The 72,089-nt window shown below is 34.8% G+C and overlaps 2 protein-coding genes and 2 long non-coding RNA genes across 9 annotated transcripts; 3 read left to right on the top strand and 1 right to left on the bottom strand.

Annotated features, from left to right (window-relative positions):
* Nucleotides 1–11,447: 11,447 nt before the first annotated feature.
* On the top strand, nt 11,448–43,717 carry LOC127874888 (uncharacterized). Of its 4 annotated transcripts, none has more exons than XR_008047158.1 (4): nt 13,760–13,905; nt 15,053–15,172; nt 17,007–17,153; nt 43,660–43,717. XR_008047158.1 is itself a non-coding variant. In XM_052419558.1 (3 exons), exons 1-3 carry the CDS (start codon nt 11,457–11,459, stop codon nt 43,683–43,685), a joined length of 279 nt encoding a protein of 92 aa, XP_052275518.1. In that variant the 5' UTR covers nt 11,448–11,456; the 3' UTR covers nt 43,686–43,717. The 4 variants fall into 4 exon arrangements, 1 of the variants encoding a protein (XP_052275518.1); XR_008047149.1 differs by having other exon boundaries at nt 16,954–17,153; XR_008047148.1 differs by having other exon boundaries at nt 16,951–17,153.
* LOC127874876 (sentrin-specific protease 1-like) lies at nt 18,379–41,239 on the top strand. 2 transcript variants are annotated; one of them, XM_052419544.1, is made up of 4 exons: nt 18,379–18,496; nt 37,232–37,380; nt 38,952–39,075; nt 40,607–41,239. In XM_052419544.1, the coding sequence occupies exons 2-4, from the start codon at nt 37,244–37,246 to the stop codon at nt 40,679–40,681; spliced, it is 336 nt and encodes a 111-aa protein (XP_052275504.1). In that variant the 5' UTR covers nt 18,379–18,496; nt 37,232–37,243; the 3' UTR covers nt 40,682–41,239. The 2 variants fall into 2 exon arrangements, 1 of the variants encoding a protein (XP_052275504.1); XR_008047146.1 differs by lacking the exon at nt 18,379–18,496 and adding an exon at nt 28,934–29,125.
* On the bottom strand, nt 18,593–21,263 carry LOC127874947 (uncharacterized). Of its 2 annotated transcripts, none has more exons than XR_008047193.1 (5): nt 20,646–21,263; nt 20,228–20,304; nt 19,936–20,032; nt 19,249–19,330; nt 18,593–18,963 (listed from the first exon to the last, which is right to left on the bottom strand). It is a non-coding gene; the product is annotated as an uncharacterized LOC127874947 (long non-coding RNA). The 2 variants fall into 2 exon arrangements; XR_008047192.1 differs by having other exon boundaries at nt 20,758–21,263.
* A 9,505-nt stretch (nt 43,718–53,222) lies between the features above and the next one.
* LOC127874941 (uncharacterized) lies at nt 53,223–55,622 on the top strand. The gene is made up of 2 exons (XR_008047191.1): nt 53,223–53,460; nt 55,033–55,622. It is a non-coding gene; the product is annotated as an uncharacterized LOC127874941 (long non-coding RNA).
* The last annotated feature ends 16,467 nt before the right edge of the window (nt 55,623–72,089 follow it).

Genomic DNA, 72,089 nt, shown 5'->3' with positions numbered 1-72,089 from the left:
ACTAAGAAACGGCCGAAAAAAAGTTGCAAAAACAGTCGATTTTGATTAGCGTCAAGTTCTTTTTTGGTTTGAACATGATATATCTTTTTTATTGCATAAATCGATTCCGCTTAGAATGGCCTTTAAGAAAAGGTATGGTTATGGGAGTTTCTATGTTCAAAATGTTGAATTTATTTTCGCTCAACAGTGTCGCTTTTACATTGAATTATAGGGAAACTATTTAGTATATTGTGACCTTTAGACAGGTAAACTTTGATAAGATCTTGCAGTTTCAGTGTTCCTTAACCCTTGCATTGTTGATAACATTTTGCACCCATGGCCAAGAGAGAGCGCATTGCAACTATCAGCAACCCATTGGGTTATAAAGCTGATAGTTGAATTATTGCAACTATATGGGTCTCTATGGCAGCATTGGCGTTTGATTTAGTGTAAAATAACCTCAAACATAAATTAAACGTATACGAAGCCGTCAGTCAATTGAACGCGTATTTGTGTACCGAATCAACCCACTAGTACGGGCAAAAGCCCGTGAAGCGGGCGTTGACAGTTCATACATATGGGAATTTAGACTTAAAATTACATGAGAATACCACATATGGATACGTCTCAAAAAAAATTGCCACGCGACATTTATTTTCGCGATGCTATTTATGGCCTTGAACAAATCAAAAACACTTTGACATATGCTAAATCACATGTAAATGCATACCTCAGGAAAAGTTATACAGGGTTTTTTTTCCACTTTTTGGGAAGATAGCCCATGGCTTTGGGATTGGGAATTTTATCGGCATTTTCATGAAATTGGGAAAATTAATTCATTAGCCATTTTTTCCAAACGAAAAGTCCACTTATTAGGGAAATACTAAATTTGATATAACACTTTATAATCATTAAAATTAAAAGAACAAAATCATTAAATACTTTGTTAGTTGTAATTGAATTAAAATTGAGATAAAATACGCATAAAACACTTCTTTACTTCTTTCTAAAAATCTATAAAAAAAAATATAAAAAAAATTTTTTTTTTTTTTTTTTTTTTTTGGAAATTGGGAATTTTTTGCCACATTTTGGGAAAAAGTATACTTTTTGGGATTGGGAACATAGTCGTATTTTGGCTATAAAATCGGGCCAAAAAAAAACCTGTTATATCAATGACATCATAATTGTGTAGCGAATCACACTAAATATTCTCGCATTATTTTTTCTTCGCAACCGTTCCAAAATTAAGTCATTACTCAATTATCTCCCCTGAATGCTCTTCTTCAGTGGGTATAAGCCAAAGACTGGTTCACTACATATAGTGACAGTCTTTACCAAACACAATTTAGGTGAACATAACCCGTCTTTAATATATTGTCGAATCTCAGATTTCTGTCGAATTTATTTGCTTTGATCTTTTCGATATCTTATTGTTATTATTATCCTGACAAATCACAAAGGCTTGTTAAAAAAATATTTGTTTTAAACATTATAGCTGGCATCTCTATTCTTCCAGTATTCTCGCGGTATTTCAATAACGACACCCTACTGTTTATTTGTCAGAATTTGTGACGCATTTTCCATTCGCTCTCAGAAAGAAGTTTTTACTTGTGATCATGAGCAATATTCTGGTAAGTTGTCGTTGTTATCCACCAGAAAAACATTTATTTTCCAAATTTAAAGATATTCCGATCTAACTTTTTAGTCTTTTAGCTTTAATTTTTAACGTATTTACACCTCGTCTGCTCGCACTTTACCGATATCCCGAAAGGTTACATATCACTATAATTAGTTAAGGCCTCAAACCACAAAATCCGATACCATTGGATTTTCGTACAACAATCTTACGTAAAAAATCTGCCAGATTCAAATCAACAAAAAACAAGACACTTATAAATTGTCTGCGTTATTGATCAAATTTTAAGATATTTGTTGGTTTTCCTTTTTTTAGAAGCTGTTCTGCGAAGGCAAGAGCTGGGCTTCATACAAGCCTATCTATCCAGCAAAACTGACAGTTTTGGTTTACAGAAATCAACAAAGGAGGGATTCATGAACTATCATAATGTCCAAGCTATACACATCTGTTATTATCTGTGGTGATTTTTATTGGTTCTGTTGGTTTACTTGGATGGAACATGTGTGAACTTTTATAGAACTTTGAAAAGTCTATATATGTCTATCTATAAACAAAAATCATCTATGGTATAATAAGATCAGATGTGCAAACAATGTCAAAGGGTTGTTAAATTAACAATTTGAAGGCAATTATGCTGAAAAAATATGAAAGTTCCCATGCAAATTTTGTCTGTATATCGACAAGTGTCTGCCGATAGTTGTCAAACTAGTAATACAAAACTTACCACAAGTATGTAAAAGCACTAAGTACCTGTGATCATTTTTAGTAAGATAGTGTAATTCTAAACAGTAGCAAATAGCTTGTTTAGTAAATGCATAATGCAATTACACTTCAACACCGTTATTTCGAAGTCGTCGGGACCGTTAAAAAAACTTCGGATTAACGATAATTCGAAATAAACATTTGACAGAAGACTTATTTGATTCCTTAAAAATTAAACGTTGTCGAATTCGCATGGTTCGGTTACATGCTTACTTAAAAACGTAAACTAGTCATATAGCAATAGATTTCTACTCGTAACAAACGGGGGAATAAAACGATTCTTTTTCTTGTTTTTATTTTTCTCTTATTACAGAACATATAAAATAAAACGAATAACACAAATTATCAGACATACATACATATGAATACATTTTTGGAAATGAATTAACCTTTTTTTTTAAATAATACGCGATGTCTCTCTGAACATCGGCGTTCGCGCAGACGACAGGGGTGTAATTATCGGCTTTTGACGCGCGACGACAAAGGTGTGAAATTACGCTCAGTATTTTGCAGTTTTGACTTCGAATTAATGATTGATAATTAGGTGCGAATTATAGTGTTGGGACCGACAGAATCACTTCGAATTAACGATTTCTTCGGTTTAACGAAGTTCGGATTAACAATGAAATTTTACATTTAACAAACAAGAATCAAAATCGGGACCCGAAAAATACTTCGAAATAACGGTGACTTCGGATTATCGGTGTTCGAAATAACGGTGTTGAAGTGTAATATGGTTTCCATTCTATTGTGTAATTAATAAATTGGTTGTTACTTGTCAATCCATGATAAATGTTTTAAGGCTAATACAAAACCAGCAATGTTAATTTTGTAAAAGGTAATACAATAACACCACTTTGTAATTTCATATACGTTAATATTCTTGAAATGTAGGTTGATGACAGTGTTTTAGTTTTACTTATTTTGTAACTATTATTTTATGTGCAAATAAATGATGTGAAGTGTTTGGTATCTCCACACAATACCACATACCTTTTTATATATGTACTGTGTTATGTGTTATTTGAATGTTTAAATAAAAAAATATGGATGATATAACATGATGCATTCTAATATTTGCATTCAAATTGTGACTATAGACAGAGCTCCAGATAAGGGCCGTACAGCCGTAAATACGTCGAAAGTCTACAAGAAGTACTAGGTAGAACAAGAAATGTACTTCAACGTACAATTTTCACCGACCCTTGAGTGTTAGCCAATCAGAAGACACCTTATGTCTGTTGCTTTTAGAGATATTTGACATTGAACATTATTATTATTATTATTATTTATACTGAATTATGCGACTATCGACCGCTTACTCATAGATATTGTGCGTATTTATTAAACATTATTATTATTATAATTAATACCAAATTATGCGACTATCGACCGCTAACTCATAGATATTGTGCGTATTTATTGACCTGGCGTGGCGGAATTAACCTCTGACTTATGCTAGTTATGGTTATCACAAAATATGACCAACGGGAAGGTTATAATACATTATTTATCCCGTTAATGCTTTGTAACTGTTTGGTTACCGTTGGGAATTTCCTACACAGTAATGCGCTGGACGGTCGTGATACTCCGCCCCGCATGATCAATAAATACTCACAATATGCTGAATAATTTTAATTTTAAAAAGGTAACAATTGAATCTTCTTCAAATTTGTATATAATCTATTTCAATGCATTAAATACTTAAAACTTCTATTTGTTGTTTTTTTGCCATTCTGATATTTTTATTCATTTTTTCCTCAATTAAAAAAGAGATTTTAAACATTTATTATGAATAAATCTGAAGGAAAAGCGGCTCAAGAGACTAGTGTTTTGATTGGCTGTTCAGAAAATGTGTACGTAGAAGTACAAACATGTATGTCGAAGTACAAATTGTACTTTGACGTACAAATATATACTTTGAAGTGTATTTTATATTTATGTCGACGTACAATTATTGTAGTTTGCCGTACATTTCTCTTTTTAACTTGTAGTTCTTCTTGACTCAACCCAAATGGTACGCCATAGTATGTCTTTAGGGTTATCTAAAGAATGCTCCCACTAAAGGGTTCAATACAGACAACTCCCAGTAACTAAGCCAGTTAGCAGACACTCCATCCACTAAACCACAGACATCGAACCAGCTATAAATTCTGTGGCTAGAAAAAAAATAAAAATAAGATGCTAGATCTTTAAGCTTGGAACATGTATCACGTTTTAAGATTGATTTTTTTGGATGCATTACTAAATTATTGCAACAATTACAATATTTTGAACACAATCATGTCCATGTATTTATTAAAAATACATGGTTATAAAAAAAAACTTTAAAAGCTTTTGCCCGTAAATTAGGTAGCACCTATAATCATATTATGAATTTGATGCCGTTATAGCTTCCGACATGAATTCATGTCGGAACGATGCTATTGCAAAAAACCGTTAAACGATATGAGGTCGATGTAAATCGACCTCATATTTATAGGAGTAATTTTTAATACGGGCAAAAGCCCGCAAAGCGGGCGTTGACCGTTTATTTGTATCACTTTTTTGAAATACAAAGAGACATTACCTTATAGGGATACAAGTCAAATAATTTCTGCCGTCACCTATTTTCGCGATGGAAAATCATAGAGCGCTGGAGCACATAGGCACTTCGACAAACGCTATATGACACGTAGATGCATTCCTCGTGAAATAATACGGCATGGCAGTAATTATTAAGAAGCGAATCGTACTCTATGTTATTGTATTATGACTTTCTACGATCAAAATACGTCTGTTTGCCTCCCTGTGTGACACTTCCTGTTTCCCATAATGCATTGCAAATTGAAAATTGCTTTAGATGTTAACAAAATCTTAAAAAAGATAACCCGTCTAAATTATTTGCGTACTTCCGGTTTACAAAACCGAATAAGATTAGTTTCGAATTAACTTCTTCAATTAAAAACCAATATTCTATAGTTAATATTATCCCTTTACATAAATAAACAATTGTTTAAAAGTTTAATTTGTTCACAACATGAACGGCCGCGTTTCTTTCGTCGACAACTATACATGTCTGTGTGACGTCACTGCTTTCGTCGATACATCATTAAGAAGTAAAAATTGAAACTGACATACTCTGGTGGATGTTTACATTGTTGAAATTTAATAAATAAATGGAATGCACTCGATTGGTAAGTCATTATTCAATTAAAATATTGCGTTTGGTTACATGTCATAAACATCAATCTATATACATGTTATATTGCTAAAGATTACCTTTGATAACATGGGAACTGTTTTCGGCACATACAAAAATTCGCCGATTTTAAATTTAAGGTCATTATTATTCGGTCAAACTAATGGAACATAAAAGTTATCATTTTATTAAGTTTTGGAGTTATTTCTTGAGTATATTCTACGTGATTATTCTCAAGACCCTTTCTTTTGTGATGTATTAAGTTACGTTGTGATTGTAAACAATATTGCATCTCCGACTCATACTCGATCATTTTCGTACCAAACTGTTTCAAACTTTAAAAAATCAAACTGTGCTTACATACACATTGGAAATAGACTAATTTATATAGATTCTTTTTGATTTTCTTTTAGAAGCTGCATTGTCAAATGCTGGACTTCACACATTCCATGCAGCATTCTGCTGAGCAAAACTGACTGCATGCTTTGTACTCAACAATGAAGCAATTCTGGACCTATAAAGCTTGACCGGGACTGAAACATTAGCAATTGTGACTCTGTAATGTTCAACCTTAGTGGACTGTAAAGAAACTGCAATTATTGTGAAGAGACTCTGTATGTCTGTAAGCAAAAAGAATATACAGCATAACAAATATCAGGTGTGAAAACAATGTGAAAAAATAGTGAAATTAACAATTTGCAATCAGGCATGTCAAATGAATTGTTGATATTAAAAATGATAGTTCCCAGGCAGCTCTAGACGTTTGTTTCTGTATTTCTGTTACTAGAATTTATTCATTAAATGTATGCATCAATTAAAAAGCACACTCTGTTTAGAGACCATTGTGTTGTCTCATTGTGTGATGATGACTTTGAGTAATACATTGTACATTAAACAAAATCTACTAAGTTGTTTTTAAGTATCGGATTTCTTGTTTATAATATATAAATGAATTTTAATTTTTGCTTAAATATAAATGTGCATAATGCAGTGCCAGTAGCACACTTTGCAATATTTTAATCACAAAAGAGTGTGTTGTACACTTGAACTTATACCTATAATTAATAATCCTTGCTTAAAAATTCATTTGACACACCTGAGACCATGTTGTGTATTACCATTATTATTTTGCACATTATGCTGACACTTTGAAAAAATTGCAAATAAGCGAAAAGCAGACGTTTAGTCTTGTCAACTGTCTCTGATTACCACTGATTACTTACTTTTGAAGACCATATAAGAAGCGAAAGTGTAGGATACGGTATTCATTTTATTTGATGACTGCTTGTTATTATTTTTTCATAGAAGGCGTACTGGATGAGTGGAGTATTTCTTTTGGTTCTACATCTTTGATGAAGTCAACTCATTGACATTTAGTGCCATGACTGAGCGTGTTTTTTAACTAAAAAACACGTGGTAGGAACTTACGAAATATATGCAAACTCATAACAGTGTGTCTAATACTATATGTGTTGAGTGCACAGAAACAAGGGCGAGAAGATAAGGGTATAAATGAACATATTGAATGTGTTATTTTGTTAATGAGCTTGAACATACAAAAACTTGACTTTAATCAATTGGGATGTACATGCAGTTTTATAATCGGGTTGTTATTTTATAATCATATTCATGTGGAAACTGCCTCATTCACATGCAATACGCAGCTGCTGTCTATATGTTTAATGCCACATTCCATAATGACTGAGTATCGTTACTTTCAACACATGAAAATGAATTAAATGAAATGAAAATAAAAAAAATAATGTAATTAAATTCAGGTGAAAAATATTTGATTATATTTTATTTAAATATGGTTTGGTAAATTATTTACTGGTAAAACAATTCTTGTTGATAACAGTAAATTCGTGATAATAAGTATGTTGTTGTTTATTTTTTGTCTCACACATAAAGTGACAGGTACACTCATATATTTAGCGTTAAGCTTATAATGTGGGTCTTCATCATAAACCTAAATTTTTGCTACTAGTATTTTCTCCTTAGCACCAACCTAGTAATGTTCAATCTGTGTATGCCATAAGCGATAGTTTTTACCAACTGTTAATTCCTGAGGATTCAGAAAAATACAATAAGTTTACCACATTTCATGACATAAGCTATAACAGTGCGGAAGATATGCAAAGAGTATTGTGTCCAAAGCCAAAGGTGATATTTCTGGTCTGTGTAATTTTGCGCAGTGAATGAGGTCTTTGCACTTCTTTCAAGATAGACGCAAACACTCCCGCAAGCATTGTTGCATTTATATATTTATTAATATTAATTAAGTACAAAAAGTTTTTCATTTACATATGCAGGGGATACATTTACGAGGTTAATGATTTAGACATGGGACCAAAATAATGAAGTACGGCACCTTTCTTTTTTATGCTTAAGTTAAATAAAATCGTTTTAGAAATAATCTTGCCCTAAAACATAAAAAAATTAATGGCATCCCTGCATATGGAAAACATCAATAAAACACAGTTTCGCGAGATTTTTATTTTATTTTTTTAAATTCTAACATTGTTTTTAAAAAATGGAAACAAAAAATGAAATACATGTTTAAGAGTTTGAAAACAGTACAAGGGGTTACTATACAAAAAGCATAGCTTCATAAACTTGTTTAAGATTTAAACAAATTATATTTTATTGTTTTGCTAAATTACATATTGTTTTGTAAAGAAATTGAATGTTTTGTTGCATGATAATGTGCAGACTAGTGCTGCAACAATATACCGGTATATCGGTATATATCGCAATACGCAATCTGCATATTGTATTGCGATACGATTTTCATCATACCGGTACAAAATTTTACAAAAATTAATTCACATTTCGTCCAGAAAAGCCATCCAAAATAATGATAACAAGGTAAACAAAATAAGCAGTGTAATTTTTTGTTTCGTTAAAATAGCATTCTGAAAAGTATATTATACGGAGTAACGTTGTTACATCAGAGCATTCGTTCGATGCTTTTGAACAGATTATCGTTGAATTAATTGCGCACAGCTGTAAATGTTTCGTTCGATTCTAAATTGAGCATTTTTAAATTTGTAATCCAAATTTCGGAAATACGCTTCAAAATTTTAATGCTAATGTGACAATAAAAAAATATAGTGTCAAATAAAAAGTGCTTTATCCTTTGTCTCAATAAAGAGCGCGCGAAAATGATACAGACATGTAGGACATCGCATGGAAAGTATGGGTGTATTTTGTGTTGTATAAAAATGGGAACATCACGTCAGGTGAATTACGCGTGTTCAGTGGAAAAAAAATGCCTGGGTTGGACGTTATTTCATCACATCTTTAAATAGTAACAAATGCCAAAATGTATTTGATATATAAGAAAAGTTGCGAATGATTGTGTGTCTTGTTATTCTTGAGCATATTTACCGGCATATAGTAAATATTTACCAAAATTTGCTTTAAAACTGGAATATTCGGGATTATCGGATAATTGGCAAGTTATAATTTTGGTACAAGTTAGCAATATATTGCGATATATTGCAATACGGGTTTTTTAACTGACAATATATTGCAATATGGTTTTTGGCGTATTGTTGCAGCACTAGTGCAGACATATATTACCCGTGTTATCTTTATCAAACATTAAATAAGCTTTTGCACGTAAATTAGGTAGCACATATTATCATATTAAGAATCCTTCATCCGTATAGAATATATTTGTAAACAGTATTTACTGAATCAATCCTCATTTGATTGATGTGTAATATCTAATGGTACATGTTATTTGTGTCGTATCTATCTGGAAAACAATGCCGCCCGTTTCATTATGGGTCTCTATGGCAGCATTGGCATTTGAGTTAGTGTAAAATAACCTCAAACATAAATTGAACGTATACGAAGCCGTCAGTCAATTGAACGCGTATGTGTGTACCGAAGCAACCCACTAGTAGTTTTATCAATAAGAAAAGTAAGAGAATGTTACCTTTTCATTTGAAAACTGTTTATTTTCGTGTTAGATTGGTAGACGATTTCCCGCAAAAGGTTATAAATCTAACCTCCTTTTGAAGAACGTTGCTTACATCTTTAACAAGTAATAATATTTAAGTCGAGACGGCAAGTTGGGTCGGTCTCAACTGAAATGAGATTTGAAGGGATCTTTTCACAGATTTTGGCATGTATTAAAGTTCACCATTAAATGCTTTATATTGATCAATTTAAACATTGGATCTAAAAAGCTGCAATAAAAAACTAGAATAATAATAACAAAAAGAAACCCTCAACAGGGCTCGACCCACTGACACCAGGAGTAAAAGTCTAAGGCTTAGACCACACGGGCATCCGTGCTCATAAAATGAATGATGTATTTTATACTTCATATAGCAATCCTCGTAGTGTCACACAATATAACGACAACAACAGAACTATCCAAATTCGTAAATCGTTTCGCGTTGCAACGCTTTATTATTTTCAGGTTTGTAAATCGTCAAAAGATGCAAATATTGGATTTTTAGAGCATGTTAAATGTTCAGTATTACCGTTTCCTCACAAATATCATAACTACAACGAACATTTGCGTATCTGAAACCATTTTTTGTAATTTGTCAAATTACCAAAACGTGAAAAGGCCCCTTAATATTATAATACATGTATAGGTATGTTTAATTAAATGGTAACTGCAAAATTGCGAACCATCTGTTCTTTTTTCTGGGTAGGTTTTATTACGCCACATTTGTCGTGTATTTACATCGTCGATACTCACGTTCGGTGATACCCAGCTATTCATCTTGAAATCGGTGTATGTTGAATTTTGCCTCGCTCTGGAAAAACTGGTATTGATTCAAGTGCGTAAAGCGACGTCCCAGATTAGCCTGTGCAGTCGGTCTGTGATTAGCCTGTGCGGGATTATCTAGAACGAAACTTTACGCACATGCATTAAGCCCCGTTTACCCATAGCGCGGCGCAATTCTAATGGCCGTTTTCAAAAAAGTTTGGGACGTGCGGAATACGCAACATACCGATTAAATGCAACGGCATTTTGATGTAAGTACTCTAAAGGATATGCTTCAAATACACAACTATACCAAAACGTTATTTATTGTCCGATTTCCTATGCGGTTTGTTGGCATGTTGCTCGGTTAACATTTTCTTATTCAAAGTTTATGTTTAGTGTGTTCACGAGTTGTTGCTTTATGTAAACCGATTCTTAACACACACACAAATAAAATCTGGAAAACTGGACTTCATGCACGTTCTTCCAGTATCGTTCCGTCTTAGTACGTTCGGGCTTCCGTTTAATGGAATTTTTCGTTTAAATGAAGTCTCTTTTGAGCAAACATCCACTTTAGGAGGAAATTCAGAACGAGGCTCAAATATACCCATAATTGACTGTCTCTTATAAAAACATAACGGCTAATATGAGAGGCAATTTGATATTAAGCCCACAACAAAACGTCACCTATGATGAATACTTTCATTAAAAAACGTACACGTGAGATATTCTTTAAATTCGTATCGAATTCCTGAAATAACATCATCATTTAGGTTGATTTGAAATGATTAAATCTTTAAAAAAATGTAACGTGCATGTTTTGTGTAAATGTAATTTAAATGAGTTGTTAGAATAATAATAATTATTTTACAGTGCTTAATATTACATTGTTATAATTTGAATTTATTTGTGTGTAAACAATCGACTACGTCTACGTCTACATCTACGCATTCGTCATCGGATGTATGAGAATAAATTGGTAGAAAGACGCATGTCTCCATGATGATTTGTGCCAAATGAACTGAATTACTTACAGTAATGTAGTCCTACAACGCTTGTTGTAAAACAATAGACGGCCTACCGGAGATAAACTAAGTTCAATAGCATGACGTCACTATATCGATGACGTTTCGTCTTTGTTATATACGTCAATGACATCGAACGTCATGGTAACAAAGTTGGGCATGTTTTGTCAAAGAGTGCCACTCTCGGATGGGTAAGTAATGATTCAGTTATGTATTAATTGTAAGGTAAACAACAATCATATCAGGACGAAAAGAAATCAGCACGAACATAAATATATACCAAAAATGACGTGATAAATGTAGATTTGTCAAGAGAAGGATCAGACTTTGTTACAGTTTGGGACTTTTCTAACGCATCACTTTTCAAACTTGAATATCTCAGTTTATTCATTTATTTAAAATTTTACATACCATCATTTGACTACATTCTATGCAAGCTCACGATAAAATCATTATTTCGTGACGATTGAACGCTTTAGCACGTGGGCTAGGTGTGGTTCCATATTTTTGCACGTGGAAATGTTGAAACGTGATTTAATTCTATTTGTATTTCAATTTAATTATTTTAGGAGGATTCTTATATAAGGAAAACATCAAATTAATTTACAAAACAATATACCGGTAGCTCGTATTAATATTTATGAGCGCAATCGCGCACTTTGTATTTTACAGACTACCTTTCCCACTTGCTAAAGCGTCTGATCGTCACGGATGAATGATTTTATCGTTAGCTTGCACATATTGTAGTCAAACGATCACATGTGCAATTTTAAATAAATATATTTACTCATTACTGAGCTATGCTAGTTTTAAAAAGTATTGCGTTAGAAAAATCACCAATTGTTGTAAATGGCGATATACATGTTATTCCGATTTAATTTCAATTTCATAATAATAGGTAAGGTTTTACACAAGGAAAACATAACAGTAATGAAAGAAAAACAATATGGCTCGTATCAATTATATTTTCAGGAATTATCAGATATGTGTAGAATTATCCATGGTCCAAATTTCAACACAAGCCGTTCAAAAATAAGGGAGCTATATTGATATACATTTACTTTATTGGTGTATACAACAGTTATAACTATGTAGTGAATTCGTATTTGTAAACTTTGATAAAGCCCGTTTGGGCGAAATATTAATAAAAGAGTGTTTTTACTATGATATATTGATATGATAAAGTGCTGTATTAGAAAAGTTTAAACGTATACTCGAAGGTTGCTGATAGAAACATGTTGCCTTTATTGTGTGTGTTTTTTTCACTGAATTTATAAATATATGACCAGCGCTCTAGAAAAACGGCGCTAAATGCATGTGAGTAAAGTGTTGTCCCCGATAAGACTGTCAGCACTGGCTTATCAGACACAACACCTCCCGCTTAAACTGGATTTTCCTTTTTAAACGAAAACTTGCATAACAGCGGAAAGAGTCGTCCCTGATTAGCCTGTGAAGTCCACATCTGGGATTACACTATACGCAGCACATTCATTTTCCCCATTTTTCAAGAGTGCGCCTCATTTTTTCACTAAGCTCGATTTTGTTAACATAAAAAATTCTATACTTCATTGAAAATCAAATAATAACATATGAATGTCAGAATAGATCGTCATCGCAAAGTACTGTTACGTTACACAATGATATAATGTAGACAAGGAACCATTTAAGAAATTTGGAATGTTTACAACTAATTAATAAAATAAATGACTAGTAAATATATTTAGTCCAAAAGTCTTACGATCAGAGTTTTTGCTTGTAAATGGAATTGTATTATCCGATAATATATAAACATTTTGCTATGAAATGCGAAAATACAAGTTAATATATAGCCACGAATTGCTAGATTACAGGTTACATTATTTGAATGAACGATTATCGTACTGATGTTTACTGTTATTAAACGTGTCGACTACCAAAACTTATTATTATAATCATTTTTATATGCTAAAATGTTAACAATAATATTGGGAATATTTAAAAATGCATTAATCAGGAATCAAACTGTTTTCTAAGGAGATAAATCAAGCGTACTGGGCGATTCAGAGCCCTGTCCGTCACTACAAATAGTTCACATTCTACACGCTGTCATTTAAACACCGAGAAGTCACTTGTTCGCTCCCCACAGTGGGAACGTTCTGTCTTCATCTCCCCAAAAGACACCAAGTACTGATGAAACCAGGAAACGGACTCGAGAGCGTTACGATAAGTCTGGGGCTGTTCACGCAATCGAGATACAATAAATATGTTTGAACTAAACGCTGTCAGTAATGCAGATTGTATTGCTAGCTAAATTATCAATGAAAATGTTAACAAATGCTTCATAATTTTTTTTATTTGGATTGACTTTTTATCCATATACGAAGCGATGTCCAGATTGAAATCTATTTTTATGAATATATGACTTCCTTTTATTTATAAAAAATAATGTATTTGGGGTTTGGCTTTTAAAATGCGGTTCCGTTGCCTAGGTAATGCCAACATCCAGCCAGGCGCTCAAACTTAAGAAAGGCGTACTGACGGAGGATGAAGAGCGACCGACGTCGTCGGGACATCGGTCGGGATCTCAGTGCTCTGTGCCGACAGTTGTGAGGTAATATTGAAAGTGCATCTGATGATGATGGAGATAGTAGCGATAGTGATGGTTTTTGTGGTGGTGGTGATGATGATGATTATTATTATGATGATGATTATTAATATAATAATCATCATTATCATCATCATTATCATCATCATCATCATCATCATCATCATCATCATCATCATCATCATCATCATCATCATCATCATCACCACCACCAGCACCACCACCACCACCATCATCATCATCATCATCATCATCATCATCATCATCATCATCATCATCATCATCATCATCATCATCACCACCACCACCACCATCATCATCATCATCATCATCATCATCATCACCATCAACATCATCATCATCATCATCATCATCATCATCATCATCATCATTATCATCATCATCATGATCGAAATACTACTTTTTCTTCTTCTACTACTACTGCTACTGCTACTACTACTACTACTACTACTACTACTACTACTACTACTTCTACTACTACTACTACTACTACTTCTACTACTACTACAACTACTACGACTAAAACAACTATTACTACCACTACCACTGATACTGCTGATAATTGTACCACAACCACCAACAACGATAACCACCACCACCACCACTACTTCTACTACTACTACTTCTACTACTATTACTACTAACAACGAAGTGTGCCCGACTCATTTGATAATGACGTCATTTTGACGTCAAGAAGTTATTATTTCAACGAAATTCTAAAGCTAACTTTTGTTCAAATGTTAACAAAATGACAAATATGCATAACATAAAAAAGATATTATTTTGACATCTACTGAAAGCGAATGATATATTGGAATTATTTTTATATACACATGAAAATTAAAAATACGTCCATTACGGGAGGAAAGGGGAGGGAAAAGCAAGACTATGACGAGCCTCATAATGGGAAAGCTGATCCTTATGTTTATACATAAGAACCTTTCCGCTTATTGGATTGTTCGTTAAGAGGAAGTCTTTTCCGGACCAATATTAAATTTATACGGAGAGCGTCGTCCCTATTAGCTTATGCGGACTACACAGGCTACTCTGAAATGACATTTTACGCACATGCATTTATCCCAGAACGAGGCATAAACAATAACTTAATAATGCACAATTTGTATTCTCGAAGTGGCGTGCGCTGGGCGGGACTGGTTCCTCAACGGAAGTTGATAAAGTTGACAGCCGGCCCACTTCCGGTCGATGTTGGCCCTACACCGCCGGGCTAGACAGATCGTCCATCTCTGCAAAGGTACATGGTCGGTAATTGAATAGAGCCTGTCTTATAGAACATCATACGATATATATGTATGGTCGGTAATTGAATAGAGTCCGTCTTATCGAACATCATACGATATATATGTATGGTCGGTAATTGAATAGAGCCCGTCTTATAGAACTTCATACGATATATATGTATGGTCGGTAATTGAATAGAGCCGGTCTTATAGAGCATCATACGATCTATATATATGGTCGGTAATTGAATAGAGCCCGTCTTTTAGAACTTCATACGATATATATGTATGGCCTGTAATTGAATAGAGCCCGTCTTATAGAACATCATACGATATATATTTATAGTCGGTAATTGAATAGAGCCCGTCTTATGGAGCATCAAACGATACATATGTATGGTCAGTAATTGAAAAGAATCCGTCTTATAGAACTTCATACGATATATATGTATGGTCGGTAATTGAATAGAGCCCGTCTTTTAGAACTTCATACGATATATATGTATGGTCGGTAATTGAATAGAGCCGGTCTTATAGAGCATCATACGATATATATGTATGGGCGGTAATTGAATAGAGCCGGTCTTATAGAGCATCATACGATACATATGTATGGGCGGTAATTGAATAGAGCCCGTCTTTTAGAACTTCATACGATATATATGTATGGTCGGTAATTGAATAGAGCCGGTCTTATAGAGCATCATACGATACATATGTATGGGCAGTAATTGAATAGAGCCCGTCTTTTAGAACTTCAAACGATATATATGTATGGTCGGTAATTGAATAGAGCCCGTCTTCTAGAACTTCATACGATATATATGTATGGTCGGTAATTGAATAGAGCCGGTCTTATAGAGCATCATACGATACATATGTATGGGCGGTAATTGAATAGAGCCCGTCTTTTAGAACTTCAAACGATATATATGTATGGCCGGTAATTGAATAGAGCTCGTCTTATAGAACTTCATACGATCTATATGTATGATCGGTAATAAAATAGAGCCCCTCTTATAGAACTTCATACGATATATATGTATGGTCGGTAATTGAATAGAGCCCATCTTATAGAACTTCATACGATACATATGTATGGTCGGTTATTGAATAGAGCCCGTCTTATAGAGCACCATACGATACATATGTATGGTCGGTAATTGAATAGAGCCCGTCTTATAGAACTTCATACGATATATATGTATGGTCGGTAATTGAATAGAGCCTGTCTTGTAGAACTTCATACGATATATATGTATTGTCGGTAATTGAATAGAGCCCGTCATATAGAACTTCATACGATATATATGTATGGCCGGTCATGGAATAGAGTCCGATCTATATGTATGGTCGGTAATTGAATAGAGCCCGTCTTATAGAACTTCATACGATATATATGTATCACAATTATTTAATTTACGATAACCTCGAAGCAGTTTTCGATTAGCAAAAAGGATATAACTGATGCGATTACTTTAATATGTCAGTATGTAGGATTTGTCTCAATTTATTGAGCGAACTATGCAAACACTTAACTGAATTACGAATAAAGGTATTATAATTTTCAGCGCAAAAATGCAATTAATGGAGACAATAGTGACATGTTTATTATAACAAATTTCACATTGCTATAAAAATATATTTCCTATAGAAGTGCAATAAAAAGTTTTTCACAATCACTACCCAGAAATTTTATTCTTGATCGCGATTTTCTTAATTAAACAAATACTTTGTTTTGGTAAAGTATCCGCTTCGACCATGCGCAGTTAGCTGACTTATCATATTTCAGCAGCCAGTCAGTCCTTTCCAATACCAGAAGTTACTCGCTCTTGGTTTCCGGCCCAGTACCCTCTTGCTGGACCCGGACTGCGTGTATGATGCCACCTGCCACCGCGTCTGTAGTACGCATGCACCGCGATCCCGGAAGGAGAGCCCACAGAAACCGGACGCACCTAGCGGGATCGTGGCACGGGGAGCTGTTGATCCTCAGATGTAAGTATCACGTGTCATAAGTTAATGATTGATGTTCGCTATAAATCTTTCACACGGTATTCTTTTGGGTGTTTGTTTATCGTTTATTCGCTCTCAGGTGCCAGCCTGTATGTTTAGATTACTTTTCCATCCATCGGGCGCTATATAGGAAATAGCACTGCACAAAAAACAATCTTCCCTTTTTCCCATCCCCGATGAAATTTTACAATGCTCGTTCTGGGAATTCTAGGCTTAATGCATTCGCCTTAAGTGTCATTCCCAGATTTACATGTACAGTTCGCACAGGCTAAGCAGGGAAACCGCTTTCCGCCTTACCTGGATTTTCGTTAAGATGACGCTTCCTATTACACAAATTTCCATTAAAGCGGATTGGATTTGCTAAACACAAAAAACAACAACAACCGAAACATTCTAAACCGTTATCATGCCAATTAACATATATTCTATAAAATTTATATTTTATGAAATTTTTGAAAATAAAATTAACAATTTTATGTATACTCGCCAAACAAAATAGATGCAATGCTTTAACTAATTCAGTTCCAAATGAATAGCAAATGTGTCAGATAGTAATAACCTTAAACAAGCGTTATTATATGAAAAATGGCGACCCCTGTCAACGATGACGCCTTGTTATTTCAATAATAATTAATGATAAACTCATGTTAAAAGTCGTTTTTTGAACACTTCGTTTTATCTGCATCGATTTTGTACTCAAAACACGAGTTTCACGTGCATGATAATTTTTTGAAAGCTGAGCGCACGAGCTAATTGTGACAATTTTTTTTAAGTAGCTTTACCTATTAAAGGAAATGCATAAGATTATTTTTCACTTACAACGCAATTATTTGAAATTAACGCAAAATTATTTGAAATTAACGCAGTGTTTTTGTCACGCGTTTCCATGTAATATGTTTGCCTCATTTTAATAAATGTCCGCCCCTTCAAATTGTATGATCGTTTTCTTCTTCAATAATTAAGCTACGTAACTATGTTTTTCACACTGTTTTCTATGGGATACCAAAGGGGTCGAAACTTTAACTTCTGCTCGAGCAGAAAAAAATGCTGCTCGAGCAGCATTTAAATGCTGCTCGGCCAGCAAAATGCTGCTCGAGCAGCAAATTTACTGCTCGACCAGCATTTTTTCTGCTCGAGCAGAAAAATCCTGCTCGACCAGTTTTATTTTTAGATTATGGCATTAGCCAATCAGAACTCTTGTTATATTTGCCATTTGGTGCAAAACTGGTTTGTTTGGAAAAAATGGCTGCCGCCATGATGGTGCATTTTTCACATCTTCTGCAAGTTTATGTGACGACCTGTTTAAAGTTTAACATTGACACGCGGTAAGTGCTTTATATTTTGGCTGCAAACTAGTCGATCAAAAAATTGTTGCCATTCGCTTAATAAGAAAATCGATCATAAATGTCTAACGGCTGTTAATAGCAATAACCACTGATTTTGAAAATTGACATAAACCCAGTAAAATTATACATTTTCTGATAGATATTAGTAAACCATTTCCAAATATGTATGGTTTGTCTATCTTACATTGTCTATAGTAATGTTAGTGAATGCGGAAACATTGAAAAATCCCATGTGTCAAAATTGTCATTTTTCATTTTTTCAAAATAGTCAACCTGGGTGTATAATTTGTTTAAAATAATGATTTAAGAACACATTTTTTATCCAAACTTTCAATAATTCATTACAGATACATTTCAGCTATGTTAGATGTCCTTGCAAGTGGATGGTCCGGCAGGATTCTGGTCTGAAACACGTTACCCCCCACCAACCCAGGACCCAAAAATTCCTGAAATAGACAATAAAAAGTAGATTTTTCTAAATTGCAAATGTGCATGTGATTCAATATCACAGTTTAAATAATGTACAACAAAACAAGAATAAATGTTGAAAAAACAAAAACTTATTTGGTTAGTATTTAAAAAAAAACATTATCCAAAACATGTACAACTGCCCACCCAATACAAATGTGATACAACCTGGTATTTAAGAACATTTTCTAAGTAATATTATTTCTCTTAAACAAAATTTTATTTATGAACTAGCAGTTAAATTGAACAGGAAAAACACTTACGGTTGAATATGCAGCCAGTAATCTGAATTCTTATCCAAAATTCTGATATGTCGGTTGATTAGGAATGGCAGCACCAGGAATTCTGAAAGATCGACAATGCATTGCTAAATTAAATCTTATATACTTTTGTAAGATGAAACAGAAACACTATTTGTTAGAATAGTTTAACACACACCTATTCAAAAAAAGATAAACATATAATAAAATAATTAAAAAAATATTATAATAATTACTGTAAGAAGTTTCGAACTCATAATAGGCGAATGTATGTAACAGCTCAATATCTTTAAACAACTTCTTGGATTTAGTAAATCATTGTCGATACATTAATTAAGAGCTTGTTTTCTTCATGAAAGGAACTCCAAAGATGCTGAAATATAATAGTGCACTGCATGCAAATATTAATTAAGTGATACTGACAAACTGAAAGAACAGAACATTTAACCGCAAATGTTTTCTACAAGCTTTTACTGATTCAATGTTTCTTTTTTCAAAGTTTGCTAAAAAATCATGCTGAAATCAAAATTAGCCAATTGTAAGGGCATTTAATATTTCATCCATTTAAGTCATCTTTTTAATGTAGCGCCATATGATGAAATAACTGGAATTCCTTTGCCAACTGAAGTAATTTCCAATTTAATTTTAATAGTAATATTAAAATTAATAATAAGATGCAGTCACACATACTGTTTGTCGAAAAGGCTGTTAAACAACTGATCTTTCACTGGAATATTCCTGTCAACCAAAAGGTGAAGGTGGTTGTGTCTCGTCAAGAGTCCGATATCTATGCAAATGAACAGACACATACATATTTTTGTCATCATACTTACAAAGTACATTTTCAACAATAATATTATTTCTTACAGTAGGGGCATGTGTATATTCTGTGTTATTAAATAATTAAGTTTAAATTTAGGATATAATTGTTAACCATCAAATTCAATGTCTTCAACATGCAACTGCTTAAAATGTTACTTACCACAATGTAACTGTGCTCATGTATTTGTGAAATCCCATCATAATCACTGTCCAATAGATCTTTGTCAGTCATGTTCTCTATAAAATAAAAAGTAAATAAAATAGAATTTCAATACCGTTATGCACAAAACCTGCGACACATAATAACCGAGTCTTAGCAATGCATCCTCAATTTTGCAAAGGTTAATTCTAGAACCTAACCTTTATATATAATAATATCCATTTATTTTTTGTATATTAATCATGTAAATGAAATTAGAACTGAAATTAATTATAGCAGTTTTAACACGTTAACAAAACTAATAATGAGATGGTGTGTGAATTATAATGCTCCCTAAATGTATAATCAACTTAAAACTAATAACGTAACTTAGCTTTTAAGTTTATGATTATGATCAATTACAGAAGTTACATTTTACATTTGTTACAAATGAAGACAAGTCCGGTACGACATGGCGCGGGTACGATCTGGAACAGATTTTCTTTGACATAATTAACACAATAATTTAGGTGATTTAAGTGAATTCATACCTGCATCGATACCAGATGAGACGATTTCTCTTCCTGCCAAACAAATACTGTGTTTATCGTACCGATATCCGTAAAACTGCTCAAAAGATCGCTCCCGAATTCACCGTAACAACAATGTAATAATTCCGCGTAAAGGGGAGTAACTCTACTGCACAGGAATAGTGGTGTTGGAAATAAATAAATATATATTATTTCACGCGCATATACCTGATTCAAATGGTTAGAATTTATTAAAAAACACAATAATTGATTTATTAAAAGCTAAATTTCAAGTGAATCTGCCTTCTTTCTGCAAAATATTGGCCTTCGAATTTTTTACTTTCACTTTTGAGCAATGATTTTTTATTTTCCGGTCATGGCAAGGTCAGATACTGCTTATTTGGACATATCTCCTCCCACATATGCAAATTTTTCATTTGGATTACTTCTTTCATGCTCGTAGTGAAGCGTTAAAAACACCCCACATTTTTCGGTCAACTTTTTGCCTGAACACCGATTGCGCAATAATTTGCCAATCGTGATACATCGGCTATCTCGGATTCCTCCGTAAGATAGGCCTCGTGGCTAACGGTCGCCATATTGCCTTGTATTACTACTTTACTACCCAAAAGGTTGTCAGTCTATTGTTATGAGGCTGTATACATGCGCGTTGAACTAGCGCCAAACTTTTTACCGAAACTTTGATATTAAGAGCACTATTAACGTTCATTTGCGTTGCATTTTGACCTATTATCCAAGTGATTTACTTTTCCATTATTATTTAATCCCCCTATCATCCAATTTTTAAGATGAAATTACGGTGTTTACAAAACCAACCAAACCGAAAGTGAAACTGGATGCATTACGTTTCGCGATGTAAACATTAAATATTTGTTCAGTTTGAGGAAGCGAATCGATAATAGACGTTGGAATATGTATGCAATACAGACTATCATTGCCGATTGTAGTACTGGCAAAAAATACCTTTTATGACAGGTCATGTATAGAACGTTATTCAAATAGTGACCATAAATCACTACAAATGTCTGGGTTGTTCATTAACCCATTTATGCCCAGTGGACTCTCCCATCCTTCTAAATTGGATCAATTTATTTCCAAAAGTAGGGGTGTCTGGTATATTTATTTCTATATTAAGAATATTTCTTACAGAAATTTCTTTAAGCAAACAGCGCAGACCCAGATGAGACGCCGCATCATGCGGCGTCTCATCTGGGTCCAGCTGTTTGCAATGTCCTTTTTTCAGGACGCTAGGCATGAATGGGTTAATATAATTAATGCACGTTTCTGATCTAATTGCCTGTATCTAGTTGTAATTACCATGATATTGATAAAATTAAAACGTTTTTTTCTTAAATTAACATAACATGTTTTATTTTTATCATTTAGGGAATATATAATTGTATCATTATCATCATTAAATATTCTGAAAATTATCTAAATTATCATGATTACTTTAAAGTAGAATTTTTAAATTTTACTCATTATTTTTAATGAATTTGCACATTTGCTTGATTAAAAATAAAATGTATTAATAAGGGTTTCAGTTGTTTTAACCCATTTTTAGTTCTATTAAATTTAAAGTACTAACTACGTACATGTATGTGAAATGCTCTTGAGTTCGTTTCCTGGGCCTAGAACCAGTACTTGGGTGTCTCTTGGAGATTTCTTAAGAATGCTCCCACACTGGGGATCAAACCAGTGACCTCCAGATCATTAGGTGCACACCACATCCATTACACATCAGCGACCTTCAATTAGTAAATTACTTTAGTATTGCAGCATTATATAATGTAATGTTGCTACATATTTTTGGAAAATGATTAATGTGCAGTACTAAATAAATCTAAATGCATACAATTTTAATTGTGTATATTGTGTGTATATTAGTTACAAATTCCCTTTTTACAGGTATACTGGATTATGAAAGACTGATAAACATAAAATTGACAACTCTTCTCCCCAACGATACTTTGTGTGGCTCATTCTCAGAACAAACCCATAGTCAGTGAGAAAACTACAGTGTAAAAAGACCACTTGATTGTGACAATTATGGCTGACCAAGCAAATGTTATCATTTAAAATAAAGAAAACATCCAGTTCAATATACATTTTATACCAATTATGACATTGGCCAACACAGAAAATAATTATAAGGTTGATTTTCCCAAAATTGACTGTTACAATTGGATACTGTTTTAAGCTTCACTCTACTTTGTCTGAAAATAAAAGTCCTAAATGATGTAATAGAAACATACATATTTAATTTTTAGTTTTACAAGGATATATATATACATACATATATTATAATATCTTTTTATCGATGGTCAATCAATTTAAGTTTAACTAATATATACATACACATTTTATACATGTGTATGCTTTGATTTTTTTCTATTGAAGCCAAATTAATATCCCATTAGATAGATAGATAATATCACAGCAGTATTCCTATTTTGTCTGCAAGTACTGCAGAAATCATGGATTATTATTTTACTGAGTCAGCCTTAATCTTTATATTATAATTGTTAAAACAGATTAAGATGTGCATTATACAATTGAGGATGCATTAAGATTAAAAAATGTATAAATTAATAAAGAATCAATAACAATCAGAAACTGTGCATTTTTTTCAGTATTGTGTGAAAGGATTTGAAGTAATGATGTGTTTTTGAAATATGATTTATGTGAATTTGAATAAATATATAAAATTTAGTGATTTTCTCAGACAAAAACTGTTAATTACATACTAAAGTATTCAGAATGTATTATTGTAATATTCATTCGAATTTTTTAGTACAAAAAGCACTTTTCCCTGGCATTTGTATTAATAGTAATTGCATATTTTATAATTCTGACAGCATTTATAAACTGTGTTCATGCAAGCATGAACACGGTTTCATTTTTTGAGTATTTAAACAAGAGGGTCATGATGGCCCTGTATCACTCCACTGCTGAAAAAAAGGCTGAAACAAATTTCTCTGCATGTGCAAATACTTAAATATAGGCCCTATTTAAGCACATGTACACTTTTGTGACCTTCTGGGCTGGGTCAAATTTAACCCCAGGGGCATAATTTGAGAAAACTTTGTAGAGGACTACTATATCTCACTACATACAAAATGTGGTAGCCCTAGGTCCTAGAGTAAAGGACAAGAATATTTTTAAAGTTTTCACAAAATAAGCAAGATATAAGCGTATATAATGTTCAATTTTGTGACATGCGGGTCAGGATCAAATTTGACCCAAAGGGCATAATTTGAACAAACTTGGTAGAGGACTATAAGACGTTACTGCATACCAAATTTGGTAGCCATAGTCCAAATGGTTTTCGACAAGAAGATTTTTAAAGATTTTACAAAATAGGCGCTTTAAAAGCGTTTATTCAATTTTGTGACCCCCCGGGGCAGGGTTAAAGTTGACCCCAGAGGCATTATTTGAACAAATTTGGTAGAGGTTTATTAGATGTCACTACATACCAAATTTGGTAGCCCTAGGCCCAATGGTTATGGACAACAAGATTTTTAAAGTTTTCACAAAATAGGCCCCATATAAGCGTATGTTCAGTTTTGTGACCCCGGGCAGGGTCAAATTTGACCCAAGGGGCATAATTTGAACAAACTTGGTAGAGAACTATAACATGTCACTACATACCAAATTTGGTAGCCCTATGCCTTATGGTTAAGGACAAGAAGAGTTTTAAAATGTTCACAAAATAGGCACTATATAAGCATATAATTGATTTTGTGGCCCCCGGGGCAGGGTCAAATTTGACCCCTGGGGCATAATTTGAACAAACTAAGTAGAGGACTATACAATGTCACTACATACCAAATTGTGTAGCCCTAGGCCTAATGGTTATGGACAAGATTTTTTTTAAGTTATCACAAAATAGGCATTATATAAGCATATGTTCAATTTTGTGACCCCCGGGGCAGGGTCAAATTTTACCCTAGGGATTAAATTTGAATAAATTTGGTAGAGGACTATTAGATGTCACTATATACCAAATTTGATAGCCCTAGGCCGGATTGTTATGGACAAGAATTTTTTTGAAGTTTTCACAAAATAGGCCTTATATAAGCATATGTTCAATTGTGTGACCCTCGGGGCAGGGTCAAACTTGACCCCAGGGGCATAATTTGAACAAACTTGGTAGAGGACTATAAGATGCCACTACATACCAAATTTGATAGCCCTAGGCCCAATGGTTATGGACGAGAAGATTTGTAAAGTTTTCACAAAATATACCCTATATAAGCATATGTTCACTTTTGTGACCCCCGGGACAGGGTCAAATTTGACCCCAGGGGTATAATTTGAACAAATTTGGTAGAGGACTATTAGATGTCTCTACATACCAAATTTGATAGCCCTAGGCCCAATGGTTATGGACGGGAGATTTTGAAAGTTTTCACAAAATAGGCCTTATTTAAGCAAATTTTCAATTTTGTGACCCCCAGGGCAGAGTCAAATTTGACCCCAGGGGCATAATTTGAACAAATTTGAAAGAGGTTCACCCCAGAAACATTCCTAAGAAATTTCATCAGAATTTGACCAGTTGTTTAGAAAAAGATGTTTAAAGGAAAAGTTTATGCATGGATGCACGATGGACACAGGACCTTTGGCCAGTGGAGCTAAAAATCAAATTAAACATTTAGTTTTGATTTAAAATCAGTTTTTATATGCAAGTGTCTATTTCACTTATAAATTAAAACAGCATATTATTCATTATTGAAAAGATTATTCCAAGCTTGATGTCATATTTCAACTTTGCATAGTGTAGTTAATTGAACATTGTATTGAACTGTATGGGCAGCTATATTTTTTAATTTATGTATGTTGTATTATACAAAATGCATTATTTCTACCACAAGTAGACCATATAAGGCCTACTGCTACTAAATAGGCACTGGTATGAATTTGACACTGTTTTTGATGCTCATACAAAACTTTAATTATTACTACACTTTAGTATATTAAATATTTTCAAGTTTTTGTTCAACATTTTTTGCAAAAGAAAAGAGTGTCTTAATGCATTTGAAAATATACTTAAAACAAACTAAAATGCATTTTAACATACCTTTTTCCTGGTAAAGTGTATTTGGGATGATAAAAAATACACTTGAAGAGTATTAATGCTGAAAAAATGCAGAAAAAAATACATTTGTTTCTGTTAGAAGTGTGTCTTGTCTGCATTTTTAAGTGTATTAAATGCACATCAAATGCAGATAAATACAATGCCAATACTGTTACATGTATTGTAATGGACATAAAATGCACTTGTTCTTGTAATTAAATGCTTTAGTGTATTGAAATAACCTTTTATAACGTTTTAACAATTATTTATACCTTTTTATATAAATTTTCTTTTGAAATGTGACACTTAAATGATTTTTGCACCACTAGTAAGAGATATAATTTGTGCTCATAATGCTTTATCATTACACTACATAATATCATTTGTTGTATGAAAATTACCCGTAAAATTCATGTGAAAGCTCAAGAAATCAATAGCAGCGTGCTATACCCTGCTCCTTTTTACATGACTTGATGGTATTTAATCCCCAATTCTACATGGCTAAGGGAAAATTAATGTGCAGATTTGACAAATAAGTCTTAACTGGGATCCAATAGGCAGACTTTCATATTACTTGTATTTAATTTAAATCATGATCTGAATTTCTCTTTGGCAAATCTTTGTTGGTCACAGTATTCAACTGAATTTTGTTCACTTTGTAGTGATTATATTTTCTATATTTATCAGACAACATCTTTCTTCAAAAGTTTAACATGATTGCTTGGTTAATTTGAAACAAGATCAATGCATCATAACATAAAATGAAAAAATGTGTAATAGTAAAAATGGCAGCAAAAAAGCACTAGATTATCTGCCTTAAATCAGAGACAATATGTTAATGTATTGGAATTTCTCATTAATAATGTGCTCCATAGTTGTATAATTGTATAGTCGCATGCATGAGTGGTGTCAATGTCACAATACCAATTAAAGCCTATAATTTACTAAAACAATTTGAAGTTTGATGTGAGTTTTTTTCAAGATCTGTTATATATAATTATATATACATGTATATATATATTGTTGAAAAGTTAACATGCAATAAGTTTACTGTAATTAAGTGACAAATAGTTTTACTGATTTGGTTGGAGGCATATATGCAGATATATCATGGTTTGTGCAGAGGACAGTAGCAAAAACAAGAGCTGTCTCCGTAGGATGACATACGCCACCGATAAACGCTTTAATAGAAGTTATGAGCATTTTTCAAAACCTAAAAGCCGACCCTAAGTTCAAGGTCAAAGGGGTCAAAATTTGTGTGTGTATGGGAAGGCCTTGTCCATATACACATGCATACCAAATATGAATGTTACATCTGAAGCGACATAGAAGTTATGAGCATTTTTTCGAAACCTAAATGCAAAGTGTGATGGATAGACAGACGGACAGTGCGATCACTATATGCCCTCCTTTGGGGGCATAAAAATGTGTTTCACATTGTTTTGGTAAATGAGTAATGTAGTTAAAAGAACAGAATCATCAATTATAAAGTTATTGATTATGAAGTGTTGCTGGCATATTTGATGCATTCATCTAGCTATAAGAAGGTCCCTGTTTTATCCCCACTGGCACCGAGTGAGGGTTCTCAAAATCTTTAAACAATATGAATAACTACATATAGGGTCGAGAGCCTTGTTGATATGGGGGCTAAACACCTGAAATCAAAGCGACCCAGGTTAAAGGCCGAGGCCAAATAAATAAACCAGAGGCCGCATGATCCTGCTATACTCTGAACAAGTATTGTTTCTTCTCAGAAAACTGGCTTAAGTGTCTTACTAAGCTTTAGACTTTGAGTTTCAGTGCAATCAATCTAAAATAAATTGGTCAAATTAAATAATAATTTGTAAAAAATAAACATTCTGCACAAATTCAATTATTTACTTTACCTGTGTGCATGAATCATTTCAGTCTTGATGGTTAGTGAACTATGTCAAAAGCACCATAGCTATGAAACACTTGTTTTTTTTAATAGTGCAATGTTCCACAGAAATGATGCTGATGATTATTCTACACGATGATGAATTCAATTATTAGATATATTTCTAAATTCCATTTCCACCAACAATTCGGTTATTTCACTACCAGTTCACATGCTTCATACACAGTTGAAAATAACACTATTTCACTCAACAACCGTGACACATGTACTCAATTTTTCAACTTTTCGCAATTAAAATTGTCTTCTACTGTTATTGTTGTTGTTGTACTTTTGAAAGTAGTTCGAAAGATGGCGACTATTAACCCAGAGATTGATTTATGAAATAAATCGTCTGCTGATCCAGAGTGAATAATTTGCATAGCAGGTGCGTGGTTGTTGCTACTGTTAAAACTTTTGCGAAAATCACGACGATGACTGATAAAAATTGCTCAATGGTTGCGCAAGTGTAGGTTCTCTGTTTCTATCGATTTACTTTCTTAATGATTCTTAATAATTGCTTCCGACATAGGTGCCGATTGCCTTTCTGGTTAACATTGTTTACGTTTCTCGTTCTCCCCATACATGTATCTGCTGTCCTAACTTACAATTATCCAAAAAGGCAAAATATCATGTCTGTTAACCAGTTCGCAGTGCCCCAGATAAGCTGTGTATCTGCTATTAAAATGTTTAAAAATGCAAAGAAATACAATATCATGAGTATTGAAAACGCAACTAATTTGACTTTTACGCAAATTCGTCAAATTAATGATACAAAACTTCGATTAAAAATGCTTTGCTCATTTTAGGTATTTTCTCTTTGGAATTGTTATCGTAACGCGGTGACGCTTACATTCAGCAAGCTCAGCAAACGGTCATAGCTATTCAAACGCTATGCGTTTTCAATCTGATCTAATTCGTTGCTCATTGTGCATGTATTTGTAAAGCGTCTGTACTTTCAGTTTCTATTACGATGCGAAATAAAAATAGCTAAGAGAGGTCGAAAGACGTCCGAGATTGTTGCGCCAAAATATCAGCCAATCGCAAACTTTTTCGAATCAAGAAAGCAAGAGCCAATAAGTGCCGAATCATTTGTGTTATCGATTTTGTTAGAAACTGTGTATACAACAGTTGAGTTGACATCCAAAAAAACATGATGGAAAGTCTGTGACTTAACAAACCTGTCAAAAGTATAAAAAGGCATGTCATTGGTTAGAAATTGTCGACATTTTTTAAAGTTTATATCATGGACAGATTCAAGGATTAAAGATATTACGAAACATCAGTTTATTAAAATTTATGATGATAGTTTACAGTTCTATTGAATCAATACAAGTGTGCAGCGTCAACAGAAGTAAATCAGCAATTATTTTAAGGTATGCATTTTTATTACTCATTTCACTCTATATGAAGAATGGAATCACCCTATTTTTCAAAATCAATGGTTGAAAACCCTATTTCCCAAATAATTATCTGGGGCACTGAGTTCACGAGGACTTTTCTCAATTTCAATGTAAATTATTTTTCACCGAGGCCAATTAGCTTGTTCAAAGCTAACAACAGGTAAAATGTGAGTTGTGTCTGAATTACAAGTTGTTTAATTTTTCATAATTGAAATGTTTACAATTTACTATTTATTGAATAACTTGGCAGTGCATAATTAAGTTCTGGGATGTTATTTTCAGCTCTGAACTGCGAAAAAAATTGCATAATAATTACATTGGTGGCACTATAATGAGTTACCTTTCATCTGTCCTTCCTTTAAATGTCCGTAAAGCAGACTTTCCAAACTTTGCAGAAAGAGTTTAGGCATAGTTTTACACACTCATTTTAACCATGGCATGCTATTGTACAACATGTCTTGACGGAAATAATTTCGATAAAAAATATTTGCAGGAAATAATTTTTCCTTTGCGAATCGTTTGTATCTTTTTATCTTTATTCTGAAATGCCCCTCTTAAGAATAATGTCATGTATAGCTGGTTTAGAATTAAGGATGATGATATGTCCTAACAGCATTTTGTCATGTCATTTACTGTACTTCTTAACCTACATGTATTTGAATATTCAGTCCCCATATAACTACGCCCATATGTTGTGGACATTTACATACAAGAATACAAACAGGAATATGTATTGGAGTTTGCTGATTAAATTGACAGTCAGTCGGAGGGTAACAGGTTTGTTTTTAACCAGAAGTGAGGAACTAAACGCAATTTGCAGGGGAAAAAAATCTCTTTATACCACTTAAGTATATTTGCATCACAGGAGCTCTGGTGTCGTGAGGTTGAGGAAACTAGTGTTGAATCTAAAACATTTAGCATCATGGACTCAAAAGTGAGAAGCCAAGTCAGACACCGCAAAATGTAAAATAATCTGTCAGATGTTTGGTCTGACAGGCTACGAAATTATGTCAGACTGAAGGATAATTTCTGGATTCCACTTATTAGCATACCTGATAATAGCATATTTCTGTTATTAGCATAGAGAATGTCAAAGCACAGATTAATTCTTAAATTTTAATGTATTTTTCTTCTATTAATAGCATAATTTTTAACCCCAATATTCAGAATTCACTTAAAGTTTTTATAGCATAGAACATTCTCAGAATGCCAAGAAAATATGCTTTAAATCTGCGAAAATATGCTCAAATGCAAATGCAAATACCTTAGAATACAATTCCATTTGATAAATAGTTATCTTAAACATCAATCATATACAATGTTGAATTTAAATTTCACTTTGCCGATCAATAATTAACAGATTTGACTTATTGTATGCCCTCAGTTGCTATATTTATGCTAAAATGTGTGTTCCTGTTAATAGCATATTCCTGTTATTAGCATAATTTTTGCTGACATGGTATGCTAAGAACAGGAATCCACGGTAGCAACAAATTAATCAGGAATTATGGTTTGAATCCATGAACTATTATTTTTAATGGTGAAAGAAAATCTCCATGGCGCGTTTTCAAAAATTCCTAATCAAGCTTGGTAAAAGAACACACAGAATAGCAAATTTATTACAGCGCCAACTTCCGGGTAAAAATGATTGATTTTTTAATATTCCGTAAGACAAATGCCGCATCATATCCTATGGATGATTTCAAAAATAATGAAGCCTAAATAAAACATGCATTTATTATCCCCCGCCAGAGGCGGAGGGATATTGTTTTGGCATTGTCCGTCCGGCTGTCCGGCCGTCCGGCACTTTTGTATCCGGAGCCATATCTTGGAAGTGCTTTGGCGGATTTCATTGAAACTTTGTATGAGTATATATATGCATAAGAGGATGATGCACGCCAAATGGCATTGTACACCATCTGTTAAAAAGAGAGTTATGGCCCTTTGTATCTTGAAAAAATGCTTTTTACTATAGGCACTTTTGTGTCCGGAGCCATATCTTGGAAGTGCTATGGCGGATTTCATTGAAACTTTGTATGAGTATATATATGCATAAGAGGATGATGCACGCCAAATGGCATTGTACACCATCTGTTAAAAACAGAGTTATGGCCCTTTGTATCTTGAAAAAATGCTTTTTACTATAGGCACTTTGTGTCCGGAGCCAAATCTTGGAAGTGCTTTGGCGGATTTCATTGAAACTTGGTATGAGTATATAATATATCCCCCGCCAGAGGCGGAGGGATTTTGTTTTGGCGCTGTCCGTCCGTTACTTTTGTGTCCGGAGCCATATCTTGGAAGTACTTTTGAGGATTTCATTGAAACTTGGTATGAGTATATATATGGATAACAGGATGATGCACGCCAAATGGCATTGCACACCATCTGATAATAACAGAGTTATGGCCCTTTGTATCTTCAAAAAAATGCTTTTTTTAGTGTCAAATATAACACTTTTGTGTCCAGAAGTATATAGGCGGGGGATATCAATTCAACGAATTTGCTTGTTTTCTTACCATTAAGCATGTTTGAGTTCTTTTTCTATCTTACAGAAGTGTTTCCATGTGATTAACTTATATGTGAAAATTCTGCTCAATAACTTGCTTCATTAACAAAATATATTGAAAAATATCCTTAAAAGTGCCCCAAGTGTACTGGTTTTGCGTGACATTTTATGTAAAAGGCAATTTTCAATTCTATACTTCAATAAAACTTTCAGAAATATTAGGTATTGCCATCATTAATGAATATAAAAATGCATATTTTTTAAGAAAAATAAAACAATGCTTCTTACTAAGGTTGATATCTCTTGTAGCAAGTGTTCAAAGCAATGATGTTCTTGTCAATTTTGTGCCACAATTTTCAACTCTCTTCACGTATATTAAGAGGTGGCATCATAAAGTGCTTCAATATTTATAGGCAAAAAGTGTCCTTTTAACCTGTCACATGTTTTTTTCTACACATTTGTACAGGTATTTATACAATTATTTGTTCATGTTAATTTTGAACAGCTGAATCTTAAATGTGGTCAGAATTTGTCCCTGTCCCAAATGTACATTTTGCAAGAAAGTTATTTTAAATTTTTCATAAGATAGAATTTTCAAGGTTTTACATCATTTTCTTCAAACCATTAATGCTTATCACTAGATGTACTGAAAATTTGATTCCAAAACCTTGTGAACTTTTTTTGCAAGACAAATATCACATTGTCCCAAGTGTACGAAATTTTTATCATGTTTGATGGACAGGTGATAGCTTTTAAAAAATAAACAAAGGCACTAATTTTCTGGAAAGAAGTATGCAGAAGGGTGTAATCTCCAAGAGAAAAAGGTGGTTTCTTCACTCTGGGGGTGAACTACTCTTATTATATGGGTATGATTTCATATTTTGTCTTCAGAAGAAAAATAAAAGCATATAAAATTAATGATAATGTGTGGGAAGTATATTTGACTTTACCATAACATTATTACAAAAATACATTTCCTCTTTTCAAATTAATGTCAATTTTAATCAAAATGTTTCTCCAATAATCTTCAATGTTAGCCTGAAGTTGGTTATTAAATGTTGTACATGTACACTTGGGACACAAAATGAATGTTTTTCTTATAAACCTCCAGAAAGTGAAAACAAACTTACATTATAGCAGAATTAATGATTAAATTTCGATTTAATAAAGCATTCAAAAGCAACTGAAAAAAAAAGCCAAAATAAAAGTTGAACATGGTCAAATGTCAAATATGATGGATGACAAAGTCTTTCAGACACTTATAATTAAACCACGCAGACTGTCACCCTTGTGGTACAATTCCTACACATCTAAACTAAAAACCATGTTAAAACCTTCGATAAACAACGGTACAGCACTTATTGTTATTTAATTCATTTTTAATGACACATTACCAAAATATATAGAGGATATATTGTATTACAGCGGAAGGTCAAGTAAGAGGACATCATGTTTAATGTATAAAATATAAAAAGAACAAGGTCTAATTTATAAAGAACAAGGTCCAATATATAGAGAATATAATGTTTAATATATAGAGAGCAAGGTCTAAATATAGAACAGTGAATTATATGTGTCTTGTTCTGATAAAACTGGGCTTAATTCATGTGCGTAAAGTCTCGTCCCTGATAAGCCTGTGCAGACTGCACAGGCTAATCAGGGACGAGACTTTCCACTTTTATGGTAATTTTAGTTTGAAGGAAGTCCCTTCTTACCGAAAATCAAGTTTAAGCGGAAAGTGTCGTCCCTGAAAAGCCGGTGCGGACTGCACAGGCTAATCTGGGACGACACTACGCACATGAATTTAGCCCAGTTTTATCAGAACAAGACACATATTATAGAAAACGAGGTCAAATATTATAAAAAAAATATAAACATGTATTTTGTACAAACAGAACCATGTTCAATATTTATAGAAAAGCGTCCAATATATACCAAAGTCAAATATATACAACTATGTGAAATATATTGAAAACCAAGTCAAATGTATCTACAATTTGTGAAATATGTGTTTTTTATGGAAAATACAGATCTATGACACACTGCATAATTATGGAGATTCCTTATGCCTCTGATATCCCAATAGTTATAAACATACTAAGGGCCACAAAAATACCTCAAATGAAATGCATATAAAAGTTATGCTATTTTTCTTCAGATTTTCATCCATTTTGAAAATGTCCCAAGTGTACAGATTTGGCATTAAATCATGCTAGATCCTTTCAGCAAACAATTCAAGTTCCCTGTAACTTATCTTACAATTTTATATTAAGAATATTTTATGCCAATTTAATTTGTATTCTATATTACTGACTGTTTGGGTATTTCTTAGAATAAATGAAAACTAAAGTTGTCAAGTACAAATAACCTTAAATCTCTAAACATCAACCTTAAATCATCAAACGGACCTTCTAGCACAGAACATTATTTGGGGAAACATTAATTTGTATAGTCAAATGTAATAAAAATTTAAAAAGTATTTATATATGTTGAATGGTTTGCTTATTTAACTTGTATACAAAAGTCATGTAAGTGTCCCAAGTGTACAAATGTTTGAAAATTGTATACAGTTTTGGCAAAAGCTAGTTTTTGCAGATTTTCTTATATAATAAAAAAGAAACTTCACATATATTTGAAGGCCATCCTATATTTTGATAAATCTGAGTTTTTACTTTAAGATACACTGCTTTGAGGCCAGGAAAAAAACTTTTAAGAGTATAGTTTTGAAAAATATGTGTTAAAAAACATGAAAATTTCAAATTTTTCCATAATTTTTTTTTAGAACACTTCTGATTTTGTATTTAAATTTTGCTTAAGAACATACTACATGTTGACAAAACACACAAAATATTGATATCATGTTTTAATGGGATTTTATTAAATGCAAAAGACATGTACATAAAAAAAAATCAAAACATTTGGTTAACATCTTTTGTTGTGAAAAAGTGATTACATCTGACAGAACGGCCCTACTCATTTATAAAACTTGAACCCTTTCCCTATGCAATACAAACAAAATTGTTGCCATAACTTAACATCTAAAATTTGAGAAAATTTTTCATTAAGGCTTCATTATCCCCACGCTTTTCAGAGAAAAAGTGGGGATATTGTGGTTATCTGCGTCTTCCGTCCATCCGTCTGTCCGTCCGTCCTGGCCACTTTCTCCTCCTACACTAGAACCTTGAAACTTACACACGTGGTAGCTATGAGCATATGTGCGACCTTGCACTATTTGGAATTTTGATCTGACCCCTAGGTCAAAAGTTATGTGGGTTGAGGTGGGGCCGGGTCAGAGATTTTTACTCATTTTTATGCCCCCCGGATCGAAAGATTGGGGGGGTTTATTGTTTTTGGCCTGTCTGTCATTGTATGTGTGTGTGTGTGTGTGTGTCCCAAAACTTTAACCTTGGTCATAACTTTTGCAATATACAAGATAGCAACTTGATATTTGGCATGCATGTGTATCTCATGGAGCTGCACATTTTGAGTGCACCGGAGACTACTACGAATGTCTTCAAATTGATACTGAACCTCTCTTATGGCAATACAGATAATCTCAACTATTATTGGCCCCATTACCAACCCTGGGATGCCCCGCCCACATTAGCCACGCCCACCCAAAATTGCCTTTTACTATAATTTCTTCATTTCTACACCGATTCACATCTAATTGATACCGAACTTCTCTTATGACAATACGTTCAATCTCAACTATGCATAGCCCCATTACCAACCCTGGAGCACCCCTGGGTCAAACATGCTGCGTGGGGATACACGTCGGCCTTTGCCGCGCCATTTCTAGTTTAATATTTTTGAAATCACCCATATTTGTGTAAAGTTTGGAGAAAAATCAAGAAAACATATTTTAACAATGAAATACATTTAAGTTGTTTGATGATATTTTCATGTATTTCAACGTTTCCAATGTCCAGTTGAATACCCTATTTGTACCCATTGAAAACCTTTAAAACTTTAATTTTGCATTATTATTTTGTGTTGGGCTTGAAGAAAAAAGATTGATCTGTATCCACTGGCCAAAGGCCAGCGGGGCTTATGTCATGGTCCTGCATTAACTTTTCCTTTAAACATCTTCAGTTCCTAAACTACTAGTCCAATATTGATGAAATTTCTTAGTAATGTTCCATGGGTGAACCTCTTTCAAATTTGTTCAAATTATGCGCCTGGGGTCAAATTTGACCCTGCTCTGGGGTTACAAAATTGAACATATGCTTATATAAGGCCTATTTTGTGAAATCTTTCAAAATCTTCTCATCCATAACCATTGAGCATAGGGCTATCAAATTTGGTATGTAGAGACATCTAATAGTCCTCTACCAAATTTGTTCAAATTATGCCCCTGGGGTCAAATTTGAATCTGCCCCAGGGGTCACAAAATTTAACATATGCTTATATAGGGTCTATTTTGTGAAAACTTTACAAATCATTTTGTCCATAACCATTGGGCCTAGGGCTACCAAATTTGGTATGTAGTGACATCTTATAGTCCTCTACCAAGTTTGCTCAAATTATGCCCCTGGGGTCAAGTTTGACCCTGCCCCAAAGGTCACAAAATTGAACATATGCTTATATGAGGCCTATTTTGTGAAAACTTAAAAAATCTACTTGTCCATAACTGTATGGCATAGTGCTACCAAATTTGGTATGTATTGACATGTATTAGTTCTCTTCTTAGTTTGTTCAAATTATGCCCCTGGGGTCAATTTTGAAACTGCCCCGGGGGTCACAAAATTGAACATATGCTTATAAATGGCTAATTTAGGGTAAACTTTAAAAATCATTCTTGTCCATAACCATTGGGCCTAGGGCTACCAAATTTGGTATGAAGTGACATCTTTTAGTCCTCTACCAAGTTTGTTCAAATTATGCCTCTGGGGTCAACTTGACCCTGCCCCCGGGGGGGGGGATCACACAATTGAATAAACGCTTATAAAGCGCCTATTTTGTGAACATTTTAAAAATCTTCTTGTTGAAAACCATTCGGACTATGGCTATCAAATTTGGTTTGCAGTAACATCTTATTGTCCTCTACCAAGTTTGTTCAAATTATGCCCTTTGGGTCAAATTTGACCCTGACCCGCGGGTCACAAAATTGAACATTATATACACTTCTTTCTTGCTTATTTTGTGAAAACTTTTAAAATATTCTTGTCCTTAACTCTAGGATCTAGGGCTACCACATTTTGTATGTAGTGAGATACACAAATGTATAGTAGTTCTGTATGTGTCCAATAATTATGTTGATAAAGGTGGCAGTGGTAATGACTTGATATGTCTGTGAGATATGAATGCCAAAGTCTTCGTTTTACATAACATGAATTTTTATGTAAAAGTGGTGGTTCTTCATAAATTCTACATGTTCTTTGCAAATGATGACCTCTACAAAGTTGTTCCAGGAGTACCATATTGCCTGACAATCTTTTGTTTTATTGTTAACTTAAACTGTACTTGATTCTAGCATGCAACTATACTTCTTTGAAGTAATTTGAGCAAATTTCTCACTGTTTAGTAATGTATACATTGTTTAAGGTACATTATAATTTCACATTTTGTAGGTGGACTTCAATATGTATGATCTACTTATGCTGCCACAATGTAAAGGCAACAATCACTGGGTTTTGCTGGTTGCAAGTGTTATGTCCAGGACTGTAACCATTTACGACTCGTTGGGTGGTAACAACAAGGCCTTGTTCGATTTGTTCTGGTAAGGTTCAAAGCTGTAATTCATTTTTTGTCTTACCTGCTTGATATAGCAGTCGCAGTAGCAGTTGGTGTATGTGCATTATATGTGTGTCTCTGAGCTTATCCAAACTGTGATTCGATAATTGAATATGCCATTTTTATGCCCCCCTTCGAAAAAGAGGGGGTACATTGCTTTGCACATGTTGGTCTGTCGGTCAGTCTGTCGGTCGGTCCGTCCACCAGGTGGTTTCCCGATGATAACTCAAGAACGCTAGGGCCTAGGATCATGAAACTTCATAGGTACATTGATCATGACTCGCAGATGAACCCTATTGATTTTGAGGTCAGTAGTCAAAGGTCAAGGTCACAGTGACCCAAAATAGTAAAATGGTTTCCGGATGATAACTCAAAAACACTTATGCCTAGGATCATAAAACTTCGTAGGTAGATTGATCATGACTCGCAGATGACCCCTATTGATTTTCAGGTCACTAGGTCAAAGGTCAAGGTCACGGTGATCCGAAATAGTAAAACGGTTTCCGGATGATAACTCAAGAACGCTTATGGCTAGGATCATGAAACTTCATAGGTAGATTGATCATGACTCGCAGATGACCCTTATAGATTTTGAGGTCACTAGGTCAAAGGTCAAGGTCACGGTGACCCGAAATAGTAAAATGGTTTTTGGATGATAACTCAAGAATGCTTATGCCTAGGATCATGAAACTTGATAGGTAGATTGATCATGACTCCCAGATGACCCCTATTGATTTTGAGGTCACTAGGTCAAAGGTCAAGGTCACGGTGACCCGAAATAGTAAAATGGTTTCGGATGATAACTCAAAAACGCTTGTGCCTAGGATCATGAATCTTGATAGGTACATTGATCATGTCTGACAGATGACCCCTATTTATTTTCAGGTCACTAGGTCAAAGGTCAAATAGTAAAATGGTTTCCCGATGATAACTCAAGAAAGCTTTTGGCTAGGATCATGAAACTTCATAGGTACATTGATCATGACTCGCAGATGACCCCTATCGATTTTCAGGTCACTAGGTCAAAGGTCAAGGTCACAATGACAAAAAACATATTCACACAATTGCTGTCACTACAACTGAGAGCCCATATGGGGGGCATGCATTTTTTACAAACAGCCCTTGTTAATATAGCTTACCACATATGTTCTCCATGTAGAGAAGCTGCAGCGCATGCGTTAACAAGAGATCAAAGGTCACATTTAGGGAGCTTTTTTGGCCAGTTGCAGTTATCATTCATCAGGCAATATACCAAACTAGATATTCAAAAAACTTTGTAAATCTTATTTGTTTTCTATATTTGGATCTTTATCTTAAATATTAACTTGTAATGACTACCAACACTTTAAAAATGATAGGCTATATATAAATTTAAGCTTGCTTCCTTAGTTCATTTTTATTTATTATTGTGTCCTATCTCTCACACTTATGTGTTTCAATTAATGTGTTAATAGATTCACATATATATATATATATGTATATATATAATGTTTGAAAACTGATTACCAAAACAATTTAGTATAGATAAAGTACCGCTTAACAAAATATTTGTTGCAGCCAGTTCATGTGTCAACGAGTGCAAATTGTGAAAGATGGCTTAGAAAAATTCAGTTCAGAGTTCAAAGCGCCACCTTGCAACAAACAGCGCCATGGAAACAGCTGTGGAGTGTTTGCATTGATGGTAATAAATTAGCTTTATATTTCTATATAGGAGTCACTTTGTCGAACTGTCGGTCGGTCTGTCCCGAAATTTCATCCGATCTTCACCAAACTTGGTCACAAGTTGTATCTTGATGATGTTTAGGCCAAGTTTGAATATGGGTCATGCTGGGTCAAAAACTAGGTCACGGGGTCACTTAGTGTGTTTTAAACCCAAAGTTTGTCCGGACCATAACTATGTCATTTATCGTTAGATTTTAAAATAACTTGGTACATTTGTTCACCATCATGGAACGGTGTGTTGCGTGAAAAAAGTACGTCAATATCTCCAAGATCAAGGTCACACTTGGAGTTCAAGGGTCAAATGCTTGTCCGGGCCATAACTTTATCATTTATTGTGAGATTTTAAAATCATTTGGCAAATTTGTTCACCATCATTGGACGGTGTGTCGCGCGAAAGAATTACGTCGTTAATTCCAAGTTCAAGGTCACACTTTGAGTTCAAAGGTAAAAAAAGGCCATAAATGAGCTTGTCCAGGCCATAACTATGTTGTTCATTGTGAGATTTGAAAATCATTTGGCACATTTGTTCACCATTATTGGACGGTGTGTCACGCAAAAGAATTACGTCTATATCTGCAACGTCAAGGTCACACTGTGAGTTCAAAGGTCAAAATTGGCCATAAATGATCTTGTCCGGGCCATAACTATGTCATTTATTGTGAGATTTTAAAAATACATGGTACATTTGTTCACAGAGGACAATTTGTCATGCGAAATAATTATGTCGATAACTCCAAGGTCTAGGTCACACTTGGAGTTCAAAAGTAAAAAAATGGCCATAAATTTGGACTGCATGTCATGCTAAATAATTCAAGAGTTCAAAGGTCGAAATGGCCATAAATGATAATGGCATTATCATTCTTAAAAATAGCCATAAATTTGATTCTCTTGTTTTGTGAAGACAGCATGCAAAATAGTCTGTGTCAATGCGGCACGTGGGGGTATTTGTCACGTCTGTGACAAAGCTCTAGTTTGCTTAGTAAAGATCTGCATTAACTTTTATTCAACAAAATAATGGGAGAATGTAGAATATAATCATCGTACCTTTCTGTTGGTGCATTGGTTTTTAGAGCCTTGCATTTTCTTTTAATTTATAAAGGACATGATATTTCATATGTTATATCATAACCTGAGGATCAAACTGTGTTATAGAGTCCCACTTTTGTCAAATAACCCTAAAAAAAAGGTTAAAAAAGAAGATTACTCATATTTTAATTTATTAATGTGTCATATAATGAAAAAAAGCATTCTCTTTTCTCCATTATATTATTTTGTATGAAAAGTTGTTTTTCAGTGTCTTAATGTGATTTTATATTTATGATGCATAAAACATGAATACTTTTTACTGTCAAACTATCGTTCTTGCAATTTTATTTTCAGAAATAGTATTTTTTGTGAACACTTAATCTAGTGAATATATGCTTTTCTTATTGCAAACAAATGTTGTTGTTTTTTAAGTTAAGTATGAATGACTTTTACTTTATTTCCAGACTGCCAAATGTTTGGTCATGAAAAAGCATCCCACAATGTTGCGACAGGCCCATGATTCAGTTTATCGAGACTAGTCGTGAGACGCAGACTTCTGATTCATGGTGTGCGGCAAACATCTCTGTGCGACTCGATCACTCCACTGTAAAGACCCGCACGGCATTAAAATGGATATTATCAATATGTGTTGTTGCTCGAAAATATGTTTTTGTAGCAGGAAGTGCTTTGGGCTCGATTAATCTGAGAACTCAACAAAATATTAATAAAATCCTTCTGTGCCTTTTAGTTCTGAAAACAGAAGTAGCCAGTTGGTATTACACATCTCCTAAACAAGTACAGCACAATAAAACTTAAGGTTTTATAATCCTAAATTTTTATAACATCTTTATATCCACACAAAAATATTGATGATTGTGGTGCTCAGATTGCAAAACCATCTGTTTGGCAAAAATAATGCAGATGGTTAGATTATGCTAAGTGCAAGAAAAAAAGAATAACTCTGGAGATAATAATTGATATGATAATCATTGCTTGACAGAATCACAATTGACCTAGATATTTATTTATGTAGTGGTGTATTTTTCAATGAGTGCCTTAAGATTCCAAAAACATATTGACTTAAAATAAATAATCCCGATGGCGTAAATGACTTACCATTTCATGTTCATGAACCAGTTTTAAAATACTTTGTAGACTTATCTGCTAGGCGGTGAGGACTTTTAGACCACCTGATAAACTTCAACTTTATTTGCCCTAGTTCAGTAATCGACTAAAGACATGCTAACTTAATACTGATGACTGATGAGTCTGTTGTGTCTTATATTCTCATTGCTACTTAAAATATTAAGTCTATTTCAACGTTTAGACTAATAATAAGCAAATTCGTTAAATTGATATCCCCCGCCAAATAAATTTTGCTTATTGATGGGTGCAGAACTAACAGAAAAGTTTATTTGAAGGGTTGTACCCTTATCTCACACTGGGAGCAGTGGTCTAATGGTAGGACGCTGGCGTAGGGATCGAGAGGTCCCGGGTTCAAATCCCGCCCTGACCACTGGAATTTCATTGAGCAAGAAATTTATCCCACATCTGCTCCTCTCCACCCAGGTGTATAAATGGGTACCTGTGAGGGAAATGAGCCAATGTGCCGTGGCTGTATACTGCGCCAAGATGTTAACGGACGACTCATGACCCAGTGATCAGGGAAAAACTGTAAAGCGCCTTTGAACGCACATCTCGAGTATGAAAAGGGCGCTATATAAATGTGGTATAATAAAAAAAAAAAATAATAATTTAAAAGTAACAACATAAAAAACAATTGGCAATAACTCTTTTTTAAGAAAGTGTAGGGTTATAGATTTTGTGCATGACGCCTCTCCTCATTGATATCTTAACATCCATTAAATTTCATCTTTAAATCGTGTATAGTATCTGTGATATAGTCCTGTAAAGTAACATCAAATATGTACAAGGGTTATGTTTCTTGTGCATGGCACTTATTCTCATTGACAATTATACACCCATGAAATTTCATGTTGAAATCTTGTTTATATAGTTTCTGAGATAAAGCCCTGAAAAGTTACATCATACAAAAACAACAAAGGGCAATAACTCTTATTTAAGAAAGTGAAGGGTTGTGGTTCTTATGCATGGTTCTATAAATGAGATATAGCCCTGAAAAGTTACATCATAAAATAACAATAACAAGAAAGGGCAATAACCGTTATGTAAGAAAGTATATGGTTATGGTTCTCGTGCATTGATAATTATACACCCATGAAGTTTCATGTTAAAATCTTGTATAGTATCTGAGATATAGCCCTAGTTACATCATACAAAAACAACAAAGCGCAATAACTCTTATTTCAGAAAGCGACGGGTTATGGTTCTTGTGCATGGCACCTCTCCTCAGCTATATTTATACACCCATAAAGTTTCATGTTGAAAACTTATATTGAGTTTCTGAGATAAAGAACTGAAAAGTTTGTGAGTGACTGCACTGACAGACAGACCAACGGTACGTTTAAGTATATTTAGCGTACCCAGGGTACGTTAAAGTATACTTAAGAGTACACGGGGTACTTTAAAGCATTACCCGGGCCGAACCGACAATTACCAATCGAGCTTATTGACATATTAAATAAATGATGATAGTGGTAACTATGATTGTGTGAAATATAATACAATAGTTTTCCTGAATTGAGTGTACATGTGAATTAGCTAAAATAATGATAAAAACACCGATTGGGATTATACATTTCTGGAACTGAATTTGGTTCATAATCAGTTTTTAACTTTTTTAAGCTGAAATAATATATATATAATCTGAAAATATTTTCTTAAATAAATGTTATATCTTTGTATTAAAAAACTGCAACACTCATGACTGTAAATTAGGCATTACCATATTTCTTTACAACGTAATGCATGTACATCATCGATTTATATAACATTTAAAACGAAAATCGTTTTAAAATTCAAATGTTTGCATGGTGTTAGAACTACTGTTTTGATATCTTTGTTGTGAACAATGTGTTAAGGTTCAACGTCCGTAAAAAAGATGTCCGAAAATAACTGCAAGCTGTTAAAACGCGAAATTAAGTTGAATCAAAACAACAATGCGTTAAATATTGTTTTTCATCACTCTGACATTTTTCACGGCGACTGATCGGAGCAATATCACGGGAGTACTGTGAAAATCGTCAGATCTTACAATATTGACGCTACACCGGTCTATTTCGTTTCCGTAGAGATAGCTAATGTCGTCCGTTTGTAAGCTCAAATTTGATTGGCTGACGGGTTCAATGGCTTATTCTAAAAATAAATGCTGCTCGAGCAGCATATTGCTGCTCGAGCAGGAATTTTGCTGCTCGAGCAGCATTTAAATGCTGCTCGACCAGTAAATTGCTGCTCGAGCAGCAATATGCTGCTCGAGCAGTATTTAAATGCTGCTCGAGCAGCATTTTTTTCTGCTCGAGCAGAAGTTTAAGTTTCGACCCCTTTGGTGCGCCATAGTTTTCTGCCTCTTAAGCCGGTCCAGCCCTCTTGGTTTCAGTGACGCGGCAACGCCGGATGATCTAGCTGGCCAGGACGCCAATGTCATGCGCAGTGACTGTCATGTATTGTAATGTAAGGGACACAACTCGTATTGTCTTGTTAAAGCATGCAGTCATGAGTTACTTGTATTGAGATTTATATATATGTGAATCTATGAATAAAGCCAGTTGTGAGTTACCCACCGACGAGTTCAGAGTTATTACATGGTGTCAGAAATCTATTAAAAATCGGCGCAATCAGGCGATTGCATGACAATCGTACGTTGCAAATCTGTTGTTAAAGGTTCATTTTATACAACAGCGAAATGGCTTCGAAGGGAATCAGGCCATTACCGGAATTTAACCCGTCAGAAAGTGCATCAAGTTGGGAAGACTACAAACGGGACTTCATAATTCATTTGGACGCGCTAGGTCTGGACGACAAGCCTGGAAAAAGAAAGGTTGGTGTCCTACTTGCCAACATGGGGAGAGAGTGCGTAAAAATTTACGATTCGTTCGCGTGGGCGCCGGAAGTTGTTGCCAATCAGGATGCTGGAATCGCGGCAGTGCCAGCCGAGGATAAATACCATCTAGAAACAGTTTTCACAAAATTTGACAGACATTTCGGAGTGCATAATTACCGTAACATTAAAAGACATGGAATATTCATCCTTTTGTATCCCTTATTTTTGTTTTCTAATTTTGTTTGTTTGTGTAGACATCTTACTTCTTATAATAGAAACCAACTGGACACGTTTTCAAATAGAAACTAACTGGACAAGCACACATACATTATCATTTACATCACCCTTTTTTAAATGATCAAGCTATGTACTTTAAATGTAAAAGGGCTAAACAGCAAAGATAAACGCATAAAAATCTTCAAATGGTTAGACGAAAAAAAATATAATGTATGCTTATTACAAGAAAGTCACTTGACACACACTTTAGCGCAAACCTTAAAAAATGAATGGGGCGGGGATATCTACCTCAGTGGACAATGTACTAATAAACAAGGCATTGCCTTTCTGATAAAAAGTAACATAGGGATCACAGTTGATAACCTTAACGAAATAATAATTGGCAGACTAGCAAGTATAGATATCAAAATACATGAAACAGAACTTACATTAATCAACGTTTACGGTCCCAACATAGATGATTCCGCATTTTACGAAACATTACAATCCTTTATAATTAGTAACCAAGATAAAAATATTATAATCGGCGGTGATTTCAATACTGTCCTGAACCCATTATTAGATAAAAAGAATGGAAACATTTATACTCATCCTAAAAATAGAAACATTTTAAATAACATAATTGAAAACTACAATATGATAGATATCTGGCGTACAGTATACCCAAACGAAAGCAAATTCACCTGGCACTCAAACACAAAACCAACAATATTTTGTAGATTAGACTATTTTTTAATATCTGAATCTCTTTGCAACATTATTGACACATGTAACATAAAACCAGGATTTATGACTGACCACTCTATAGTTGAACTTAAACTGCACAATATACAACCTGAAAGAGGCCCAGGATACTTTAAAATTAACAACAGCATCTTATTGGATACACAATATCAAACACAAATAAAACAGGAAATATTAAATACAGTTCAAAATAATAAAGATGCAAACCCAAACACCTTATGGGAAGTAATTAAAGGAAATATACGTAACACAACAATTAGATACACATCATTTAAACGTAAAGAAACACACAAACTTGAAACTGAAACCATCAAAACCATTGAAACACTTGAAAAACAATTGCATCAAACAAACACAAAGGATACCACCGACATTGAAAATGAAATAACATTAAAAAAACAAATATTAGACGGAATTTATCATACACATCTCAATGGAATAATACTAAGAGCGCGTGCACAGCATGTTGAACACAATGAAAAAAATACAAAATACTTCGCAAACATTGAAAAACGTAGAAGTGAACAAAAAACTGTACACAAAATAGTAGTCAATGGCAAAGATATAACAAACATGACTCAAATACTAGAAGAACAACGTTTATTTTTCGAAACACTCTATAAACGAAAAAATGTTGAAAATAACACCCTTTTTAAAAATACACATCACGCTTTAAACCAAGAGGAAAAACAACTGTGCGACGGATTACTTAATGAATATGAATGTGGATTAGCCCTAAAAGATATGCAAAATAACAAAAGCCCAGGATCTGATGGCATCACAATCGAATTTTATAAAATATTCTGGAATGATATAAAAACACATCTAATTAATTCACTTAACTATTCATTTAACAACGAAAACTTAACTACGCTACAAAAACAAGGTATTATATCACTCATTCCAAAACCTGGAAAAAACTTAGAATCCTTATCAAACTGGCGCCCGATTAGTTTACTAAATAATGATTATAAAATTGCAACTAAAAGTATAGCAAACAGAATAAAAAAAATATTACCATCAATCATTTCAAAATCTCAATCTGGTTTCATAAAAGGACGTTACATTGGTGAAAACGTTCGTCTTATCCAAGAATGCATAAACTATTTTAACAATTCAAACAATCCTGGTCTTATATTCTTTGCAGATTTTGAAAAGGCATTCGATTCACTCGATCATTCATTTATGTTCTCTTGCTTAGAAAATATGAACTTTGGTGAAAGTCTCATTCAATGGGTTAAACTATTCTATACCGATATTAACAGTATAATCATTAACAATGGCTTCTTTTCAAATAGTTTTAACATCGAACGAGGGGTTCGACAAGGATGTCCACTCTCATCATCGCTATTCATTATTTGCATCGAGTATCTATCACATCACATCCAATCAAATAAACACATAAAAGGCATATCACTAGATCCTGATGAAGATATCAAACAGTCCCTATTTGCTGACGATGCAACTTATTTCTTAAACGACAATTACGATTCTTTCCATAACCTAATAGAGTCACTAACCATCTACGGAATGACATCGGGTCTTAAACTAAACAAAAGTAAATGTACTGTGCTACGAGTAGGTAAATTAAAACAAAGTAATGTCGTATATAAAAAAGAAATGAAATTTAATTGGACATCCGATGAAGCCACAACGTTAGGAATTACTTTCACAAATAATGAAAAGGATACAGTTCTTAAAAACATACTACCTAAATTACAGAATTTCAAAAACTGCTTAAAATCATGGCATCACCGTAAACTTACACTAATCGGAAAAAACACAGTATTGAAAACATTTGCACTTCCTAAACTAATTTATGTATTAACAGTTCTCCCAAACCCACCAAATGATGTTATTAACGATATAAAATCAGCAATATTTAATTTCATATGGGACGGTAAGCCTGATAAAATAAAACGAACTCAGTTAATTCAATCTGTAGAAAATGGAGGTATTCAATTAACGAACATTGACTCATTCTTGAATGCAATCAAATGCAGCTGGGTTAAAAGATACCTAGATAATACCAATACGAGTAATTGGAAATTATTCTACCAGAAAATCCTAAAACAATATGGTGACTCCTTACTCTTTGAATGTAACATCAGCAATACTATCTTACATGAAATTGCAAACAAAAACATATTTCTGTCTGATGTTCTATCAGCATGGAGTGATGTCACTCATAACCTAGAAACCAAAACCAGCAGTAAAACTATTTTATGGAACAATAAAGACATAACTTCAAACAATAAGACGTTTTTCTATAAAGATTGGTTTGAACGAAGCATTAAATATGTCGACCAATTATATGACGACAGAATCAAGGATTTCTACTCTTTTGATGATATATGCTACATATACGGAATACCTTCAAATAATTTTCTGAAGTACTACACACTAATCAAAAGCATACCCATGCATATTAAATCTGAAATCAATACAAATAATACACCATGTACTCAAACAACATTCGTAGAAAACATACTTGGAAGAAAAAACAAACCGAATAAAATATTTTACACACTGCAAATTAAAAAACCTACAGAAAACTCCTAAACCCAAAATAAATGGCAAGCCCTTTTCGGAGAACATGAACTTAATTGGAAACACATATTTACCATGCCATATAAAGCAACTATTGAAAGCACACTGAGAAATTTTCAATATAAATACATTCATAGAATAATAGCTACAAATAAATATCTCTTTAAATGTAAATTATCTAACTCAAATCTGTGTGACTTCTGCGGTGAAAACATCGAAACTATAGAACATCTTTTTTGGGAGTGCAAACACATCCAGCCTATTTGGAATCAATTAGTATCTTTTCTTGAACAACAGCAACTAAACGTTAAACTATCTTTCTTAAATGTAAGTTTCGGAATTTACTCATTGAAATCAATAGACTGTAATAATATTGTGAATTTTATTCTTATATTGATGAAATATTTTATCTTTAACATGAAGTACAAAAAACAAGTACCAAATTTTAATTGTTTTGTCAATAGTCTTAAACTAAAAATCCAGATTGAGAAAGAAATAGCCCTCAGTAATGACACATTACAAATCTTTGAACAAAAATGGAATCGGATTAAATTCTTATAATGTTTGTCCACTTATATACATTTCACTCTAATGTTAGTTTATATTTCTAAAATATTTTTGTATATAATTTTTTCCATCTTATAAGATCATTGTGAATATACAACAAAACACACAAGTCCAGTATGCTTTCTTCCGACTTTATACAACTCATCATTTTTCATAACTATTCTTCTGTTGTTTTTTTTTTCTCTTTAAAAAAAATATATATTAGCATATCTTGTATAACATGTCTAAACTTAATTGCTTTGTACAACCACTATGTTGTATGATAATATACATGTATACATTGTATGTATTATATTGAATAAAAAAAAAAACATTAAAAGACAAGAGTTCCTCAACACAAAGCGTGGTAACCTGTCAATAATGGATAACATTTCGGAATTAAAAAGAAAGGCCGAACACTGTCAATATGGGGAACAAAAAGAAGGGTTAATATGTGACATGATCATTAATGGCGTGAATGACACAAAGTGTAGTGAAAAGCTAATGGAGATACCGGTTACACAACTTACCATCGAACGTGTCGTGCAGGTTTGTAGGCAAATAGAATTGACCACGTCTCACATCAAATCACTGGGCGAAAGCCCTCACGTAAACATCGCTAGAACGCATCAAAACCCCCATAAGCAACAAAAATACTGTGCCAAGTGTTGCAGAAAACATGAAGTAAGGAAATGTTCCGCCTATCAAAAACAGTGTGACAATTGCGGTGAGCTTGGCCATTTCAAGGCATCCAAATTATGTCCTGCAGTCGGTGGGACATCGCATCAACAAAAGGGGATATCACACAGAGGGGCACGTGGCTATGGACGTAGACTGCGTCATCGCGGAAGTGATCGGGGAATCCGCCGTGGATATCGGGGCCGTGGAGGTCAACGACGTGTCAACTACACCGAAGCCCAGGAAGACCAGGTCGAGGAAATGTTTAACCAGTTTGAACATGCGGATGTGAACGACGTATTTATCGCAACATCGAGTGAAGATAATCATGAATGGTCCGCTAACTTGAAAATAGGGTGTAAAACGATAAAATTTGAAATCGACAGTGGCGCAATGTGCAGTGTCATGTCATATGGAACAGCGAAGCTATTTGAAAAGGTTGCACCAATCACAAGGAGTGATGTTATTATAAGCGGTGTCAATGGGCCAGCAGTGAAGGCGCTAGGAATGATTACATTGCTGTGCGAGCATAAAAATATCAAGCGTTCGGTTAATTTCCAGATTATGAACACTCCAAGAGGCATAAACTTGCTTGGAAGGAATGATTCAGTTGATTTTGGGCTGATCATGAGAATACACACCGCAAGACTTGAAACAGAATCTATCATTGAGAAATATAGTGACGTCCTTGGGGAAGAGATTGGGTGTATACCGGGCGAGTACGAGATTAAAATCGATAAGTCAATAGAACCAGTAGTTCATGCACCAAGACCGGTTCCAGTCGCGATTCGTGAACAATTGCAAGCTGAACTAAAACACTTAGAGAAATGCAACATTATTGCTAAAGTAACAGAACCTACGCAATGGGTCAGTAGTTTGGTGTGCGTAAGGAAGAAAAACGGAAGAGTGCGAATATGCATTGACCCCACAGATTTAAACCGCGCAATCCGAAGAGAACATTACCCAATGAACAGTTTTGATGATGTTGCCACAAGATTGAATGGGAGTAAATACTTTACAACGCTAGACGCGAATATGGGTTATTACCAAATAAAATTAACTGAAGAGAGCTCGAAGCTCACAGCGTTTAATACTCCGTTCGGCAGGTACCGATACCTGCGGATGCCGATGGGCGTGAAGTGTTCGAGTGAAGTGTTCCAACGGTCCATGGAACAGAACTTTGGTAACATTGACGGGGTAGAAATAATTGTTGACGACATTTTGATTCAACACTGGAAGAACATAACAGGCGCTTGGAAACGGTGCTTCAAAAGGCACGTTCAATTAATCTGAAGATGAATAAGAAAAAGTGTATGTTTGCCAAGCCGGAGGTGGACTATGTAGGTCACAAACTGACTGGAGACGGAATTAAACCGACAGATCAAAGAGTGAAGGCGATAGCAGACATGAGAGAGCCAGAAAGCTTCAGTGAGCTGGAAACCGTGTTAGGCATGCTATCGTATGTGTCTAAGTTCATCCCAAATCTCAGTGAGTTGAATGCACCACTGCGCGATATGAAAAGGCTAGAAACGTGGAGCTGGGGTGACGAAGCGAAGCGCGCGTTCAATAAAATAAAAGAAGCTCTTGTTTCAACAAAAGTACTTCAGTACTACGACTTGAAAAAACCTGTCACACTCACAGTAGACGCATCAATGAGAGGCCTGGGAGCCGCGATAATCCAACAAGACCGTGTTGTGGCATATGCGTCACGTGCGCTCACACCGACAGAGCAACGGTACGCTCAGATCGAAAAAGAAATGCTAGCCGTTGTATATGGCTGTGAAAAATTCCACAAACTGCTATATGGCCGAGATACTTTTCTAGTGGAATCTGATCACAAACCGTTGGAGTCGATTCTAAAGAAAGAAATACATAAAGCTCCGCTAAGGATTCAACGAATGATTTTGAAGCTTCAACCGTATGACTTCAACCTCGTGCACAAAAGCGGCAAGGACATGGGTCTAGCAGACTGCCTCAGCAGATTACCGTTAGAAAATCAAGATGAGAAAACTATCGATGAAGAGTTGATGGTTTTGAAGCTCGACACGTTGTCGTGTTCAAACCATGACAAAATTGCACGCGCAACACAAGCGGATGAACAATTCCAAGTACTGGCAAAGGTTATCATTCGAGGATGGCCAGAAACGAAGTGCGAAGTTCCAGTTGAAGCCGTTCCATTTTGGGATTACCGCGATGAAATATCAATTTACAATGGAGTTCTGTACCGAGGGGAACGCGTGTGTATCCCGAAAGAAATGAGAACAGAAACGTTGAAAGCGATACATAAGTCGCATTTAGGGGTAGTAAACTGTAAAAAGAGGGCGAGAGAGTTAGTATTTTGGCCCGGCATGAACAAACAAATTGAAGATCTTATTGGCAAGTGTAGTGCGTGTTTAATGCATCGCAAGATGAGCCAAAAGGAGCCAATGATTATCCAACCAGTACCTGAGCTACCCTGGAGCAAAGTTGGAATGGACTTATGCGAACTAGAGGGTAACAATTACCTAATCATTGTAGACTACTTCTCCAACTTCATTGAAGTAGCACCATTGCAAAGAGACACTCGAACGAGCACCATCTTAAAACACATCAAGCAAAACGTGGCTCGTTATGGAATCATGGACTCAATCATCTCGGACAACGGTCCACAGTTTACCAGTGCTGAATTCCGAGAATTCATCGAAAAATATGGCATCACCCATATTACGTCGTCGCCTTTGCACCAACAAACAAACGGCCTTGCTGAAAAGGCTGTACAAACCGTTAAAAATCTAATTAAAAAGTGTAGCGAAACAGGGGACGACATCTACTTAGCCCTGTTAGAACTAAGAAACACACCACGCGATAACATCGGATCACCGATGCAACGTTTGATGGGTCGACGCGCAAAAACACTAATACCTATGAAACAAACATTGCGACAACCAGAAGCAACCAATGAAAATGTCGCACTGAAGTTGTTAGAATTTCGTGAAAAGCAAAAATTCTACTACGACCAACACGCGAAGAGCAAGGACAATCTTCAGCCAGGGGACGCAGTAAGAATTAAAACCCCATCTGGTTGGAAACCGGCAGAGTATGTGAAACCGTCCGAATACCCACGATCACATATCGTTAAGGCAGGCGAATCGGGGCGCGAATATCGCCGAAACACGGACATGCTAATGAAAACAAAGGAAAGACCACACATTATCACCACAAACAATGACGTGTACATACCGGCACCCACAGCGCCAACAGAGACGGTAGCAGAACAACAATCAACAACTCCAAATCACGAAAACAGTGCTAGTGCGAGATCGAGCGAAACTCGAGACAAACCGGGGAAAGAGAGTGTACAAGACACTGTTAGAAAGAAAACGAGGTCAGGAAGAGAAGTTCACAAACCGATACGGTTAAATGACTATGTGTAAGATGTGAAGTGCAAAACATGTGTCATATGACTGCCTTATTGTAGTGCAAAATAAACTTATTAATAAACTGCTTAATAACTATCATTCGGTAATATTGGTATTTGTATAAGTAAGATGTATTGTGGTGGTAAATGCATAATGTTCTTGAAACTGCACTATCATAACGAGTAAGGAACAGTTTGTACATATTTATTTTTATCATATCAAACTCTTGGTTAAGGTTTAAAGATTCAGTGCCTTCAGCGCTTTGATTTTTCTTCTAACAACAAAATGTTCATGAAATTTTCTTCTCACAAAAATCCAATATTAATTATTTTTGGGTGTATCTACTTTCTAGCTTGTTTTCGGTGTTATAACAGTCTGTTATCATTTCCTAGCTGAAACCCGACATTTACTGTATCTGGCATTTGTCATTTTGTCCTGAACAAGCTTGAATCCGAGATAACAGAGACAATTTTTTGGAAAGTTAGCAAACATGTATTTTAGTGAATAATTTTGTCTTACATGTTGTTTTATTGTTAATTTGATTTTATGAAGTTCAATTGCATATTTAATTTATAAGAAGTTCTTCATTACTTAGAGTGCATTTTATTCATATAGAATATTCTATTTTCAATAACAATTTAACACTCAGAGGTTTAAAAGAAATTCCCACTATGGTTTTATAAAAAGAACAGTTTATAATGTGTTACTACAGGTTATGTTATTTGCTTTTTTTCATAAACCTCTTCGCATATGTAACGATAGAGTAGTTGGTGTATCATGTGTTTATATTTTTTTTAAAAGAAAGAAAAGGGGATGTCATGTATTGTAATGTAAGGGACACAACTCGTATTGTCTTGTCAAAGCATGCAGTCATGAGTTACTTGTATTGAGATTTATATATATGTGAATCTATGAATAAAGCCAGTTGTGAGTTACCCACCGACGAGTTCAGAGTTATTACAGTGACAACATCGACCGGATCGCTCCAAGTCTGCACATTCGCAGTGACGACATCGACCGGATCGCCCCAAGTCTGCACATGCACAGTGACAACATCGACAGGATCGCCCCAAGTCTGCACATGCGCAGTGACAACATCGACCGGATCGCCCCGAGTCTGCACATGCGCAGTGACACACCACCTAGTCGTCCGAACGCCGCAGTTTTCAGTTTCCGGAACAACGCAAACGTGTCCCACTCGAAGGTAAAAAATAATTAAGACTCCACTTACACGACCGCATCTTTTTAACATTATATGTCCAGTTTTTGATAATGTTCTCAAACAACGTAACTTATTTACTCCTGTAATGTTGGTAAAAAAAAAGAATTTAAGTTGTATCTACCACCTACTGATGATACTTTAAGTGATGCTCGATTGGTCAATTTAGACTGCAACCGAGTATTATTCCCGCCATAAATCCGACGTCGTAAAACGCGCTACGGAATACTAAACAAAATTATCTTTGAAGAAAAACTCAACATGCCTTTGAGGCAGGAGTATCGATAATATAGTGGCTATTTTTCAGAATATTGACATAAATATGAACATTATTAATATTAAAAAAATAGCCGACAACGATCAATTTAGCGTTAGAATTCCCGTGTGCGAGTTACTATATTCACCGTATCCGGGGTTCATTTAAGTATACTTAAGCGTACATGGGGTACAGTTAAGTAGTACCCGAGTCGCCAATGACCAATCGAGCATAAGTGACACAAATCATACAATGTATTAAAATTGCAAAGACGCACCTTGATTTAATTATATCCTTCATAACGAGTAAATAATAATTGTATAATTGAAAACTACATATGTACTAGCCACGGATCGTATATTGACAGGAGTTGAATCGAGTATTTGACCCTTACTGTAGTAAATTAAATTGTATGCAAAAACTAACCATCCGATTTTATTGGTTTAAACATTATCTTGTTGCTTATTAATTCCTCTTTCAAAAATATAACTTTTAGTATATTTCCGATGTTATTAATGGATTTATAGCGCGTTAAACACAAAAAATAAACATTTTATGTTTTACCCCCGTGCGTTTAACCGTGTCGTAACTTAGTCACGTGACTGGAAGCTATCAATTTACGCACATCGAAGCGCCGTGGTTATACATTTGGATGTACCCATATATCATTAGAAAGCCTACGGTTTGTAGCTTTCAGATATATAAATATATATATATACATAAAGTTTTTTTTTCTGATTTGGACAGCGAGTTATAACTTTAACTTTTGCAAATATCATACTGTGTTAGAATCTAGATTACGGTTAACATGTCGTACTTTATACCGATTTAAAGCGTTTATAATTGGAGTTCGGTTTTTAAAACTACATCTTGCTTAGAAGAATAGAATTATGTATATGATAGAAAAAAGGGTTTAAAAATGAAAGCAAATAAGGAATGAAGGCGTACGAAAGTAGCGCGCGATCCTAACGCTCCGAACGTTTGGAGTTTTATAATCTAGGTTGACATGTTCTTACTTTATACCGATTTGTAGCGTTTTTATGTGGAGTTCAGTTTTAAAAATTTCATCTTGCGTTAGAGAATAAAATTCTGTATACGATAGAAATAACTGCAATAACCACTGTTGCTGCTGCTAGTATTACTTCTAATTATAATTATGAGGAAAATTAAATAAAGAATGCTTCTACTACAACAACCAGTATATCCAGTAATACTACTATTACTGCGTCTACCGCTATTGCTGCTGTTACTGCTTTGACAACTACCCCTACTACAACCAATACTTATAAAATCACGAACAGGTGCAGTACCTAATACAGACTCAACTCCATGTTCCGGTGCGAAGTATCCAGTTTGATCCCCTCGATATCCGGTCATCGCGACCAGGTGTCGAATCCCGCTGGGTCGTCAAATTTTGTACTACAGCGGATGTGGCAAAACCTAAACATGTCGGGACTTCTGGTGGACACGGACCGGCTGGTGTTTGACCAGCACGATGACGTCACTAGGCGCAAAACCGCGGCCTATAGAAACTACACGGAGGTTGTTAACGCCCATGCCGTGATAGTGACGTCTGCCGATAACGCAGTGCGCGGGAAACTTAAACACGCAGTTTCCAGCGGTCGATGTCACTCAAGACATTAAAGATATTATGAAGATAACTAAATGCAAGTGACTTTTTGAAACTATGTGACTATGTCGTTATGTTAATTAAGGTTGTTTGGGATATGTACACTAGCATGTACCGACAGTGACTCGATTACTACACATTCAAGTGGAATACTTACATAAACGCCATTTAATTTCAAACATCCACAATACGCTTCCCTTTTGTTGTCGAAGTTTTTCTTTGTTTTGAATACTTAGTAATAGAATACATGTATTGATAATACTTACTTTTAACATATTGAATCATTTCCCACTTCAAACACAAATTTATATCATGTATACATAAAACATATTTAGAACAAATATTTATCAGCTTTGTTGTCAAGACATTTAAGTTTAAAGCCCTCCCCGTCAGACAAATTGTGTGGACAAATTTGTGGACGGACCTACGAACTGACAGACAGACATGATGATGGACAGAGGGTTAGCCTACGGCCACCTATATCAGAACACATCTCTGAACACACAGTCGTGTGTTGTTTTTTTGGATCCCTACAAACAAAACAATTTATTTGATTTTGTAACAATATATACAATGAACAAATATGACATGACACACATATAATAGTTATACTATAAAAACAGCATATTAAGTATATCTGCAAAACGAGATTTTGGTACCAAATATATATTTATAACTTATTATGTACCATAATATCTTTCCCTATACCAATTTTGTTTACACCCTATACAAAAAACAATATGTGATTTAAGAGTCCAGCTCTATACCATAAGCCATACATACCAATGTTTTTACACCCTATACAAATAACAATATATGATTTAAGAGCCCAGCTCTATACCATAAGCCATACATACCAATGTTTTAACACCCTATACAAATAACAATATATGATTTAAGAGCCCAGCTCTGGAATAACGGGTCTAAATGCATGTGTGAAAAGTGTCGTCCCAGATGAGCCTGGACAGTATGCATGTGTGAAAAGTGTCGTCCCAGATTAGCCTGGGCAGTATGCATGTGTGAAAAGTGTCGTCCCAGATGAGCCTGGGCAGTATGCACCCGCTTGTCAGGGATGACTCTTTCCACTTCAATTGTATCAAAAATTAACCCGGAAAGTATCACCCCTGATAAGCCAATGCAGACTGCACAGGCTAATCTGGCACTACACTTCACGCACATACACAAATCCCAGTTTTCCCCAGAGCCAGGCTCAAATAAACAATTCAAACTTATCCCTCAACATTGTTTCATTCATAAAATCTTACATTTAAACAAACACAAATAATACCAGACATACTGATAAGGAAAGAACACTAGCTGTGGTTATTTGATACAAGTAAAATTCTTTGGTTGCTCACTTGTAAAGATTCCCACATAAAAGGCAAAAGATACAAAACACTTGTAGATGGCGAGTTATGCAATTCATCATGAAAGTAAGTTACAGCGGTAAAGAATCCCCCGAGAAAGGCAATAGATACAAAACACTTGTTGGAAATTGTGACTTATGCAATTCATGATGAAAGTAAGTTAGCCCATATACTTTAACGGAATGGAGATAGTGGGCATTATACACATATTGATACAGGAAAGTTGATTTTTTTACCTATTTAAAAAAGAGCTAGATTGCTAAATATGTGATTTTATCAATTGACTTAAAATAACACACCAAGCAATAATCTATAGAAAAATATATCGATGAAAATAATCCTTATAAAACACAGGGCTAGAATGATTTGTATTTTGTAAAAAAAAACTACTGAATAGTGGCAAGGTTTAGTATTTGTTAATATATACTATTATCACGCCTAACAAAATCGTTGTTAAAGCACAAACAATGTATATGTGTGTTTCAATTACTCAAAATGCTTTATAAAATAGTCATTTGTGGAAAAATGTTGTGTTTTATGACGTAATGAGAAATAACAACAAAGCCAAGCAAACTATTTTCTATACATATCTCACCAGCTTGATTAGTAAATAGCAGAACCATTAAAATGTAATAAACTGTAAACGTATATATATATATATTTGCCTTGCTTTGGAAGAAAAGGCGTAATCATGTGTATGTAAAGTGTCGTCCCAGATTAGCCTAAGCATCACAGGCTTATGAGGGACGACACTCTCCCCAAAACCAACCAATCTTCGTTTTATTTAACTTTTTCACACAGTGTGATTGCCTTTTTATATTTAACTCTTTTGTCATTATAACGCCATCACGCCAAAAAAATGACGTCATTTCACTGTAAAAAGGTTACACGTATGGAACCTGTTCACTGTTATTTTTCAGTATCAGTTGTAATTCATCGGTGTTTCCATAGTTACGTTTTTTCTTCAAACATTATGATGAGCGACAATTAATCTGGTTGCATTTAATTTACGTGTAGCATATTCTGATTATTATATGGTAGTATATAACAGTTAAAGTACATACAAAAAGTGTGGTCACTTTCTCGCAAAATAACGCAGCGTTTTAAGCATAACTACATTTCAGTAAATCTGAATTGCCATAAGTGTTGTCATAAATTATAACCACACAGTTATAATCACTTTGCTTTGAAATAATAAACCAGAATAACTTCATGTTTTATTTGAATGGTACAAGCCGGACGTTGACATTTCCGGTTGAAACGCGCAATAGAAAAATGCTCGAAGCAGACTAGTATTATTATTCCGCATAAAATGGATTTTGGCTAGCAAGAGACTAACATTAAAATGTAAAATACCATTAATGCGGAAATCTTCGTCCCTGTTTTCGGATAACACAGGCTTATCTGGGACGACACTTTACGCACATTCGTTAATTCCCGATTTTCACTGAGGGAAGCTCATTAATAATTTATTTATTCTACAGTCCAAAAATACTCAAAAACGAAGTAAAAGTTTAATTTTGTTCAATATTTGTATATTTAAATTTCTGTTTTGCTTATATTACTAATATATTCGCGATTGAACTTCAACGAAATATTAAGTTCATGCAGTAAGCTCCGTTTTTCCAGAACGAGGCTTAATTGCATCGTGATTGAATATAATCGCCGGGCTTAAGTCTCTGCGAAAGTGCTTAACGAAATCCGTCCCAATATTAAATTAGTGTCTAAGGGATATTAGATATATGTCAGCTGTCCATTCGACCTGAAGACAGCGATATTAATGCTGAGAATTATTCGGTACTACGTATGGAACGAGTCTAGAATAATTGATGCAGCATACAGTAGCTTGCGAATTCCGTTGAGGGATTCGACGTCGACACATGTGAGGAGGACCGCCAGAGAAATATCTTCTAATTAAATAAATAATGATTTGTCGTGTTCATTTGGTAAAATGTTTTGAGTTACACAATACAACTTTTAGAAAAATGGCATTTAATATGTTTACAATAACTGAACATGTACTTACACAATCATACTGTTTTGAATAGTAATAACTAATTACAACAGAAAGTACACAGATTAAATAAAATACTGATTTCCCTGGGATTCGAATCCGAGCCCAATGTAAGCAAAAGATAATGCGCTGCCACTGAGCCAGGCGGGCTTTTATATTCATTACCGAAATATAAACCGAATTTTAGGACTACACGCATTATTCAAACAATTTTATTATTTTGCCTGTTTTGTTTCGTTTTCTCGAATAATGAACAATTCGCTTCCGCTCACTTGACGGGAGCCCTTATTAACTTGTCGGGAGCCCTAATTAACGTGTCTGGAATCCTAATTAACGTGACGGGTTTCCGGTCCGCTGATTTGGCTGCAGCCATCAGTTTCCGGCAAGTAGATCCGCCGCCAATTTAATTTCTGGAGAATCGATCTTAACTTTCTCAATACGGTCGGGTTTAAATTTTGGCAAAAAAAGGGAAAGTTCTCAATCACGCTTTTCCATAATAATTTTCAGAGATTTGTGAAGGTTGCTGGTTGAAGCAAAGTCGATGGATGAGGGTACATTGACGCACATCAATCATGTACCACTAATTGTGGTGTTGCTATCAGTATCCATGGAAACCTGTGTCAACCTCTGTCCTGGGTTGAAATTACGCTATCTGTCACAGATCACATTCGCCCGTTTCTAAAGAATGATAAATGAATATTGTATAATGAAAACATATACAATTTGTTAAATTAATGTTTTCGATGCAATTCGCAATGATTAGAATGATTAGAACATAGCGACGATTGGTGGTCTTGGTCGTAACTCAATGAATAGAACATAGCGACGATTGGTGGTCTTGGTCGTAACTCGTTAAAGAGCCAATGTTTGAGAGATTACAAGAAATCATTTAAAAAGAGCATCCGTTTTAATCAAAGGGTACACTATTTATATCGTAAGAAATGCATTTAATTATGGCAATGCTCAAAAGCGCGAAGATGTCGGTGGGGGTGTTCGTGGTGGCTGGGAGCTGGTGGGGGGCGGTTATGGTGGTTTTTGCTGTGGTGGTAAAATTGTTGCTGGAGGTGGTTTCGATAAGAACAAGGGTTGATGGTTGTGCTGGTGGTTGTGGAGGGTGGCGATAGTGGTGGTGATAATGGTCGCGGTGGTGATAATGGTCGCGGTGGTTTTTGGTGATAGCGGTGGACGTTGTTGTGGTGGCTGTTGAGATGCGTTGGTAATTGTGGGAGAGTGGAAGTGGTCGTGGTAATATCAGAAGCGGGGGAGGTAATTGAGTTTGTGGCGGTTCTAGCTGAGGGCGGGGAGGGTCGGTGTAATTGGTGGTTGTTGTGGTTATAGTTGTGATGCTGTAGTGGTGGTGATGGCCGTGGTGGTGAAGTTGCGATGTGTTGGTGGTGTGGTGGACGAGATGGGACGGTTGTGGTTGTGGTGGCAACTGGTGTTGGAGTCGGAGTTAGCGGTGCTGTTTTAGTGATGATGGTGGTGGTGGTTGAGACAAGGCCCCACACATATGTTCAGATCACGGTGTTAAAAGGACTTAAGACGAGTTAGGATCGAGATTTCAGTGTGTGTTATTGATGTTTTATCTGGTTGTGTAATTGTTTTTATTCAAAATATTTTTTGTAAAAAAATAACATAAAACAATATATATAATCTGAAGAAGTTGCAACGACTTTTTTTTTAAACAATTGACCTCTGTCGGGTTTTTCGTGAGTAATTTATGCTTGTAAAAAGCGAACATTTGATGTAAGGGAGGCTATCGTGGTGCGCTTACGAAGTCATTAAAGCGAAGTGCTTTCCCTTTTTAAAATGTATATGTTAACTTGTATAATTGCGAGCAACATAGGTAAACGAGACATTTGTACAAGCATGTAATATATATTTATATTTTTGCAAATTATGTTTTTGATCAATTATATTACGCTTTAATAGAACTATGTACGCAAAATTGCATGTTTGAGTCGGAACCTAAAAACCAAATTCCCGAAGGTAATTGCAAACAAGCGTTGAGCATCGATTAAAAAGCAGAAAACAACAAACATATACAATCACGCAAAAAAAAAGAGAATGTACTTCTGGTACGGAATTATAACCACCATTAATTCAAACTACCGACCCAAACATAAGGACCCAGTGATAGTTTTTTATGTCTCCTATAGTTTGTCAAAATTAAAAGACTAACTTTGATTTCACAAAAAATATAACAACTATAAGGGATAATATGTTTTCAATAAACATGGACTAACAAATCAAAAACATTTACACAACGTGAAATAATTTATATAATTCGTATCGGAAACTACATTTCCCGATGTTGAACCGATTTGAGCGTTAGTGCGCCGTGAGAAACGATCCAAACTTGGAAAATTTAGTGCTTGTCTAATGACGCTCTGGAAAACGGCGTTTAATGCATGTGCGTAAATTGTCATCCAACATAAGTATGTGCAGTCTGCACAGTTTTACCACAGACGGCCTATCTGGATGTTCGTTTAGAAGAGAGTTCCTTTAAAGGACTGAACGGACATGCATAAAAACATACATACAGGCGGACTGAACGGACATGCATTAAAAAATCCATAAAGACGGACTGGACATGCATTAAAAAATCCATAAAGGCGGACTAAACGGAAATGCATTAAAAAAACATAAGGGCAGACTGAACGGTCATGCATTAAAACATCCATACAGGCGGACTGAACGGACATGCATTACAAAATACATACAGACGGACTGAACGGTCATGCATTAAAACATCCATACAGGCGGACTGAACGGACATGCATAACAAAATACATACAGACGGACTGAACGATCATGCATTAAAACATCCATACAGGCGGACTGAACGGACATGCATTACAAAATACATACAGACGGACTGAACGGTCATGCATTAAAACATCCATACAGGCGGACTGAACGGACATGCATTAAACCCAGTGTTCACAGAGAGAGACTCATATAGTAATTTTATTTGAGTCCAGTCAATACTTTCTGAGTTATGTGAATCAAGTCAATGCTTTCTGAGTTATGTGAATCCAGTCAATGCTTTCTGAGTGATGTGAATCCAGTCAATACTTTCTGAGTGATGTGAATCCAGTCAATGCTTTCTGAGTTATGTGAATCCAGTCAATACTTTCTGAGTTATGTGAATCAAGTCAATGCTTTCTGAGTGATGTGAATCCAGTCAATACTTTCTGAGTTATGTGAATCCAGTCAATACTTTCTGAGTTATGTGAATCCAGTCAATACTTTCTGAGTTATGTGAATCCAGTCAATGCTTTCTGAGTGATGTGAATCCAGTCAATACTTTCTGAGTGATGTGAATCCAGTCAATACGTTCTGAGTTATGTGAATCCAGTCAATACTTTCTGAGTTATGTGAATCCAGTCAATACTTTCTGAGTTATGTGAATCCAGTCAATACTTTCTGAGTGATGTGAACCCAGTCAATACTTTCTGAGTTCCGCACAAGAAGCGGGGGACTCTAGCGGGAAACGATGCGATTAATTTATGCCTTCTTTTGGCTGAATTAAATTGGAAATTTTTCATGTGCGAATTGTAAGTTCTAATTTTGGAACAATACATATAAGCCGTGCTCGGCGAAAAAGGGCTTGAATGCATGTGCGTAAAGTGGCGTCCCAGATTAGCCTATGCTGTCCACACAGGCTAATCAGGGACGCCACTTTCCGAGTCTCTTCTGAGCAAAAATCCAATCAGGCGGGAAGTGTAGTCCCTGCTAAGCCTATGCGGACTGAACAGGCTAATCTGTGACAAAACTGTAAGCACATTCATTAAATTCCTTTTTCACAGAGCATGGCCCTTATCAATTTCGATAGGGGACCGAATCATTTATTTCTACGATTAGACATACAATCTGCGCCTAATGCATAGTTTTCCAATTCAGGCATATAATATATATACATATATATTCCTTCTTACAACAAAACCGGACGTAAGGCATGTGTCGTCCGCGTCATATGAAATGATGCCGACATTTCATATCCAGAAAGATGGCCGCCATGACGCCACTTTGTGAAATCCTCTTGCTATCTGTATTCATTTACGTCTGAAATTTTCGTAAAAAAAAGTGTATTTATACCTGTCATAAAATATTGACCACATCACCAACATGTCAAATATCTCTTAAATATTAGTTTTAATTGAGATCAGAATTGAAGAATTGACGTCGCACTGACGCGCTTTAAGTCAAACTGTAGTTTTGCTACTTTTAATAAATGTTTTAAACTATCCTATTTGATTTTACAAAGTGTAGATCATAAGAACAGAACATATAATACCGTAGAAAATTTAAATAACAAACTTTGAGCACGATATCTGTATAACTCACAATTCGCCCTGGTGCTCTCAAATTATATAATTAAGCTTCAATCTGGGAAAACGCGGTTTCATGCATGTGCGTTAATTGTCGTCCCAGATAAGCCTGTGCAGTCACAAACAATTTTGACTAGTTACACCTGTTTTCATTGACATTCGTATCGGTTTTCGGTTTACTATTTTTATAAGTGTTGAATTAAGCAACTAGAGAACTGAAGAAAATAAAACCGCGTGAAACATTTGAACTATTCTGTTCTTGACAACGTGTCATCTTTCAGTATTAAATAAAAATAATATGACTGGATCTTTTTTTACGTCACCGATGGCGGGTAACGACGTATATCTGATCAATACATTGTATTAATCTGCCACTGAGTGACGCTCATCGGGTCATTGTCGACCTGAAATGGCCCACAAGTCACCCGGGGTTGACTAGAAGTCACCCCAGAGTGAGTAGAAGCCGATGCATGTCAACCTGGGGTGTCTTCGAGCCAATTATTGTCACCTGGAGGTGACTAGAAGCCGATTCATGTCACACTGGGCTGACTTCAAGCCGACGCTAGTCACCCCCGGATGACTAGAATCGGCTTCATGTCACCCCAGAGTGACTTAACATCGGCTTCAAGTCACCTCCGGGTGACAATAATTGGCTCGAAGTCACCCCAGGTTGACATGCATCGGCTTCTACTCACTCTGGGGTGACTTCAAGCCGATTTATGTCGACAATGACCCATTGAGCGCAACTGACCGCTATGACTGCATTATGAGCTTTGCTTAATACATATTCATTAAATGTCGTCGTAGATAACCTTGTGCAGTCCGCAGTCCGGATTTTCATTTAGAAGAGACTTCATTGAAACGAAAAATATCATAAAGGCGAAAAGTATCGCCCAACATTAGGATGTGCGGACTGCACAGGCTATAATCTCTGTGACGACTTATTACCCATTCCAATCAAAGCGCTGAAGGCACTGAAGATGTTCGCTATTGCATAATTTAACACGCAATTCATTTTTCAAAATCAATCGCAAGTTTGAAATGAACACACGCCATTCAACTTTAAAAAGTGTGTGTCATAGCGCACGGGTCGAGTTTTGTGTGCACTTTTTATCATCCTTATTATTTCATAGAAATAACTAAGACAAAATAAAAACAACATGCTTTTTTGGAAGTTCTGAAAGCAAAGAAAGTATGATGAAAATGGTAATGAGAACTTAATATAAAGAAAATTTGCAGTCACCATCATATTAAAGGAATATTTTTTCTAATATCAAATGACTATCTCACCAAGAATATAAATTCATAATGAAAGTTCCGTGTACAAAACTTTTGATTTTTGACACCATATACAAATTCAAAATATACAATAATCTTCGTATCTTGTATATGGAGGAATAAAAGTATATAAACATTGCTGTTTATGCTTTACTTGTTACCCGAGCAGTTCACACGGTGTCAACAACGCTAACATAAACATAGGTATAGAGCACTAATGCGCTTTTAGGCGAAGCTGTTTCAGTTTTCATCTTTGTGACTTAAACATAACGCCAACAGACACGCATGAATATTTTCGAATATTTAATAAGCTGATTCGAGATACAACCTCTGAATTTTTGCTACATCACTGCGTATGTGCTCAATTCAAAGGATGTAGCACTGTTCAGTGTAAGGAATTCCGGACTACTCTCTGTATGCTCAAACGACACAAATTGTGGCCCTGTTACAATTACGCGTTACAATCCATCTCGCAGAATTTCAATTTCGCCTCCAAGATGAGAAAACAATCATTAGCGAAATAGTATAGTGTCACGATAAGAGAAAATCGTTTAATTATCATACCACAATGTTTGCCGTACTTGGTCAGCACGTCTGGAAATCATTCCTTAATGCGTCGATAGGCTGCCATTATGAACAAGTTTGCTATTTTGAATTCAATTTTGTATCAAAAGGCATTGTTTTTAAATGTGGGATTTTCAATTCGCAATGAGATTTGTAATGACCCTCGTCATGCGAAAATGGGTCTTATTCCATATGCGCCCATCATATAAATAGCCCACTCATCTATCCCTCCTTCTGGTAAGGAGAAACATAACATATTGAGTGATTTTAAAGCGAACAGCGTCGCCTATGGCCTGACTGCTCAAGAGCACATGTTGGGTTTAACAAACGCTTGCCGAAACGCATAAGACCCATTTTCGCATGACGGCGCTATTGACGTGTGATTTAAATGTGACGAAAGAAAACTGCGTTTAAATCAAATATAAACATACGATATATTTCGATAATGAAGAAAGATACTCATAACAAGGCATATGAGGACACATATGAAGTGCTCTCCCGTAGTATATTTTTTATTTACTCACACTAATGTGTGGTTTGACAATGCTAACACACATTTCAAGCGGTGAATATGCAGCTTACAAGTGAAAAACACAACACAATAGTTTAACTTTTGTTTAATTGTATTCAATTATTTAGAAAAGTAAATTGCTAACTTTATTTCAAAGTCGGCGTATACGCCGACTACATTTTTAAAATTGTTATAAATATATTTAATATAATATATTTAGTTGTTTTCGGTTTAAGCGATTATAAAGCATTTTCGAGGTTGCCTATAGTATGCCTGAGTAATTGATGAACTCATATCCAACTGTTAATGTATTGAGAACTGTGAATATAAACAAGCTAAACCTTCTACTAAGCTTCTACTATTGCGTTGCTAGCACCCGTAAATACAAAAGATCGCCGCTATGTGTTGAGAACCAAGAACGCTTTCCAGAAATACCCGATGTAGTAGCTTCAACGAGGTTATGAAACAGGTCATTCGTATTATTATTATAAATTATTTGTTATATTCGGGTAAAGCGATTATGATTTTTTTTAGTCTATCGTATCGCTGAAGTTATTTTTGAACTTATGTTCAACGTTTTATAAATTGAGAATATAAATAAGCGTCAACTTTTTCCCAAATCTCTCAATTTACGACCTGTACTACGTCATTGAGTTGTATGTGAGAGCGTAACCTATTGCGTTGTTATCGCCCGTAAACTTTCCTTTGTTTATCGACAGGCGCATCTATTAATAGCCTCATATCATGAATGCCAAAACACCCGCGAAAAAGAACCACGTGACCAAATAAGACGCTAAACGCAAATACCATGCGACTACGACTTTAATTATGTAAGAACGCTCCGCAATTCCTCTGAAGCCGGGGCCTTGTGATTGCTTTTACGTAAAGAATTGACCTCAAACTGAAGTAAGCAAAGGAAACGCAGCACCTAATTGACCCATTCCTTCTATGTGCGAAGGCAGATTGAATTTTACTAATGTATGGTTTGCCTATTATAACACACATTATAATGCGGTAAATATGCGACTTAAAGTAAAAAACACTATAATTAAACTTTTGTTTTTAATTAAGTTATTTAGAAACCAAAATTCCAAACCTTATTTCAAAACAGCAAGACTACATTTTTTAGAGAATATTCTTGTTATATTTAAATGTTTTTTAACAGTTTCAGCGATAATGAATCATTTTTATGTTGTCTATCCTGTAATAATTGTTGAACTCGTGGTCAACGTGTTATTAATTGAGACCTGTGAATATAAACAAGCGTAACCTTATACTAGTGCGTAATTCTCACCCGGACTCCCCTTTGTTTATCGCCAGCCTCAGATTTATGAATGAGATGAGCGAAAATACTACGTCACGCAGACGCAGCAGAAAGTGGACTATTTTAATCATTCATAAACAATCTCCTCCGCGACACGTGCAATACGATCATTGTTTTTTTTATTCTTTTCTATAAAACACCATTCGAAACTATTGCATTTAACACGATATTAATATAATGTTTCCATTTGTGAATAAACATAATTGGAGAACTCAAACCTCTTGCATAAATTATACAACTCTTTCTTCGCGCGTAGTGTAAGCGGGAATTGGGCTAATCATACCCAGGCCGTATCGACCTGAATTTTACATCAAGCACATTAGACGGTCGCTAAAGCGACCATCTAAAAATGAAGACTTTTACCCTGGTGTGTAAGTCTAGCGCTTAGTACACTCGGCCATCCGTGCTGATACAATTAGTGATTTATTTTATGCTTTATATAAGCAATCATCGTAGTGTCCCAAAACATAACGACAACAACAGAACTCTCAAAATCATTTAATCGTTTCGCGTTGCAACGCTTTATAATTTTGCAGATTTTTAAATCGTCAAAAGATGCATGTAACGGATATTTTAGAGCGTGGTAAATGTTCAGTATTAATGTTCCCTCACGATATGATAACTACAATGAAAATTTGCGAATCTGAATATGTTGTTTTAATATTGTCAATTTACCGGCACGTGAACAGGTCCCTTTAAGCCCTGTTTACCTGGAGCGAGACTCATATATTAACCCATTTATGCCTAGTGTCTAGAAAAAAGGCTTGACAAACAGTGTAGACCCAGATGAGACGCCGCATGATGCGGCGCCTCATCACGGTCTGCGCTGTTTGCTTTAAGGAATTTCTGTAAGCAATATTCTAAATATGGATATAAATATACTAGACATCCCTAATTTTGGAAATACATTGATCCAATTTAGATGGATGGGATAGTCCATAAATGGGTTAAAGTCCCTGCCCATTCAGACTTCAAACAAACTTTACAGAAATCGCTTCTAATGGACACGATACCGTTTTCAAAACATTAAAACTCGTGCTGATCAAACAACAAGATGGCGTGAAAGGCAAAAATGCGCTCACCTCACAAAGACATAAAGTAACTGACCTGTTCTTTGGAGCCCAAGATAGCATTAGAACAAATGTTGTGACCAAGTATCATAAAAAGTGAACTATAAACGTAACTTTTAGAGTGCTAAAAAGTTTTTTGACATATAAGGAAAAATGCCCCGGACCCTAGCGTTCATGTTTTTCAACCAACCGGAACCATTTAGAGTGTTAACAAGGCAAATGTTGACGCTGCACAACGCACGCCGGACTAAAGACGATCGCAACAGCTCATCATAAGCACATTGTGCCCAGGTGAGCTAAAAAAGGCTCGGAAATTACCAATTGCGAATTTTCTAGTAAAAATCTCTCAATAAGCATTTATCTGATATTGATATTGCTTGTTTCTATTCTTGCAATAGCTGATGACGCTTCTGGAGTACACGGAGTTCGTACCTTGCGTATACATGGATATATATTCGTTTCGCATCAAGTTCTTATAAACACGAACATAACTAAATGTACTACTTAAAAAGGAAATAATTTTCAGTGAATAAGTGTCATATCCATCAATCGGTAATTATGTTTTATTCGCATGTTTTTTTTTTATCGGTGTACATGTGTTTTAAAATACTGTTGATATGATACTGACACATCAGTACATTAGAACAGAAGTAACTATGCGTATGTCTAAATTTAAATGTAACTAGCTGGTCTGTCTATAATGGCTGTATCTTTGTTCGTCCGTCTGCTTGTCGTACTGTCCGACTTTCCTTAAACATGTTCTTATATTTCGCAGTGACTCAGTGGGAATGGTGTCGGCCTAGCGTTCGTCATATCTCTCTCAAGGACACAATAAACAAACTAAAAACAGCGGAGTGCTATTGGTCTTTGCGTTGATAAATGAAAAAGTAGATTTGGACCAAGTAAATACAACTCAGAAAAAAGGGTTCTGGTTTTGTTTTTCGCTTTATTATGATTTGGTTCCACATACAATATCTACTGAGGATATATCTGAAAGAACTGTCGTCATTCTGAATTGCATCAACTTTTAAATGAGCCGCACTCTCGGAAAAAGGGGCGTAATGCAAGTGCGTCCAGGATAAGCCCGTGCAATGCTAACATTCTACATGTATTCACCGACGACCCTTTTCGAAACTTGATTGCGCAAAAAATATACTTCTTAAAAACAAAAATACATTAAAGCGATCATAACTGTCGTCCCAAATAAGCATGTGCGGACTTGCAATCTGTGACGACACTTAACTAACATGCATTAAGTCACATTTTCCCAGAATGCGGCTCAATGGGCTGAATGACCGACATAAAAGGACTGGTATTAAGTGTTAAAACATGGTACTTTGAATGACCGACATAAAAGGACAGGTATTAAGTGTTAAAACATGGTACTTTGAATGACCGACATAAAAGGACACGTATTAAGTGTTAAAACATGGTACTTTGAATGACCGACATAAAAGGACACGTATTAAGTGTTAAAACATGCTACTTTGAATGACCGACATAAAAGGACACGTATTCAGTGTTAAAACATGGTACTTTGAATGACCGACATAAAAGGACATGTATTAAGTGTTAAAACATGGTACTTTGAATGACCGACATAAAAGGACACGTAATAAGTGTTAAAACATGGTACTTTGAATGACCGACATAAAAGGACACGTATTAAGTATTAAAACATGGTACTTTGAATGACCGACATAAAAGGACACGTATTAAGTGCAAAAACATAGAACTTTGAATGACCGACATAAAAGGACACGTATTAAGTGTTAAAACATGCTACTTTGAATGTTATACAACATATATAGTATTATACATAAATGTGTCTATACATTGAATAAAATGAATAGAAAATCCAAAATACAAAAACTAATTCGACAGCACACGGTATTTTTTTCAAAAAGAATAAGCATTTCGTCAACATGAAGTGAGTATATACAAATCCTTTGATATGGGTTTCATTAAAAATTACTATGCTTTATTGTACTATATACATGTATGTATCACGACGTTAATTCTATTTCCAGTATTTCAAATTTCAAGTATATATTTCATCATGAGAAGAACTTACCTATTTATCCTGCAGTATTTTTCCGACGAAACAATTGATAACATTTTAGTTAACAATGTGCCGTTTATTTTTTATTTAAAACCTAAGCTGAAGTACTTTAGTTGTCGACATTTACAAAACAGATTTATATGCGGAATATTATGCTAGTCAATTGTTCCAAGAGTTTGTATCAATCGAGTGACTTGTGTCATGACGTATCACACGAGATGCGAGCCTCGAGTGTGACGCGAAAAAGCACAAGCCACGAGACTGATACAGTCTTACTTGAGCCACCAGTGTAGTAACATCATTAAATAGTATAGCGCCTATAAGTATGTGTTCTTACTATGATTATTCACATGAGTGAAATAATACATTGAACACAAGTTTAATATCAACTACACATAACATTCGCACATAAAACAATTACTATGCATGAAATGGATACACTTTCTTATGACTGTTTCCTATCTTTCAAACTTAACAGAATATCCCTCTGACATCTGGAGAACACATTAACTGCCTATAATCACTATTTAATATTGTTACATTTAAAGTCTGCAATTTGAGACATTTCAAAACTATTGTCTGGCAACTTTACTGTAAACAATGCATTGCACATTAGCTAGTATATAATTTATAAACAACGCTGAACATAACCAGTTGACAATTTGGCACAGTGGTATACTAAATAAATTAACGTGAACTTTTTGTATTATCTAAGAATTTAAAAAAGGTTACTCTATAAAATACTCTATATGTACAGTTATTGATATGGGTCCGAAACTACGTAATCTAGCAACAAATGTATACATGAGACGGCAAGGATTTGCAAACTGTGCATGATCGCCAAAAGGCTAGTTGCAGTTACTAAAATAATACATTGATCGAAAAATGTCAACATCAACATTGTTATATGGCGTGTATGATTTTCATTACTTGCTCTGAATAATGCATGTTTGCAACATAATCTGACTTATCGTATTTGCATCTCGGCCATTTTAATATTGTTACATTTTATATTACAACAAAACAAAATACTTTGATGAGTGTAGATCAATTTCTGCAACAATAGTGGATACTAAGTCAGGTGTTATCACCTAAAAACTTTACAACATGTTACTGGAGTACAATCCAAATGCCCTGAACCGGTTATTGTCTATTCAATCCATCTTTGTACTGGCGGGCAGTAATATGTCTTGGTCTCAATGAATAATATTAAGATTTTGTGCTAGCTTGATCAAGCAGCCACTTTGCATGAATGATTCAAATGGCAATGTTAAATGTTCAATATTGGACGAGCCTGTCACTGGGAAAACCGTGCTGAATTCATGTGAGTAACGTTAAGTGCCGGGTAGAAAATGCAGTCCTTATCAGTAACAAAACTCTCTGCTTTTATGGAAATTTTGTTTAAATGTAGTCTTTTCCAAACGAGAAATCTAGTTTGGGCAAAAATATCGTCCCTGATTAGTCTTTGTGGACTGCCACTGAACACACATGCATTTAGCCACTCTTTCCCACAGACAGGCTCTTGGCATTATACAAATAGAGGTTTGGCTTGATACACGTAACCCCAAACCCTTCATCTACTTCTAACTATGCTGTTCTTAGTGAATTGGGTAGATTCCCTCTAGCCGTTTTATGCAAACTTAGAGCATTACGTTATTGGATGAAAGTCGCAAATAACCAAAATTCATTATTGTACCAAGTTTTTATGGAACAAATGAATGTTTTAACCAATTTCAATTGTACGAAAAATAATCTATGGTGTCATGCTTTGAAGTCAACTTTAGACAATCTTGGTTTGGGTTATACGCTTTATTTATCTGATTTCACGTGCGACATTTCTCACATGGTAAACCAAAGATTAAAAGACCAATTTGTTCAAGAATGGAGCGATACTTTAGCTTCTCAGTCCAAAATGGAAATGTACTTATACGTATGAAAAATACCTTGATTGTATATCTAATGAAAAGTTAAGAATCCAAATGAGTCAATTTCGTCTAAGTTCCCATTATCTAGAAATAGAAGTTGGCAGATATAGTAGGCTGTCCCGAGAAGAACGCAAGTGTAAACTCTGTAACCAAAATGTTTGTGAATCCGAATATCACTTTTTATTATGTTGTCCATTATATAATGATTTGCGTGTAAAATATAATGTCAGGACACCATGGCCTTCCATAAGTAAATACATATAAATGATGTCTTCCAAA

The sequence above is a fragment of the Dreissena polymorpha genome, chromosome 1, assembly GCF_020536995.1.
Source record: "Dreissena polymorpha isolate Duluth1 chromosome 1, UMN_Dpol_1.0, whole genome shotgun sequence".
In the NCBI taxonomy this organism is placed as follows: Eukaryota; Metazoa; Mollusca; class Bivalvia; order Myida; family Dreissenidae; genus Dreissena; species Dreissena polymorpha.
Note: the sequence above shows the minus strand (reverse complement) of the source record. Positions and strands in the feature narration are given on the sequence as shown.

Bases quoted from the DNA above. Each gene is read 5' to 3' on its own strand.
- LOC127874888 (XM_052419558.1), top strand. From the start codon at position 11,457: ATGGTAACAAAGTTGGGCATGTTTTGTCAAAGAGTGCCACTCTCGGAT. The intron at 11,507-16,950 runs GTAAGTAATGAT...ATCATATTTCAG, and splicing joins AGAGTGCCACTCTCGGATGG to CAGCCAGTCAGTCCTTTCCA. The intron at 17,154-43,659 runs GTAAGTATCACG...TCTTGGTTTCAG, and splicing joins GGAGCTGTTGATCCTCAGAT to TGACGCGGCAACGCCGGATG.
- LOC127874876 (XM_052419544.1), top strand. From the start codon at position 37,244: ATGTATGATCTACTTATGCTGCCACAATGTAAAGGCAACAATCACTGG. The intron at 37,381-38,951 runs GTAAGGTTCAAA...TATTTGTTGCAG, and splicing joins GCCTTGTTCGATTTGTTCTG to CCAGTTCATGTGTCAACGAG. The intron at 39,076-40,606 runs GTAATAAATTAG...CTTTATTTCCAG, and splicing joins GTGGAGTGTTTGCATTGATG to ACTGCCAAATGTTTGGTCAT.